A 68669-nucleotide genomic window follows, 5' to 3' on the forward strand; every position below is an offset into this window, starting at 1 on the left:
ACAACAGTGAAGAGAGAACTGAATGACCAAGTCGTTGAGAGTTTTTCAGTGTGTTGAGAGTTTTAGAGGGAGATAAAAGCAAGCAACCAAGGCAGGCAGGCAGGCAGGCAGGCAGGTCTCGGTGGAAGTAGTTGAGGGAGTGAAATTATTCTCCTGCTGTCTTCAAACAGGTAGGCCATGTTTTTAGCGACGTGGGAAAAGGGGTTCTAGCAAATTGTATGCTTGCCTAATTTTTCTCTTTTTCATTTTCAATTGTTTCTTAACAAAAAAAAAAGTCTTTCTTTTTTTCTTTTTCCAAATCTTAATTGATGAAATAATCATTTTTAAGATTGATATTAGAATGATATGTCATCAAAACTAAATTTTGATCAGTTCAATAATTGAAATTTAATAGATAATCATTTTAGTCATTCTATTTTTTATAGTAATTTGGGCAAAATTTTGAAGGTCTATGTTTTAACCATCATGTTTCAGAAACCACTTTCAGTAGGGGGACAGTGAGCGTAAGTTATCAATTGAGGGATCACAAATGATTACCTTTTTTTTTGGACAAACGATATATTTCTACACTAAAGGAAGGGTGAGAGAGCGGGCTAAGCCTCATAATGGATTAGTCATAATAATGTGGTTCAAATCCATTTTTGGCAAGAATCAACCTATAACCTCTCACTTACAAGTAAAAATGAATACTACTAAACTGTTATATTCAAGTATAGAATAGTAAAGAATAGAATGAAAGGATAAATGAAATATAACCATAAAAGTTGTTTAAATAGTGACACAACCTTATAACAACAAAAAGAATTAAAACAGGAGAGTATGAAAATACACAAAATATTTAAAATATGTTTTTGACCCAAAAACGATCTCAAACACTTGAAATCCATCTTAGGTCATAGTAAAGCAACGAGATTCGTTCTCTTTACGGAAAGATATCCTCGACAGAAAGTGAACTGCAAAAACTCTGAAAACATTATTTATGCCGGAATTTGTCAATCTGAGCTACACTTCTAGTACTCCTACATCAAATACGTTAGTAAAATATAAGACGCAAAAAAACATCGTTTACTCAAAGATGTGCACAATGCATACGCTGAAAAAAGTTCTTATTTATCTGTATAATTAAAAAATATATGAAAAACAAAAGGGCAAAAATACTTCACAAGAACATGTATATATGTGTATAATACTTGAACTTACTATCACTAACTAGAAGTCTAGAATGAGTACGTACATTCCAAAGCATTGTAATTTGTAAAGGTTTTCCGTGACAGTAAGCTTATGTACGCATGCACGTAAAGTTCAAGAGCAGGTATAACCAAAAGCAATTTTTATGGGCATGCAGGGCATCTAACTTCTACTTTCCCTTATGCTATCACGATAGGAAATCGACTTGTGACCCTAATCTAAACCGGCAAAGATGATAATTGGATTTGTCACATGCAATTATATTCCAATCATGCATGTGGCTTACGGCCTACTTTAATTCTTCATTACTTTCCCTTTTAACGTATTTTGAGAAAGCAACTAACACTACAACATATTTGAGCCTTCAAGTTCTTTCATAATGCTTTTTTTTTTTCGATCAACTTCTGAAGACACATAACCAACCATTATCCGCTGTACAGAAACTAAAACTATGTTCGTGTACATTGTCTAAAAGCAGGTCGTTTGACAAGGTTTGAATTGGGTCTCAACTTGTTTTTGTCTGAATTATTGTGTTTACTATAGTCTTGATCTTGCGCTTGACAGATGTAACATTGGTTGCACATGCACATGGGCGAATCTTATTAAGGGCCAGAGAGGGCACGTGCCCTCCCTCAAGTTTGTGGCATGGGAAAAAAAGGCAGTCTTGATAAGAATTTGGGCTCTGCTTAAATAGTAAATTTATGTTGCTTGATATGACGTTGAATCGGACTACAACGAATAATAATCAACTCACCACCACAACCAACTCTATCACTTGCTTTTCATCAAAATCAGTAGGCAGAAATAACACCAAAAATATTAGTTGCATAGTCGGTTATGGTAGCTCACGGCGAAGAAGAAGAAACATGAGACAAGTCCATATGTTTAAAGAGAAACCACTCCGTTTTTAAATTTAGAGTGAGTTTTTTTTTCTTAAAATGATAAAAAGCCCATTAACCCTCTCTTCTCTCATAGGACTTACAAATTTTACCTCCCATCTCTATACATATATGATTTATTTCTTAGTTTACTATAACAATATTGACCTAAGATATGGTTAAACTAGAACAAAGGGTGAGAATGTACGCTAAGCACACAATATGTATGGATTTGATCATTTGACTCCACAAATAATGTTGCGTGCGCTGTTTTTGGAATTCCACGAGAACTTATATTATTTACCACTACTTAATTATGCCCCCGATAAATTAATTTTCTAAATTTATTCCTACACGTGTGATTCACTTTATCTCACATAAGGGAACATATTGAAGAATAAGGATCCCAGTTAGAGGAGAACCGCATTTGGATGGCTTATGGTACCCCGGTGTCCCGTCTTTCTAAAATCTTTGACGGATTGCAGTGATGGTCCCCCATCTTCATTAGTCTTGCTGCTGGGCTCTGAAGAAACTGCAGCCGAAGTCAAGTAGTATAATTAATAATTATATTAGTTCAAACCTAGAAAACAATATAATTAAAGAATAATATAGACACCAAAGGAAGAATATAGAGTCGAGGTCAAATTTCTCAAGCAAGAAAATTCAGATTCATATCTGAAACTTTCTTCATATTATCATACAGCACCACCACCACTGCGCTAATATTATCATACTCAAGCCCTTATCTTTCTCTTATAGAGAATTCACATTGTAGATAGTAGCATTTAAAAAAATATGCAGCCAATCCCACGTGCTGTTATATACCTTACGTACCACATCAACTAGTTTTCATAAACAATTACAAAATCATTCTTTAATTAAATCTGTTAATTGGTTTAAAAGTTTAAAGCCTATAATTTATCCGTATTTGTGAGTGTGAAATGATTTCCGCATACCATTTTATCTCGATGTGCATACTTATATTTATTTATTTTGCACGTCTGATATTAAATTTAAGGATAAGGAATCGTGCATTTCTTACTTACATGATTATCAAAAGAACATTTCTTTATCTTCTCACAATGATACTCCTACACACAAGTTGGTCGGTTGTTTTCTATGAAAAAATCTTGGGTCCTTGCATCATGTTCTTGGCATTGAGGCTGCTACTTATAACTCTTCTGCTCTTCATCTCAATTCGAAAAAAGTACAATTTAATACCTTCCCACTCGCTTGTTTGTTGTAAACCACTTAAAGCTGTCGAGTAGTTATCCAACTATTACCAGATATGTAAACGATCGAACGTATAAACAACGAAATATTCATGTTAGCAATCAAAATGTTAAATGATTTCTAATTATGTAATTATTGCAGGAAATGTGCACTTTATAGACCCAACGATTCAAATCATAAGACTGCATTATAATGTAAACTCAAACAAATCGGTTGCGCTATATTCATTTATATATGAATTTGTTAGCTCTTGGGCACATAAATAATAAATGATCTACGCCCAATACATTGCATAATTTGCTTGTGTTTTGGTGCCTATATCATTGCATTCGTATTCAACAAGGATGTCGTATCTTAAAATTTATATTTAAAAAAACAATTGAATGATAGAATGAAATAAATGTCTTCCTCTTTAACTTACTACTTTCTGAATTTAAACTTATTTTATATAAAGTAATAATATCGTTTGTAATCAAAGAGTGACCGAGCTTCATACACAAAAGATTACATTCCAAGAACCAAAATCGCAAATAGGCCGATATTCATTACAGCTGTACAGCACTATAAACCAATGAGCCTTTTTTTTTTTTGGTGGAACGCAGCTGTGCAAGGAACCCTTAACTTGTAGGGCAGCCCAAAGAGGACGGTGACAAGAACCCTTAGGTAGGGTATACAATGCAAATTATTGTTGCATTTTTGGGTTGCGATGTAATTTGCTGCTTCTTTTAGCATTTGCTCACATGACAAGTGGCTAAAACTGGTAACTAAAGCAAAGATAAACAAATAATTAAAGCCAATTTCTCACTTGTTACAAAGAAAAGGCATTTTTCTCCTCTTCTTTTTTTCTTGTTGTTTCTTGGTTGAATAACAAAGCAACTGAAAAGTATGCAAATGGTGGTTGAGCAATTCACTTCACTGACCCTACCTTTGCTGCTGGACCATGAACCGACAAAGAAGTGATAAGAATTCGGATTTGTGTTTCTTTTTTATGCACGGAACCATATCGTTTGTATCAGAGTTTTGATAGTTAATTAAAAGAAAAAAAAATTGACATTCTCATTATTCAATGCATATCATACACCGGAACATGATGAAATTTTGTTTATTTGTTTACATGTTCTTATTTCGTACAAAGAGGGAAGATTGTGGAAACTTTTTTCCTATGTAATGGAAGATTATAACGTTGTAATCATCGAGGTTATATGCTTAACAGTGAGGATTGTTCCTGAACTAAACCCGATTTGTGTTTTGGTCTTGGGTATTAAAAATAGGTCTGGTGGTCAATCTAAGTTATAATTTTGGTGCTCCCCGTTTGTTCTACTAAATTTTTCGACAAAAATGATCACGTGACATGCATGTGATATACTTTTATGGGGTAAAGAGGAATTTTAACTGACATAACAACCCACCCCTACTCAGCACCTCCTGTACTGCACTCTTCATTTCTCTGAAAACTTCTGTGTTAACAGTCACGGAATTTGAATAGTTCTATCCATTCCGTCCATCTCATCCTGGAAGACACACATAACGGGTCACAAGTATTCCGATCGAGTCATCAACTCCTGGAACAAAAAGGAATACAGACAGACGTTATGATACATAATTTGATGGGAATATTAGTGGTGTTGTGTTGTATCTGAAGGTATTGCAGCCTTGGAGTTCCAGATCTTCCAGTTCGCTCTTCGTGCCTCCGATCATTCATAAACATTATAACCCGTCTTTGTTTGTGCCGTGGGACTGGGATTATACAGTGTCTGTGTTTTTCAAAGCAAACAAGAACCTTGCAACACTGTCACTGAGCAGTGAGTCCAGCTTCCTCCCTCCAGCCTTACCCACGTTAATCTCCCCTCGTCGATCTCCCCGCGCCCATCTACCCAACCTTGGGCGCGAAATTTGGAAAAGAACTAAATTATGCTTCATAGCCACCATTTTAATTTTATGATAATTATAACCAAAATTTTAATTTAAAAATACTAATATACCCTTAATTTTAGGGTCTCACAACAACCAAAACATAACTTTTAATAGATGGAAAGAGTTTTCCGTATTCCCACATTAATGTATGTAACCTTTAAACCATCTTTAGATATCTGCAACATTTAACTACACATTTTGATCTCTGCAACCTTTAAACCAAAATGAAAGCATGAATTAAAAAAAAAAAAAAATGAAAAACAAAAGCCCCTCTAAGTAATATATCTTTGAACACTACTGCATGAATAACTACAAAACACAAACCTTGGAAAGTCGTATGTTAAACCAGCAAACATATCATATAAACTCTTTGTATCTTTTGTTCTTAACTCGAATAATATAAAAGCCAATAAAGTAATAAATTCCGAAGAAAAACATTCACTATCATGCGCTGGAATGGAGTCCACTTGGATTCTTGCAAGTTTGGCAAATGTGGCATGTTCCACCACATCGACTACATTTCTTCACCATCCTTTCCTCCCCCTGAGATGGGATTTTGTTCGTCTTGCATCTTCCAAATACAGCTTGTCTAATTGTGGGTAACACACTCTATTCTGCACCTTTTCAAGCACACTCCATTCACTATTGTTTCCAACAGGCCAAATGGGCTTCGCATTCGCTAGCACAATTGCATTGATTGTGTAGGATTGGGAGCACATATTGTATAATGATGTGTTGCAAATTTGACATGCAATAGTTGCATGGACACATGGAAGTTGATCAAGATCAAACCTTCTGCATGTGCATGTCTTCGCATTTAGGTCAATTATATGATATAAGTCCCCTTCACGTACTTGCAATGCATAGTGATTAATGGAAGATACATGCATAATGGTTCAACCATGTGAAAACAGGGAACGTTAAACATATATATGTGGCACTATGTAACAATTTGAGATACAAAAGTTAGGAACTAAGAGTTGTTCCAAACCATTGAAACATGACAGTTTAATCATTGGAAGTATTAACAATTCTATACACCCTCTATGTTGAACCAGGTTCACAGAATATAGTACAATTTATGTTATGTCATTGTCCTCTTCAAATCCCACATATATTACGTACCTTTCATATCAATTACTGAGATCAGTATGTATATCAATTATCAAAAGTAGACAAAGTCTTCAAGATTAAATTGGTAGGCATCTTGGTACTTCCAATAAGGTTCTAAAATTGATGGGTGATTGAACAATGAAAGCACAGCCCAAGGTAAACGCACGGCTGTTGTATCCTTTTGGAGATTGAAATTGTACCATATATAGGTTGTGTTTTGGTTATTGTAGTAAATCATAATATTAAGAGTATATTAGTACTTTTACATCAAGTTTTGATTATAATTATTATAAATTAAAATGATTGTTATAATTCTATATGGAGTCTAAAATCTGATTATTTTTCTAAATTTTCCTTTTTTTTTTTTATAAGGTTCAAAAAAATATTTGGTTTGAAATTTAAAATGGTTGTAAAATCTATAACAATTCAATCTCATAAGGGGGCATTTAAAGTACCCCATCTTATCGACAATGTTGGTTTTTTTGTCATGTTATTGGCCCTTTCAACCCTTTGGTGAGATTTGGTCTTTCTTTACTCAATTGTGTTCGATCTTTCTACCTACTTGCATCCTTCATGCGTGTGTGCAAGAGACAACTCTCTCTAAACGACAATATCATTAGCTGGTGAAATTGGGTTGACACAATAACCAAACACGTTTGAGTAAAGAAAGACCGAAGTCAGTCTGACCTTGTCTTGTCTTCCCTCCAAAGGAAACTAGAAAAGTAAGAAATGAAATGAAATTGTTACAACATTAAACAATAAAAATGCTTTTACAAAACAATGACACTCACCTAAAGTTCTCATTTTGAGGACTTGTGAGGTTCTTCTTCAGATGAGCCTTTAGATTAATTCAACGGTAAATAAATTTATAAGCATAAATTACCCTATTGTATCTTGTTGGAGTACCAATAATAATCTTCTTTATTTATATATTATTTTAAAGAAGGGTTCACGCGTTCAATCTCTTCTAATCGGCAAACAACAAACTTGTCTTCCACGGCTCACGCGTTCAAGAAGAACGGTTCTTTATCTCTCTGAGATTTTTTATTTTTTTGGCGTATAAAAAACAGGACATGTTTTTGTTTGGACACCATCGACGATTAAAAATAAGAGGGCTGACTGGTAAAAAATTCGGTAGCCTTCTTTGAATTCTTGAATTTTTTAAGCAGTTTCTAAAATCCAGCAATCCCAATCTTTTTAGTGTGAAACGGAGAATTAAGTTAGTAAGCCTAGATACCGTTAGATTGATCTAAAAGTTCAAAAACTGCTGTAAACGCGCTACTACCATTACGTTCTTTCAATGAGAAAATACCAACTGTATCTATTTAAATATTTGACCAATATAAGAAAGAAACAAAGAAACAAAGTTAAGAGACAAAAGAACAACCACTTTTCTGTGCCTTTCCTGCTCTCTCTCTGTCTGTCAGATTTCTTGGATTTGAAGAATGCCGAATTGGGAGCTGAAGAGCTGTTGCAAGCATGATCAGGTCGTCTTCCTGGCGACTATTGGAGTCTTCACAGTTGTGATCCTCACGGTATGCCGCTTCCCTTTATTTTTTCATTCACATAAACTGTTTTTTTCCCCGGGAAATTAAACTGTAAATTGTAGAAAGAAAGCTTAAGGGTAGTCTTTCCGGTGTGTTGTTTATGGTTTCTTGAACTTGAAACTTAAGGAGGTTTATAGTCCACTTGTTGACCAGATAATTGAATTGGGATCCTAAAAATGAAAAATATAAGGCCCAACGTAGTATCGTTCGTTTGATTTTTTTTTTTTTCTTAATATTTGTGTTGGTTTATATTCAGTTTCTTGTTGATTTTAGTGGTTTGGACTAACAAAGTTGATTTCTGAAACCCCGTTTTTAGTTTCCACTGGTATTTTCTTGGTTAATGATTGTTGTGGGGAAGTTATGCTAACCAGCTTAATAATGCATGATGTTATGTGGTGGATAGAATATCGGAATGGGGTTAGAACTTGATAGTAGCTTCCAAATTAAGATTTTTCATAAGATTTGTTCTTTTCTTTTCACTCCAAACCAAATGTCACTTTGGAAATCACATTTTTGCGGTATTTTTTTCTTTAAATGGTTATCAAACAAGAGTATGTATATGATATTAGAATCAATGTGTGCATGAGAGATTAGCAATCAGGGAAAGATGAAAGAATGAGACCAAGATGGTTTGGCCATGTGTAACTAGGAACTCCGTCAATAAGACCATTGCCAATGCACCTAGAGGATTTGGGAACGTTCATAGTGCTGTTTCAGATTGTGCGAGGAGATTTGATGAGAATGGAAGGATATGAATATAGCAGAGTAACTTAGAATTTATTTGGCTAATCGTACATGATTTGTAGAGGGCCATGTTTATTTGGCTAAATATCTTGCGTTATTTTTTACTTTATTTTTAATCAATCTCCTTGTTGGTTTAGCACTTACATGATCCAGTTAGCCCTTTGATCTACAAGTTTTTTCGTACTGTTATAGCTTTGGAGGACAATACTACTCATGCCTTTTAAGCTCATCACGGTCTTCTTGCACGAAGCAAGCCATGCAATTGCTTGCATACTCACATGTGGCAAGGTAAGAAGAAGCTGTTTAATGTTTTCTATTCTTTTTGCTTCTTAAATGATGTGGTCAGATCCAAAGAGAAAAGAATAACTGCTTTCTTATACAAATTTCTATTTTTGAGAGCTCCAGTTCTTCCAAAAAATTTCTTTCTTGGTGATAGTCTGTACACAGGTTCACAAAATAATAAATGCAATTTGTTCACTTGTTGACAACTTCAAGCTAGGTAATAAGGATCTTTAACTAACACAGTATCCTAGTCAAGGATCCAAGGGAAATCATTTTTGGTGTTCACTTGAGGAGTCCATTAGAACGAAAGTCTCAGTGTCACTTTAGATCTTTGAGTGGAACTAATCTTCTGTATCATGCTACTTTGTAGAGAAGCAATGTACCAGGCCTTCTGTTGTCTGATTGAATGACTGGTGGTTCAACGTACCAGGCCTTCTGTTATTTAGTGCTCTTTTCACTGAATTTCTTTATTGCTACGCTAGGTTTTAAATTTCTGATGTGGAATTATCTACACCATATAACAATTTGAAGTACTTTGATTAAGGTATCCTTGAGTAAATATGTCTACACCAACGCATTTTCTTGTTCTCTGTGTATTTTAGTGTGCCCTGTTTTGTCCTTGGGTTGAATTCGCTCATAGGAAGCTAATCCAAGGTGTGTGTAGAACTATGATAACAAAGCCTTGATTAGGGAATTGGCAAAAAGGAAGGTGTAGTTTGAAAACATTAGGCCAATGAACGAGTTTGGTGATGGTTGTAAGAGCCCAAGGAAGATCATAATCCCACAAACTGTTAAGACAACGTTGTTGGTCATTTGGCTTTAACAGAGCTTCTCAGCTAAAACTGTATTCGAAGATATCATTTCACACAATCCTTTTCAAGTTGAAAGCTTTGGTTGTCTTCAAGTTTGCAAAGTTCTCAGTCATTCGCTGTTACTGGAGCTCTTGCACTTATCTTGATCTTCACAAATACTGGTTTTAGAATTACTAGGTTTTTCAAACTAAGTATTAATTAAGGTTGGCACCATAGGCAAACCCCCAGTCTTCCTTAATTGGTTCTTGTTTAAAAATATCTTCGCGTTATTTTTCTTGGTCTGTTATTTTCAAAGTCGCTTGCTTGTTGAGTAAGAAGAGTTCACCTCTCATGTTTCATGAGTTTGAGTTTAAACACCTGATCATGATACACTTTCTGATTCATCAAGTGCTTAATTCATCATGGGATTGAAAAGATCCTTAGCTGAAAAACTTCTTCCTTGCTTCTCTTACAATATTCTCTTTAGAAGGTTGATCAATGACTCGCATTTTACTTTTCTAAAAAGCTTGTCAGCAGACTGAAGCTTGTTCTGCTTTCACCCATTCTGGAATGTTGCATATATTCAATAGGATCCATTCTCGCAATTACTATTGTCACTAATATTTATTTTAACTCTCATCATCATAGTTATTGATTATTATTATTTATACGCTTGTTTTATCAATTTCTTTTAAATGTTTCCTGTATATCTCCTATTCCTTTGCAACTCATAGGTTTTATACTTGTTCAAACTTACAATAGTTGAAGCTTTCTGGTGGTGAATGTTAAGCACAGCGTACGAAGTGTTTCTGTTTGAAGGCTGATATACACTACAACACGTTGCAAACTTGCTATCACGCACCACTACATTAAATGTCCTTAGCTTCTAGGGCTGTTGCATATCACTGATGGATTTTATTGTTTGAATCGATTTTGTAGGTGGAGGGTATCCAGGTTCACGCAGATGAGGGTGGGGTGACACAAACGCGTGGTGGTATATATTGGTTGATCTTGCCTGCAGGATGTACTACACCTTTGTCCCTAAACTTTATTTTTCATTGCAATGTATCCTTATTTTTGTACTTTACGAGACATTAATTATGGGCTTAAACTTTGAGGTGCAGTTTTTGAAGTTGTAAGCATGAATACGAGTGTCTTACTCGATTTGAGCATATATAGTTCCTCATATTAAGTTTCTTACTTTCTCACACTTGCATTTGTATTTCAGAAACTATTTTCCATCCTCAGTTTGTTATGCTTCATCATCAATGTATGATTGTCTAAGATGTGTCTCAGTTCATGAAACGAGCGGATTGTGTGTGCTGGCACTGAACTTGGCATCTGATGCTAAAGTAGGACCGTTTCTCATGGTTTCATATTTCATGCATTCCGGTGTTATATGCAAACCATGTTGGCTTCCAAAATATGTATTTTTCTTACGGTCATTTAAAATTGGCTTTTGTGTTAAACTAAATAGTCATGACTTGTATCCAGATCTTGGTTCTCATGGTTTCCTATTTCTTTCTGCATCCAGATCTAGGTTCATCATTTTGGGGAATGGCTTTAATACTCGCATCCACAAATCTCCTAACTGCTCGAATTGCTGCTGGTTGTTTTGGCGTTGCCCTGCTAGTTGTGCTTTTTGTGGCAAAAAATGTAAGGAAGCGCAGTTAACATATGCAGACAATAATGTTTCTCCATTCTCATATTTTTGTGTTAGAACTTTTCAGGATCTTAATTTCTTCACTCTTGCGTTCTAAAAATTCTAATGTTTTATACAGTGGACACTTCGAGGACTTTGTATTGGTGAGTATCTTCACATGCGTGCAATACGTCTTAGTTTTATATTATTCACATACTTCCATACATTACTGATCCTTACTGACGAGTCTTTCAGGATTTATTGTATTCCTTGCTATAATATGGGTTCTGCAAGAATTTACGAAAGTCCGTGTTCTCCGCTACGTTATTCTCTTCATTGGTACATTCTTATTTCAAATCTCTACTTTCTGAGATGAAGCTCTTAGTTCTGCATTGCTATATCTCTTGTGTGCAAACTGCGAAATGAAAAGTTTCTTATATTTTGCTTTTAAAATTGCAGGTGTGATGAACAGTTTGTTTTCAGTTTATGGTAATTCTCAGTGATTCTTGTTAATATATATATATATATATATATATTCTGAACATGTGAATCACAGATTTTATATCGCGTGACTGTAATTGTCGCAGATATATATGATGATTTAATATCTAGAAGAGTCAACTCTAGTGACGCTGAGAAGTTTGCAGAAGTTTGCCCCTGCCCCTGTAATGGGGTTGGATGGGGAGTGATTTGGTAAGTCTTATGAGCATACTGATGATTAAAACTTGAAATTCCTTATTTAAGATTTTAAATGTAATAGTAAAAAACGTAATTGTACTGATGATTAAAACTTGACGTTTTTCGTAACATAATAATTTTTATGCGCAGGGGATTGATATCGTTTATATTTCTTTCTGCATCGGTGTATTTAGGGCTTGTCATTTTGTCATGAGGTACAATCTTCTTCACAGAATTTATTTTACATGTGTATATTTAGTGACACATATTTGTTTATCTTGTAAGCAAAGGTACAAAGTCATTAGTTAGAATTACACAGAAACAAATCATAAATTAACAAAGACGTTACTTTTTCTTTTAGATTATGCATATAAAAGAAGTTGTTTGTGGAAAGCTGCATATGTCCTTTGATCAACATCTTGAAATGTGACGTTTGTAACGAAAGGTTAGATGACATGTTCGTAGGGGGGTAAACATGTTCGTAGATGAATTGTAACGAAAGGATAGATGTTTCTATAACATCTCTACTGCTCTTACTGTTTTCAGGTCCAAGAGATTTTCTATCAGTCTATATCGGCGCGGAGCCAGCTCTCAGTTATTTTTTTATACTCATTGATGAGTAGTTAGTTTCATAGTATTTTAGCCACACTTGATTCTTTCAACCCTTTTATTCTGGGTTACAGACTGTGATTGTGAAATTTGTACTGGACTGGTGTATTACACTCATAACAAAGGCTTAGAAATGTGATTTAAACAATTTATTCACATACTGTTTGTTATGAGATCATGGAGTAATAAAATTGACACCAATAATGCTATTTGTGCAATATTTACTATGTTCAGAAAGATTGTTAAACTGATCACATGCGGATGATCAATGGGTACCCATTTAGTTAAATGCAGGTCTATTTAAGTGTAGATATGCTTTAATTATAGTGGTGAATGGAGATGTTTGTGCTTGTGATGGTAATAAGAGTGATATATGGAGGAAAATGATCATCGCTGGATCATTTTCTTAGGGATCCTAGGGATTCCGTGATCGTGACCGTTCATCATATATCGTGTGATCAATTTTGGTTAGGTACTATTTATATTTAATTTTAAATTTTGAAATGATTTCTGATCACATGATGTATGATGAATGGTTACTATCATAGGATCCCTAGGAAAAGAATCCAGCAAGGATCTTTTTCCATATATGGAGTATACATGGGCACCCGCTGACTGTAATCCATCATTTCACCCATATAGACCCGTCATTTTTTTATAAGGAAAATTAATAAAAATGGCTTGAAAACTTTGAGTTTTAATGATAAGGACAAAATAAAGGGTAAAGTGAATAGTATCAGGATTGATTTTTTAGTGTAAAAATGTGGTTTTTCGTTAAAATGAACAGTACTATGAGCTTTTCGTTAAAACTTCATTTTTTTATATTGGATTGCTCAGTACTTATGATTTTTTTAAAAATTTATTAACAATAGTGGTAACCACTTTTTTTATTACGGTTGATCTGTGAGACTAAATCCCTTTGTCCAAGTACTGGTGAATGACATTAATTCAACAAATTTCAGCTGAACATATCTAATCAGCTGGGCCATTTGATGTCTAATCCGCTACCCAAAGTTTGCAGTACTAAATTGGCCTTTCCAAAGTTTGCAATCTTTTTGAGTAGTCTGAGATGCTCTCTGCTATATGGTGTGGTTGAATCTGCAAGTGGGAGCATAATTAAGTAAATGCTTCATACAAAATTGGCTTTATGACCACTAGCAAGTTGACTTTGTAGCCAACGTGTTTTAAACCACTAGAAAGTTGGCTTTTAAAGAAATGTTGGGGAAAAGAGTGAGGCTAAGTCGAGACTAAGTCGAGATTCACACTAATTTAAAAGTTAGAAACATGGCAAGCCAAGAAAATTGGAAGGCAAACAAACAAAAACCACCTGCGGAGGGAGTCACGTCACACCAATGTTGAGGAAGGCAAGCTCATCTTACCGGAACAATTGCGTACCAATTAATCATGGAGGAATAAAGTCATCCGAAACGGAAACAAGCTAGAACACTAGAAGAATCATTTTTCAACCGAAGTGTATGCCACCATGAACATAATGATATAACTAGAGATATTACATATGTCTCCTTACATGTAAAGAGAAATTCCTTGCATGATACATTGACGTTATTTTACCTTATCTTAATCAAAACTATTGATTCTCTTAAATTATCTAAAGATCATTTAGAAAAATTCAGTGAACTTGAAGACTTTTAATCATCCATATAAATCAAACAAACTAACAATACAAATTATCATAAAAGTAATACTTTTTATCATAACTGTCGATTTTTTGATACCATAAATCATCTCTAGAAATCAATTATTTCATTTTTCAAACGTTATGAGCACAATGTATTCCAAATTGTTATATATATCAAATCTCTATATGGATCCACACTTTATGGATTACAGTCACATGCTGCTCTACAACTGGCCTGCATATGGAATTAGAAGCTGCAAAAGGTGAACTAATTTCATATCCAATCAAAACTTTGTACTTTACGAGATTTAGTGCATTCGATTATCTTCTCTTCACCAGTCGAATGAATACCATTTGGATATAAAGGGGGTGGGACAGCATAGGACCCTTGTGGATATATCGGGTGTTTCGGATTGGATTCGATAATTCATTATATTCAAGTTGTGACGAATAAGAAATGAAAATAATTGTGTAGCTACATTAAGGAAACTTATTTATTCCGATAACTCATTAGATTCGACTAGTTTCTTTCATTTCTAATGCCCTTCCAATCATCCACCTATATTTCTGCAAATTTTAAGGATTCATGTTTTTATCTATTTATTTTTTTCATCCGTATCCTATCAGGTAAAGCATGACTTACAGTTTTTAGATAGCAAGTTTTACTGCGGCATGTGCATGCTTGCCATGTTTTTACTGCAGCAGGTGCATGCTGGCCACTGGGCCTTCTCACTTCACTACTTCTTGTAGTTCTGCAAAAGTAATAATGGGAAGACTAAATTTGTAAATTAAATTTTAAAAACTAAAGGACATGAAAGTTGATAATTGATTTATTACTTAAACGTTGATAAATGTGTTCATTCCTATTGGTAACACATCATTTAATTTGCAAATTTAGTATCTCTAACATTACCTTTTCTACAAACTTGATCAAGTTGCATCCATAAATCGTGACAAAAAGTAAAAGATTTAAGAAAAAAATCTTCACCTTTAAGTTTAACTTTGGTAAATAAAGCTTCGGCTCTTCACCTTAACTTTCTTTGCAATAAAATACAAGAGATTATATTTGTGTATCACAATTGTATCACCCAATACTTCAAAATTATATGCATTAACTAAACTAAAAAGAATTTTTTTTCTTTTGAAATGTCATATATTAGCTTACACCTTTTTGAAATGTCAAATAAATATTTTTCAATTTGTCATATAAACTAAAATTTTAAGCAATTTGTCATATCAACTTTTAAAAATCATTAATTTGTTATCTCATTCTAACTCCGTTAAATTTTTCATTCAGAATAAGTTATATGCCTTATGTTCAAGGTCATTTTTCATTCAGTAACTATATAAAAATGACAAGTTTGATATTACAACTATTTTAGAGGACAACTACACTTCAAGAACATGTGCATATGTTTTGAGGACTATACTGTTTGAGAGAAATTCAAGTAGGATTACGTCATGTCCTTATAGTAAGTTTCATTGTACGTGTTCTAATATATCAAACATAGCTGCTGGGTTAATTATGCGCACATCCCCCGAGGTTTCTCAGGTTTTCATAGAACCCCTTCAGATTTTGAAAGTAACACGAACACCTCTGATGGTTTCTCAAATGTTATGCTGGATATAAATTTAGATTTATATTTACATATTTCGTCGAAGATGAATAACTTGTATTTTGCCATTGGAGAATTTCAGCAAAAGAAAAGATAGCAAAGGCAGTTTGCATCTCTTATTGGTGAACGCCCTTAAGTGGATGAGAAAGCCACAATGCTCTCTTTTATTGTGTCTTTCAAGTATCTAAAATTTGAAAATATAAGTTCTTGAATAATTAAACGGTGGTGCTATCCACATACCCACTTTTAACTTTCATACACACTCTTTGTTAATTTTGTCCTTGAGTCTTGTTCAATTCATTCATTCCGATAGAAAAATTGAGAAGGGTGTATGAAAGGTAAAAAGAAGTGTGGATAACACCACCCTAATTATATTGGTGCATTTTGCTCACCACTCTTAAGTGGTGGTAATACTCACCACCTTACTTATTACCATTGAATGAGTTTAATTAAATTTTGAGATTTATTTCACGAGTAATGCTATTCATACCATGTTTTTGTACCACATTTTCATACCACCTTAGGTGACATTTAATGTGGACAGCCACATCATTTGAATTGATCAGATTTTTAAATTTAGTTCATTATTTAATAAACTAATAATTAAGAAAAACTAGTTAATTAAATGATGATTGTGGTATACGACGATGAGTCTTTCTCCTTCATTTCCTTGGGTTTTGCAAATTTTTCAAATGATGTGGATGTTCACATCAAATGCCACCTAAGATGGTATAGAAATGTGATATAAAAACATAATATGAATAACATTACTCTTATTTCACCACCTCAATTGATCCACATGAAAAATGTAAACAGTAAACATTTCCTATATGTGCGTGTGTAATGAAAAAATAAATCAAATAAAATTACCTTGACCCTTGGAGAGGGAATAAGTCGATCTTTATTCTCCAAACACAGAACTTTGGCGACACTGATTAAAAAGAAGTCGGTATCCATGATCTGTCACAAAGTCAAAGGTTTAAATTTGTTTGCACGTTTTCTTTTATATTTGGTTTAGGGTTTACACAGATACCTAGCCATAAATTAATATTCGTTAAAGATCGGATTCGTTTATCAGCTTTTATATTTTCGAAAGCAACTTCAAACTTCTCAGTATTCTATATAAACCCATGCAGTGAAGGTTGGTGTCAACTGGAAATTAGTCAAGTTTGATGAGATTGAGTTTTGGAGAAGGTTTCAATTCCCCTCAAGGGCTTCCAACATTCCATATATATCAGTACTATGATCGATCGACGTCGAGTACGTATGGGAATGTTGGTTGCCGGAGGGAACTTTGAAGCATTGCTCCTCCGCTTTTGCTGCTGACTCAGTGACTCTTCGTTTTCCAGTACAAACTCTAAACCCTAATAGACTTATTTCGTAGACTTAGTTCATAATTACGTGTGATTTTTTTTTGTAATGAGTTCAATTTGCCTCTCTTTATATATAGTTTTTCTCTGCTGTTTTTCTCTCCCTCTAATTATAGTGGGAAGATTTGGGGGATTGGGTGGTCAATTTGGTGGTGGAGTCTGGAGCAGGTAAAAGACTGAAGTTGAAAGATATTACCACCAAGAAGGATCAAATGGTTTAGCTAGATCTTACACAGCCTTACAACAATTTTCTTATACGTTTTGACAAAATTAAGGTTGTATTTAGGACAGTGTGTGTGCAGAAGATTGCTCGACTTTGAAGGTCTGCTCGACTCCTGACTACTTCAGGTTAGTTATCAGTTTCTGATGCCATTAATAAATATATTTTTCCTTTTATTATTTCATTCCCAATTACACAATATATAGAATACATCAGTACGTACAAAGTTTAATTACAATTAAACGACCTGCAAAGCACAGCAAGACATGTCCAACACCATGCACTTTTATTCTTGACGCAATTTAGGAGATTATGGAGAGATTTGTGAAGTCGAGAGAATCTCGATAACAATACTAACACTTAATAAAGCTAATAACATCAAAATCTTCATGCTTGTGTGTATATCGATTTAAATAAACAAGGGTTTTCGGTTGTAGTTTTGACTCTGTCATGATATGTATTTCATACCTTATAGTTCTTAATTATTATCTTGAATCTGTCATGGTTTTTCGAGAAGAATGGTTTTGAACTGAAACATTCATTTAGAAAACACTTTTTTTCTTTTTTCTTTTTTTGATTTCAAAAGTTAATATCAAATCAACCATTCACATACATTGTATGAGTGGATTTAATATTGGTTTCTTCAAGATTGAATGTGTCTTGAAGAAATTAATTTTAATCTAAATCTGTATAGTTGCATTTCATTATCATTCATTGTTTATATGAAGAATCTCAGTGCCGCATGATGAGTTTGAGTTGATAAATTGTTGAGCTTGTGATGAATGAACTGAGTTTTGATGAGACGAAATCGCAGGTTGCACAGAGGTAATCAGTTTGCTGCTTAGATGGATCAAGGTAATTGAGCTTGATTGAGAAGTCCTCTATTGAATGTTTAATTTGTCTTAGTGGATTAATTGTCTATTTATATATGAAGGACCTATGGTTTTTACCCTTGTACTAAAAACTAATCACATGTCCTGTGTTGGATGTGTGTCCTAAAACTAATTACAGGGATCACAAACCACTAATTATAAGATTAATCAAATATAAATATAAGAAAGAGACTTGTTTCGTATATTCTGCACCATAGCTAACAGGCTTCTTATGTGTATTGCTTGGATCATTGAGTTACTCATTGAGACGTGTAAATGTACAATAAGGTATCTCTAACTTTCAATAAGAAAATCAAATACTCTACGACAGTGATTTGGAAATGTTGGAGAAAATTTTGCAGCATGTGGGTTATATATGGTTATATGAAAAATGAAAAATGAGTTAATTACATATACACTCCTTAAGATTTCTTGGGTTTTCAGAAAACCCTATCATGTTTTGAAAGTAACACAAACAACCCCTGACGTTTCAAAATCATTTCACAAACCCCCTCCATGACAAGAAAACCCAACCAGATCGATGTGAAATAAGTGGTGAAAAAAAAAAAACTAAAAATCCCTTATGGCGTTAAAATAGTGTTTGACTACAAGTTTGGTTAGCCCTATGACTATCATATCAGACCAAAAAAAAACAAAACAAAACCATTAATATCAAGCATATAAGGTTTTGTCGTAAATTTTTTTTCCTTTACCTTCTTGTGTTAAAATCAACAATCGCCAAAAAAACTGAAGAATTCTACGAGCAAACAATGTGGTATCAATCTCTTCTTCTATTCTTCTTTTTTTTGCTTATGCTGTAGAAAGAACGGATGAAGATCATGAGAACTCAAATACTGCTCAACAAAGTACAAATTGCAGTTACAGAACAAAACATAGATTGCTTGGTTCTACTTGTACGATGCGCAAGGCCATAGTTGTATGTAGAAGATAGTGGCTCAAAGACTTGTATCCTCCAATTTCCTTTTAATTAGTACATATATAAAAGTAAATCAGCATTTACTTTTTAGTTTTTCCAAATACAAAACCTCATGTTCATGCTTCGTGGACACTGCCCATATGATTTTCCGAATGTTCTGCGGAAAATTTAAATGAATTGCACAAAGTGATCAGCTTCCTAGCTAGTTAAATTATGGTTATCCTTTACCTAGAAAAAATGAACAGAGGCCAGAACGGAATCATCTTCCCAGTTAAAAAGATGTAAACAATTAAACTAGTTTTATATTTTTTTCGATTGTATTTGAAAATAACCTGCTCTTATTCTATGTCATAGAAAAATTCTCATGTATAAAACCAAAAAAACCCAGAAATCCAAGTTTTGGAAAAGCGATGGAACTTGTGATACAACCCAGAAACCTAGAAGAACATATCAATATAGTTTTAAGTGATTTTGAGTCATAAAAACACTTTTTTTTAAATGCTTCTTCAAGAGCATAAAAAGTTTAATAAGTACTTTCAGCAAAAACGCTTTTACTACAAATGTTTTTTGTAAAAAAAGTCAATTTCAAACTGGAGAGATTTTAGAAACCATATCTTTGGAGTCAATTTCAAAATGGATGACAAGGCTTCAATTTTTTTTCACAATGAACCATGAGGTTTTACACTCGTATTAGTTTATGTCTTTGTCAATTTGATTTGTTTTGAGTTCGTTTCTTCTTTGATATACCCTTGTATGTGTCATTAGAATAAGGAACTCATAGCCACTCTTTTTTCCCCACAAGGGTGTCCATTAATCATGCGTTGTAAGGGCCAAAATCTAATACACCTTAATTGTTACGAGTGCTTATAAAGTGGTGTATGGGTTGAATTTTCTTTATGTTCGTCGGGGCCTATCTCTTCTATATGGGGAGCAATCTGGCATGTGAATGTTCTGATGTCGTTGAGTTCTTAGAGCATCTCCAAGGGAGATGCCAAAATGTACACATCAGTTATAACAGTAAAAAAAAAAAAAAACCACACTAATATTCTCCAGTCGAAGTGCTAAATCCTATGTGGCAATGACAAGGATTGGCAACGAAAGAGGTTGCTGTCAAATTTGACAGCAGCTTCAAATATTTTTTAATTAATTATTAAATGTATTTTATTAATTTTTAATTAGTTTAATCATTTATTATAATTAATGTTGAGTTGACTGATGCAATTATTCTACTTTTTTCTTCTTTTCAATCAAGGAAGGTAAACAGATTACTGATTAAACTTTAAATGCCCTTTATTAAATTTTAATTAGTTTAATAATTTATTTTATAAAATAATAATTTAATTTGACATACCGGTTGGAGAACAAGACTTTAAAAAATGTCAAGGTGCCACATAAGCTGTCAAAATTTAAATTTTATGCTCAAACTTTGGCATCTCCTTTGAAAATGGTCTTAGCAGCAAGAGGACCAAGTTGTATCAAGTTGGTCAAGGCAGTTGGTTGCTTAAGGGCGGATTCCTCTCCTTTCATTCCTGCTGTTGAGGATGTTAAAATTGATTTCTACTAATTTTGCAACTCACAGATTGACCAAAAGCGTTCTTGGTGAAAATGTTTTTGGAACCAATCTGTAGTAAAAATATAAGTGAATCTTGAAAAAGTATTTAAATGCTTCTTACAAGAAGCACATAACTGGTGCTTTTTAAAGAAAACAATTCAAGTACTTTTGGAACCAAAAATCTTTTTTCATAAAACGATTTCAGTCATTTAAAGAATAAACTTTCAAACCAGCCCTATAAAGTTCCAATTTTTCGTAAATCAATACTTAATGTTCCCAAACAACAAGTCAACAACCTTTTGAATATAAGTCAACAATTTTAGTTAAAATGGGCATTGGATTTTTAGATGTAATGGTAAAAAACGTAGTTGTACTGATGATTAAAACTTGACATTTTTTGTAACATAATAATCTTTCTATGCAGGGGATTGATATCGTTTATATTTCTTTTTGCATCGATCGATGTATCTAGGGCTTGTCATTTTATCTTGAGGTACAATCTTCTTCATGGACTTTATTTTACATGTGCATATTTGGTGAGATTTATTTGTTTATCTTGTAAGTGAAAGTACAAAGTCATTAGTTAGAATTACACTGAAACGAATTATAAATTAACAAAGACATTACTTTTTCTTCTAGATTATGCATGTAAAAGAAGTTGTTTGTGGAAAGCTGCATATGTCCTTTGATTAACATCTTGAAATGTGACATTTTTAACGAAAGGTTAGATGACATGTTCGTAGGGGTTAAACATGTTCGTAGATGAATTGTAACTAAAGGTTGGATGTTTTTATAACATCTCTACTGCTCTGCTCTACTTTTTTCAGGTCCAAGAGATTTTTTATCAGTCTTCCCTATCGGCACGGAGAGTCAGCTCTCACTTATTTTTTTACACAATCCATTGATGAGTAGTTAGTTTCATAGCATTAGCCACACTTGATTCTTTCAACCCTTTTATTCTGGGTTACACACACTGTGATGGCAGTTGTAAAGTTTGTACTGGACTGGTGTATTACACTCATAACAAAGGCTTAGAAATGTGATTTAAACAATTTATTCACATGCTGTTTGTTATGAGATCATGGAGTAATAAAATTGACACCAATAATGCTATTTGTGCAATATTTACTATGTTCAGAAAGATTGTTAAACTGATCATATGCGGATATTCAATGGGTACCCATTTAGTTAAATGCAGGTCTATTTTAGTGTAGATATGCTTTAATTATAGTTGTGAGTGGTGATGTTTGTGCTTGTGATGGTGATAAGGGTGATATATGGAGTATCCATGGGCACCCATTGACCATCCATAAGATTCCATCATTTAACCCATATAGATCCGTCATGTTTTATAATAGTTAGTTCAGTACTTATGATTTTTTCATAAATTTGCTAACAATAGTGATAACCAACTCTTTTATACAGATAAATCTTAAATTACGGTTGATTTGCCGTACTGAATCCCTTGATCCAAGTACTGGTGAATGACATTAATTAAACAAATTAAAGCTGAACATGTCTAATCAGTTGGGCCATTTGATGTCTAATCGGCTCCCAAAAGTTTGCAATCTTATACTGGTCATCCCTTACATTCTTTTTGAGTAGTCTGAGATGCTCTCCGCTATAAGGTGTGGTTGAATCGTGGTTGAATCTGCAAGTGGAGCATAATTAAGTAAAAAGTAATGTTAGGGAGATTAAATTTGTAGATAAAGTCTTGAAAACTAAATGATATGGAAGTTGATAATTGATTTATTACTTAAACGTTAATAAACGTACTTATTCTAATTAGTGACACATCATTTAGTTTGCAAATTTAATCTCTAACTTTAATCTCTCTAGCATTACCTTTAAATAAATGTTTGATATAAAATTGGCTTTATGGCGGATAGAACTTGACTGCTGAAAGAATCAGCAGCACCCCTTACTGATAATCAATCACAGCTGAATAGGTGTTCAAATTGTTGATAACCAATCACGAATGAACACGTGTCCAGCTGTGATTTGTTATCAACATGGGATGCTGCTGATTCTTCAGCAGCCATGTCCCGTTCCTTTAGGTATCGTTTGGTATGCAGACGGGACGGGACGGGACGGGACGGAATGGAACGGAACGGAATGGGACGGGACGGGACGGGACGGGATGGAACAGAACGGAGCGGGAGCAAAGATGCCCCCGAATGGAAACAAGGAGGAAGAAGAAGGAGACGGAGAGGTTATAATTTTGTGTTCCACGGATGTAGAACGAGTCGTTCAGGGGGGTAAGGTGGAACGAAAATTCACCCAAAACTCGTCCCGTGGAATAGCTCGTTCCACCCATTTTAGGCGCACCAAACGTGGAATGGAACGCCTTGTCCCACTCTGTTCCGTCCCGTCTGACGTACCAAACGGTACCTTATGACCACTAGCAGGTTGACTTTGTAGCCAACGTGTTTTAAACCACTAGCAAGTTGGCTTTTAAAAAAATGTTAGGGATAAAATGAAAATCACAGATCAGAAGAGTGATACCAACTTGTAATTCGAGATTCACATTAATTTAAAATTTAGAAACATGGCAAGCCAAGAAAATTTGAAGGTAAAGAAACAAAAACCACCTGGGGAGGGAGTCATGTCACATCAATGTTGAGGGAGGCAACCTCATCGTACCCGAACTATTGCATACCAATTAATCATGGAGGAATAAAGTCATCCGAACGGAGACAAGCTACAACCCTAGAAGAATCATTTTTTAATTAAAGTGTGTGCCACCTTGAACATAATGATTTAACTTAGAGATATTGTATGATTCCTTACATATAAAGAGAAATTCTTCACATGACATCGTGACATTATTTTACCGTATCATAATTGAAACTATTCATTCTCTTAATCATTATCTAAGGCTCTTCTACAAAAATTCAGTAGACTTAAAAAACTTTTAGTTATCTATATGAATCAAACAAACTAACAATACAAATTATCATAAAAGTAATATTTTTAAGGAAACTAATGAAAATGACTTGAAAACTTTGAGTTTTAATTAAAAAGACAAAAATGTGTTATAAGTAAATAGTACCAAGAATGAATTTTTAAAGTAAAAATGTTATTTTCGTTAAAAGTGAAGAATGCCGGAAATATTTCGTTAAAACTCTATATTTTTTACTATAACTGTCGACTTTTTAATACCTTGAATCACCTGTAGAAATCAATTATTTTATTTTTCAAACGTTATCAGCACAATGTATTACAAATTGTCATATATCTCAAATCTCTCTAGGGATCCACACTTTATGGATTACGGTCACATGCTGCTCTTCAACTGGCCTGCATATGGAATTAGAAGCTGTAAAAGGTGAACTAATTTCAATATCAAATCAAAACTTTGTACTTTTTACGAAGATTTAGCGCACTCGATTATCTTCTCTTCACCAGTCGAATGAATACCATTTGGATATAAAGGGGGTGGGACACCATGGAACCCTTGTGGATATATATGGTGTTTCGGATTGGGTTCGATAATTCATTATATTCAAGCTGTGCTGAAGAAGAAACGAAAAAAAATTATGTAATTACTTATTAAAGAAGCTTCTTTATTCCAATAACTCATTAGATTCGATAAGTTATTTTCGTCTCCAACGCCCTTCCAATCATCCACCTATATTTCTGCAAATTTTAATGATTCATGTTTTTATCTATTTACTTTTTTCATCCGTATCCTATATTCTTATTAGGTTAAAGCATGACTTACAGTTTTTAGATAGCAAGTTTTACTGCAGCAGGTGCATGCTGGCCACTGGGCTTTCTCACTTCAATACTTCCTGCATTTCTACATACTTGATCAAGTTGCATGCATAAATCATGACCAAAAATAAAAGATTATAAAAAACTCTTCACCTTTAAGTTTAACTTTGGTAATAAAGCTTCGGCTCTTCACCTTAAATTTCTTTGCAATAAAATACAAGATATTACATTTATGCGTATCACATTTTATCATTTCATACTTGAAAATTATATGCATTAAGTAAACTAAAAAGAATTTTTTTTTTTTTTTGAGTAAATCTCAGTTTACTACCCTTAAGTTTCGTGGTTTTCAACATTTGTTACTTGTAGTTTTTTTCATCCTAGAGTTATACCTAAAGTGTTAATTTTGGGATAGTCTCATACATCCGTTAGTTTGGTTGTTAAACCTTCCGTTAACTGATAACGTGGTACTCATGTGAACAATGACTGGACACCACGTGTCATTAAGGGTCCATATAGAAATTAAAAATTCAAAAAAAATAATTATTTAAAAAAAAATAAAAAAACAAAACAAAACCCAAATCCCCTTCATCTTCCCCCCACCCGTGCCCACCCTCCCACCCCCTCACCCACCCCTTCTCCCACCCCCCAACACTCTTTCTCTCGCACCACTCTCTCTCCCCAACTATCTCATTCTCTCTCGACACTCTCCCTCACTCGAAGAAAACCCCGATCGATCGGATCGATGAAGACCACCACCATCTCCGACGAATTTCAGACCCTTTTTTGGCAGTGGGCGTGTACTAGAACTACTTGGGGCACTCGAAGACCGCACACATTTTTCACGTTCTTCGTGTGTTGCAGACACCAAGCTCATTTCAGCTCTAGGGTTTCATTTCGAAACCTTAATTGCAGTCCTCGCTTTCCGCCGGTGTCCCATTTTGCGAGGTTGAATTGGGGCGGGTCGTGGTCCCGGGTCAATCAGAGAAGGACGGTGGTTAGGGCTTCCAGTTGGGACCCTCCCAAATCTCCCTACGAAACTCTTGGTAATTGGATAAAGCTTCAACCTTTGATTTTTTTTTTTTTTTTTTAAATCTGGAATTTCTAACATTTTTACTGTCTTTTAACTTTCAAATTTTTGGATTTTGTTTTTTGAAACGCAGAATTAGAGAGGGACGCTGACGATGACCAGATAAAGATTGCTTACAGACGGTTGGCCAAGTTTTATCATCTAGATGGTATGCTCCCTTGTCTTGTTTCGAGTGAGGGAGAGTGTCGAGAGAGAATGAGATAGTTGGGGAGAGAGAGTGGTGCGAGAGAAAGAGTGTGTGGGTGGGTGGGTGGGCACGGGTGTGGATTCTGGGAAGACGAAGGGGATTTGAGTTTTATTTTTATTTTTATTTTTTAATAATTATTTTTTTGAAATTTTAATTTTCACGTGGATTCCTTAATGACACGTGGTTCCCAGTCATTATCCACATGGACGCTACGTCATCAGTTAACGGAAAACTTAACAACTAGACTAACGGATGTATGAGACTGTCCCAAAATTAACATTATAGGTAAGACTCTGAGACGAAAAAAATTTCACGTACCAAATGTTGAAAACCACGAAACTTGAGGGTAATAAACTGAGATTTACCTTCTTTTTTTTTTTTTTTTTTTTGAAATGTCATATATTAACTTATACACCTTTTTGAAATGTCAAATGAACTTACACATTTTTCAATTTGTCATATAAACTAAAATTTTAAGCAATTTGTCATAGTAACTTTCTAAAATCATTTGGCCATCTTCAATCGAGCTAGCCAAAGGGCTATAGGCTAAAACATTCCTACACTATTTCTCACATCATTTTCACCATTTCATACTATCTTACCTCATTTTAATATCTAAGTTGTTAACACGCAAGTAAAATTAAAATATTTAATAACATGAAACTTAAAACAACATTTAGCGACAATTGATCTTCAAAATATGTTTGAAAACCTTATTTTAGTATGATAGTTTAATTCAATTAATCGATATAATTATCTAATAAACTTAAAATAATAAAGTAGTAAGGGGGCTAAAAAATAGCCCCTTCAGTTGCATATTGTATATAGGTATAGCCTGACATTGTTTATTAAAAAATAATTTCTTGCAAGGTTATAATATGGATGGGGACTAAACATAGCCTCTTCGGTTGAGGATGGTCTTAATTTGTTATCTCATTATATATCCGTTAAGTTCTTCATTCAAAATAAATTATATGCCTTATGTTCAAAGTTATTTCAAACGTTTGACCTCCTTTTCATTTCATTTCATTCCATGAGCAGGAACTATATAAAAATGACAAGTTTGATATTACAACTATTTCAGAGGACAACTACGTACACTTCAAGAACATGTGCATATGTTTCGATTAGGATTATATCATGTCATTGACTCATTATAGTACGTTTCATTGTGTTCTAATATATCAAACATATTATCTCATAGCCGGGTTAATTATGCATAGATTCCCTGAGGTTTCTCAGGTTTTCATATAACCCCCTCAAATTTTGAATGTAACACAAACACCTATGACGTTTCTCAAATGTTATGCTGGATATAAATTTAGGTTTATATTTACATATTTCGTTGAAGATGAATAATTTTCATTTTGCCATGGGAGAATTTTCCAGCAAAGAAAAGATATAAAATGCACATTGCAAAAGCATTTTGCTTCTCTTATTGGAGAAGCCCTTAGGTAGATGAGAAAGTCGCAATGCTCTCTTTTATTGTGTCTTTCATATATCTAAAATTTGAAAATACAAGTTTTTGAATAATTAAATGGTGGTGCTATCTACACACCCACTTTTACCTTTCACACACTCTTTGTTAATTTTTGTCCTTTAATCATGTTCAATACATGCAAATTGAGAAGGGTGTATGAAAGGTAAAAAAAAAGTGTGGATAGCACCTCCCTAATTAATTATATTAGGTGTATTTTTGCTCACCATCCTTAAGTGTAAATGTTCACCACCTTACTAATTACCGTTGAATGAACTTAAATTTTGAGATTTATTTCACAACTCTCAATTGATCCACATGAAAATTTTAAACACTAGACATTTCCTATGTGTGCGTCTGTACAAAAAATGAAAAATAAATAAAATAAAATTCCCCTGACCCTTGGGAGAGGGAATAATTCTATCTTTGTTGTCCAAACAAAGAATTTTAGCTGCACTGATTAAAAAGAAGTCGGTATCCATGATCCGTCGCAAAGTCAAAGGTTTAAATTTTTTTGCATGTTTTATTTTATATTTGATTTAGGGTTTACAATGACACCTAGCTATAAATTAATATTCGTTAAAGATCGGATTCGTTTGTCAGCTTTTAAATTTTCAAAAGCAACTTCTAACTTCTCGGTATTATTATATAAACCCATCCAGTGAAGGGTTGGTGTCAACTAAGTAATCAAGTTTGGTGAGATTGAGTTTTGGAGAAGGTTTCAACTTCCCTCAAGCGCTTCCAATATTCCATATCAGTACTATGATCGATCAACGTCGAGTATGGGAATGTTGGAAGCCTGAGGGAACTTTGAAGCATTGCTCCTCCACTTTTGCTGGCTCAGTGACTCTCTTCGTTTTCCAGTATATATAAACTCTAAACCCTAATAGACTTATTTCATATCTAGTGATTAACCCCATTAATTGGAATGGGATATCCTCGTTGTTCATAATTACGTGTGATTTCTTTTGTAATGAGTTCAATTTGCCTCTATTTATATATAGTTTTCTCTCCCACTAATAATGATTTTGTAGTGGGAAGATTAGGGAGATTGGGTGGTTTAATTTGGTGGTGGAGGAGCAGGTAAAAGAGTGAAGTTGAAAAATATTACCACCAAGAAGGAACAAATGGTTCAGCTAGATCTTGCACAGCCTTACAACTATTTTCTTATACGTTTTAGCAAAAGGTTGTATTTAGGACAGTGAGTGTGCAGAAAATTGCTCGACTTTGCAGGTCTGCTCGACTCTTGACTACTTCAGGTTAATTACTTAATAATCAGTATCTGATACCATTAACAAAAATAATTTCCTTTTTATTATTTCATTCCCAATTACACAATATATATATATATATATATGCATGTATGTATGTATAATATATCAATACAAAGTTTAATTACAACTAACGACTTGGAGTGCACAGTAAGACATGTCCAACGCCACTTTCTATTCTTGACGCAATCTAGGAGATTATGGAGAGATTTATGAAGACGAGAGAATCTTGATAACAATACAATTAAAACTTAATAAAGCTAAAATCTGCATGCTTGTGTGCATATCGATTTAAAGAAACTAGGGTTTTCAGTTGGAGTTTTGAATCTATCATGATATATTTCATATCTTATAGTTCTAAATTTAGTTTCATGGTGCTTTCAAGCAGTGTCACTAGCGAAAATGTCCCGCATGATGCTGCTGGTTTTAGAACCATATAAAACATGTTGAAAGTTATAAATATATATACATCCAACTCCGAATCGAAATATACACGCAACAACATTAAGAAAGTTTGAAATTAGTTTTATTTGTATTCTTGTCAATCTTCTCATAGTAAACCTTCATTCTGAAAACATAAATTATTAGGAAGGACAACCCAAGTATGGTAAGTGGATTTAAGTTTATTTGTATTCTTGTCAATCTTCGCATAGTAAACCTTTAGGACAAAATCAACTCTAATTATATAAGTTAGAGTTTCTATGTGAGTTAGGAATATGCTGGTGTGTAGAAGATGAAGGCAAACCACAATCCAATTAACATCAAAACAAAGGAAATTAATATTTAAAAAGTGGAACCAACAGATGAGTAAAAACTTGTGAATTTGCAATGTTATGGCAGGTGAGTGAAAACTTGTGCAGCAACTCTACATGGTTGGAGAGTAGTGAAAACTTGATCTAAAATGCTGCTAAGGATGAGGACTCTTCCAAACTGAAAAATACGGTGAGTAGTTCGGAGGAAGAGAGAGATGGACTTTTAGAGACGGAGTGGGCATTTGAGAAAGAGACGAAGAGAAACCAGAGTGCATCGAGACGGAAGAGAGAAAAGGAAGAAAAAATAAATAAAAATATTCAGCAAGGACAAGGAAGAAAAAATAAATAAAAATATTCAGCAAGGACAAGGAAGAAAAAATAAATAAAAATATTCAGCAAGGATACAACCGGGATTATTGTAAAAGTATGAGGGTAAAATTGGAACAACACTGTGCTTATGATCAGTTATTTTTGGGTTTTAGTATATATTAAATTATTATCTTGAATCCGCCATGATTCTTCTAGAAGAATGGTTTTGCACTGAAAATTTCAATCGGAAAACACTACTTTTTTCTGATTTCAAAAATTAAATATCAAAATCAACCATTCACATATCATTGTTTCAGTGGATTTAATATTGGTTTCTTCAAGATTGAATGTATTTCTTATAAAAATTAATTTTAATCTAAATCTATATAGTTGCATTTCATTATCATTGATTGTTCATATGAAGAATCTCAATGCCGTAAGAGCAAGAGTTCGAGTTGATAAATTGTTGTGCTTGTGATGAATGAACTGAGTGTTGATGAGAAGAAATCGCAGGTTGCACAGAGGTATCCAACCTGCTGCTTAGATGTATCTAGGTAATTGAGCTTGATTGAGAAGTCCTCTATTGAATGTTTAATTTGTCCTAGTGGATTGTCTAGTTATACATGGAGAACCTATGGTTTTTACCCATGTACTAAAAACTAATGACATGTCCTGTGTTGGATGTGTGTCCTAAAACTAATAGGGATGATAAAAGTTTTAGAAAGATATTAGTCGAAAAACTAATCATTTGGACAAACCACTAATTATAAGATTAATCAAATATAAATATAAGAAAGAGACTTGTTTCATGTAATGTTTGGATTGAGTTACTCATTGAGACATGTAAATGTAATACAACAAGGTATCTCTAGCTTTCAAAACCAAATACTCTAGGACAATGATTTGGAAATGTTAGAGAAAATTTGTAGCATGTAAGACATGTGGGTTATAGTTATGATGAAGAATGAAAAATGAGTTAATTACATATACACTCCTGAGATTTCTCGATTTTCACACAACCCCATCAGATTTTGAAAGTGAAACGAACAACAAAACCCCCTCCATGACCAAAAAAGAAAAAACTCTACCAGATGTGAAATAAGTGGTGAAACAAGTTTTGGTTAACCCTATACTTATCACATCAGGGAAAGAAAAAAAAAAGCCCTGTTACCATCTAGCATATAGGTTTTGTCGTAAATTTATTGAACCAGGATCCTCGCCGGATCCATTCCCTAGGGATCCTAGGGATCATGCAATCGTGTCCATTCATCGTATATTGTGCGATCAGAAATAATTTAAAATTTAAAATTTAAAATTCAAATATAAATAGTACTTAACGAAAACTGACCGCACGATATACAATAAACGGACACGATTGCGTAATCCTTACGGAATGGATCTGGCGAGGATCTTGGTTCAAATTTATTTTCCTTTCCCTTCTTGTGTTAAAATGATCAACAACGAGGATAAAGCACATAATCGCCTAAAAAAATGAAGAATTCTACGAGCAAACAATGTGGTATCATTCTTTTCTTCTGTGCTTCTTTTTTCCGCTTATGCTATACAAAGAACGGATGAAAATCATGAGAGCTCAAAATACTGCTCAACAAAGTACCAATTGCAGTTGCAGAACAAAACATAGATTCCCTAGTTCTACTTGTACGATGTGCAAGGCCATAGTTGTATGTAGAACATGGTGGCTCAATTGCTTGTAGCCTCAAATTTATTTTTAATTAGTAAATTGATAAAAGTAGATTCTGATTTACTTTTCACAATTAGAAATCTCATGTTCATGCTTTGTGGACACTGCCCTTTGTGATTTTCCAAAATGTTCTGTGGCAAATTTAAATGAACCGCACAAAGAGATCAGCTTCCTAGTTAAATTATGGTTATCCTTTGCCTAGAAAAAATGAACAGAGGCCAGAAAGGAATCATCTTCCCAGTTAAAACGAAGTAACTAATTCAACTAGGTTTTTATTGTTTCGATTGTATTTGAAAATAACCTGCTCTTATTCTATCTCGTAGATAAATTCACATTTATAAAACCAGAAATCCAAGTTTTGGAAAAGCGATGGAACTTGTGAAACAACCCAGAAACCCAGAAAAACATATCAATATAGTTTTAAGTGTTTTTGAGTCATAAAACACTTTTTAAAAATGCTTCTTCACGAGCATAAAAAGTTTAATAAGCATTTTTAGCAAAAACGCTTTTACCAGAAATGTTTGTGTAAAAAAGTCAATTTCAAACGGGAGACATTTTAGAAACAGTATCTTTGGAGTCAATTTCAAAACGGGTGACAAGGTTTCAATTTTTTCATAATGAACCATGAGGTTTTGCACTCTGTAATATGTATCAGTTTATGTCTTTGTCAATTTGTTTGTTTGGAGTTTGTTTCTTTTTTGATCTCTCCTTGTATGTCTAATTAGAATAAGGAACTCACAACCACTCTTTTTTCCCCCACAAAAATTAATCATGAGTTGTAAGGGCGAAAATCTAATGCACCTTAATTGTTAAGAGTCCTTATGAAGTGGTGTATGGGTTGAATTTTCTTTATGTTCGTCGGGGTCTATCTCTACTATATGGGGATCAATCTGTCATGGGAATGTTCTGAACTTCATGTCGTTGAGTTCTTAGCAGGGAGAGGACCAAATTGTATCAGGTTGGTCCAGGCAGTTGGTTGCTGAAGGGCGGATTCCTCTCCCTTGATTCCGGTTGTTGAGGATGTTAAAATTGATTTTTACTAATTTTGCAACTCGCAGATTGACCAAAAGTATTTTTGATGAAAATGTTTTTGGAACCAATCTTTAGTAAAAATTTAGTGAATCCTAAAAAAGTACTTAAATGTTTCTTACAAAAATCACATAACTGATGCTTCTTGAAAAAAACACTTCAAATATTTTTGGAACTAAAAACCATTTTTTCATAAAACGATTTCAGTGATTTAAAGAAAAGACTTTCAAACGAGCGCTATAAAGTTTCTGACTTTTCGTCCATCAATACTTAATATTCCCAAACAACAAGTCAACAACCTTTTGAACATAAGTCAACAATTTTAGTTAAAATGGACTTTGGATATTTTCTTCTTCTTCTTGGTTGGTCCAGGCAACACTTGGCCAGATAAATGGGCAACCCCTATTAAAGTCCTAACTTTCCCACTACGACATCAGACAAAGTTCATGCGATTCCCGTTCGAAACGCATTAAGTGGAGCCAAAGTTTTTGTACCAAAAAGAAGGGAAAGGAGCAATGGTGCCCAACAGCTTTGACGTAGAAACTTTAAAGCACACCACGTGACAATACATGTCACATGACAGATATCACAATTTACCCTTTAAAATCTCAGAATAAAAAAATCTCAAGAAAAATAAAAATAAGTCCAACATTTATTAATTATGTTTTGACCTAAAAAAAAATTTATTTACAAGAAACAACTTACATGATACACTGTCATATGACGTTTTATGTCAATAAAACAAAGATATATAAATAGAAAACGGATGTATTTATTTTATTTTATTAACGCATAACGCAACCTTAATAATAAATACATATCATGTAAACCCTTTTTATGAACATCAAAATTATACGCGTAACATATGAGTTTATCAATTGTTGTCTATGAAGATATGGGACCCACCCAAATATCAACATAAAAATCCACCGACGATTGGCGTCTACAGACGGCGTTATTCGATTCTCATTCGCCGTGCGGGAAATCCGAAGGCTTCTGTTGTTTTGTCGAATTTGGGGTTGTTTGGTTTGATGCCCTCCATTCGAATACTGGCCATAAGTTAAATATGTCATCGTATCTAACGTGGCTTTCTCCCTACCCTTTTTTCTCACACCTACCAAATCTTAGACTTTATCAAATTTATCAGTCACATTCCACCTTCTTAAATTCCATCTAAATTTCTTGTGAATATTGATAAGGAAAAGTCTTTTGTTCCTTGTGGATACAAAAAAAAAATAGCAAGCTGTGCTAATTGAACTTTCATTTCCTTATGGATTCTCCTCATTTTTATTAACGAAAGAATATTTCATATTCGACCCAGATAGATAATAAAGATAAATATATATTAATTATGGACACATATACCATCAGCATAGTGCCCCTAGATCGAAATCAACACATCTAAGACATTGTTCTGTCGTGTTGCCGTCAAAGACATGTAATCGACAAATCCCAAATACAACAACTATTCCTCGATCCAAACCCAAAAATTGTGTAATTGTTAATAAATAAATAAACTATGTATAAAGCAAGTGATATTTTATACATTAATATTTTGCCTAAGTTACTTTTATACATTAATATCGAACTCGTTAAATTATATTGAGAGTAAAATCTAATTTTTTGCACAATATTTTTAGAAAATGAATAGCGATCTTTTGATATAGGCGCCTCAGTTTTAAATTTGCTAGATCAAACATCCATGTCTTTTAGTGATATGATTAAACTTTTTTTTGTCATAGTTTTGGTGCTATATGCACATTTTATTGTAACAAATTTGCTATAATTTAGTCTTTTGATTACACTCTCCTCTGTTAGAGATAATTGCCAAAAAAAAAAAAGGTTAAATTCAAAATTATTTTCACAATAATGCTACAATTTAGCAATAATTATCTACGATTTAAGATATTTTCTTTCCAAAATAGTTTAAAATATTTTTAAATCCCCCAAAATCAAACGTAAGTTTTTCTTTTAGTACGTTAAGAGAAAATAGGATTGTGAATAATATAAATGTACCAATACACAATGTGTACAAAATAAAACGTACCAAAATAAAAATAATGTACCAATATTAACAATATGTATCAAATCAAACGTACCAAAATTGCAAATAAATGTACCAATTAATGATTTTTGTAAGTTCAAACGTACCCGCAGATAATATATACGTAATGTATTGTATCTAATAATAATTCATCAACAATTATACTTAACAAAAACAGAAAGAAAAAAAATATATATATATATATATATAATTTCACAAAAAAATGGAAAAAATTACACGGAGCTTTTATATTGATCACCAACTATTTGAAAAAGAAAAAACCCATTTGGAAAAAGAAATAATATGAAATGTTTGCATAAAAAAAAAGTGATAAAAAAAACATATTTGGAAGAAGAGAAAATATAGTTTAATTAATAATATCTTCACTAAATAAGGAAATGTGCATCATGCAAATAAAATGATAAATTTAAAAATTATTTTAATTTTAAAAAATAGAGGTGACTATTAGTTAAATTACTTTAATCAAATTTAAAAAAAACGTTTAAATTAAATGATATAGAAAAACTGTAAGTGATTCTAATTTTCTCAAATAAATACTACTTGATCGTAATAACCGACGTGAAGGATCTTAAGAAAAAAGAAGTGTAGGAAGTTTCCTGCAAGTACAAAAAAGCAGCGTGTATTTAATCTGACCGGGAAAGAATGGCGGTATTGGGAAGGACAACTGGAAACCTTTTCTGGATAGTCATGAGACTCAGAGCCGTGCAGACCCCACTGCCACTTTCCTCCCCTATCTCTTTCTCTTAACTTCCCCTTCACTCTCTCCCTTTCACTCTCTATCTCTCTCTCTCTCTAAGTAATTTCCCTCTCTCTCTCTTCCCATTCAAACGCTTTGAAAAGCAGCAACTTGTCCTTCAAATCCCTCCCTCACGGCCACCATCATCTTATGAGCATCTCATTCGCATTCCCTTAATTTCTCTTAGCCTTCATTCGCACACTCTGTTCGCCTTTTCTCCATTTTTGTTATAATAAAGCTGAGGCGAAACGGTAGCAGTTTTATTACAACAAGCTCGACTGAATTGTCCAATCATTCATGGACTCCGTCGGCAGGAAATCAATGAAGCACCATAACCAGAGGACTGGTTCGCTTCAGCGGCTGAGATGCTCCGTTCAGAACTACGATTGGGGGAAGAGGGGACAAGATTCCCAAGTGGCCAGGCTCTCTGCTTTCAACTCTGGTTCCGGGATCAACCCAGAAAAATCATATGCTGAATTTTGGATGGGAACCCACGAGTCCGGACCTTCCTTTTTGATTCAGAATTCGGATGAGAATAATGGGTTTTTCCCAATTGGGTCTCAGATTGTATCTCTCAAAGATTGGATTTCCAAAAACCCAAATGTGCTTGGTGAGAAGGTGATCCAAAAATGGGGCTCTGACCTTCCTTTTTTGTTCAAGGTAACCTATTGTTTTTTTTTTTTGGGGTTTTTTTGGTTGTTAAAAATTTGGGGCTGTGGACTCTGGTATGGAGTTTTCTTTGTTTGGTTTTTGTGTGTTTGTTGTGTGTGTTTTAGGTGCTTTCTGTGGGGAAGGCATTGTCAATACAGGCACACCCAGATAAGGATTTGGCCAAGATTTTGCACAAGTTGATGCCAAATGTTTACAAGGATGCTAATCACAAGCCTGAGATGGCCTTAGCCACCACCCACTTTGAGGCTCTGTGTGGTTTCATCACTCTTCAGGTAAAGATCATTTTCATATGTTTATTTAAATCTCAGAAACGATAACAATCTTAAAATAATTTTTTACTAGAGAGAGCTGTGTATTCCCTTCTTAATATCTCTATCTTATGCCTACGTTGCATAATTTCCCTAAACATTGGGTTGGTTTGAATTGTTTGGTTGCTAAGTCTTTTCACGAAAATCATTAGCACTTTTGAATGTTTACGTGCCTCCTTTTATTGTGTTTATTTTGATATTAAACAAAGGTAAAACCAAAGAGTTGTAATCTTGTCTGGGCCCCATTGAATAATCGGCCATTTACCTAGTCAAAATCAGAATCATGAGGACTTAAGGCAGAGAATGATATAATACCAAATGAGTTAAAAAATTACTTTTTCTCGTTCCAACTGTTTAGAAATCAAACCATTTATTTTTGCTTTAATTGGTAAAAAAATCAATAAAATTATTTGGACAGGCAGGCACACAGTTTTTTAATATAAGGGGCTCAATTTTTTTTTATTTTTTATATACTAGGTAAACCATATTATATAAATCACATGATGTGCCGGTTGATGGTTGGATATTTTCATTAATAATTTAAACAATGAATTCACCAACTACCACATTATGTCGTCTACAAAATATGAATCAAGTAGATTATCTCTCTAGCATCACCCCAAATTTTTATATGTGAACTACACCTGAATTAACAAAAATGTCGGCAAATCTAATCGGTCATATTTTTTTTTTTAAAGATCTATTTGTACACACAAAATTTAAATCTCTGTTGATGCCCTCTCCAATACTCTACGATAAATAAATAAAACCCGAAATCATAATGCAATCGATTCCATCACTGGTTGAAGTATTAACTTCTATTTCATTAATTAAACTTAGATTATATTTAATAATTGAGGTCAAGAGCAGGTGTAGTGTTACTTTTCAGACGTTGAGAATCTCTTGCTAGGATACCTTTTTCTTCCCAATTGTTTTTCTTTTCTCAAGGAATATTGCCTTCTGTATAGGGATCTATGTGGCATTCCAACTAATTTTAATTATAATTACACGTTTAATTACAATTATAATTTTTCCATCTTATTGACAGGAGCTTAAAGTTGTGCTTGCTAATGTCCCTGAGATTGAAGAACTAATTGGCAGTGAAGAAGCAAAAAAAGTTTCCGGAATCACTGATCAAGACGAGGAGGAGAAGGTAACGTCCTCTCTGCGTTCGGTTTTCACCCACCTCATGTTAGCCAGCAAGGAGAGGATAACCACAGTTATTACTAAAATGAAAGATCGTTTACACATCGAAAGTCAGGTTGGTTGATGTGTTTTTTTCTTCAATGTAACTGTCAAATTATGTTTTTTCTTCGCCCGTAGGATGATCTGATTGAAGATCCTGCTATGCTCATTCTGGATTTGTGTAACAGTTTTCGCTATTTTGGCAGGCGAGGCGTTTGACAGAGAAGGAACAGCTGGTATTGCAGTTGGTAAAGCAATATCCAACTGATGTGGGTGTTATATCTGCCTTCTTCATGAACCATGTGAAGCTTAATCCCGGAGAAGCGATGTACATCGGGGCTAATGAACCCCACGCCTACATATTTGGTGAGTGCGTTGAGTGCATGGCAACCTCAGACAACGTAGTGAGGGCTGGCCTTACTCCAAAGCATATGGATGTTCAAACCCTTTGTTCTATGCTCACATACAAGCAGGTAAAATACAGCATCCCCGCGGTGGAATTAACACTTTTAACGTCAACTTGTTTGGTGCGGATTTTCCTTGCATTTCGCATGCATGTCTGAAATTTAACGTCTTTTCTTTTGCAGGGGTATCCTGACATTCTGCAAGGAGTTGCAGTAGGTCCTTATGTGACAAGGTATCTCCCGCCCTTCGATGAGTTTGAGGTTGATCGCTGCCAACTTCCGCAGGGAGAATCAGCAGAATTCCCTGCAGCCCCAGGGCCTTCGATTTTTGTGGTCACGTTCGGGGAGGGAATCATATACGCAAGCGATGTTCAAGGGGATGTAATTACAGAAGGAGACGTTCTTTTTGCACCAGCAAACACTCGGATTCGCATAACAGGCGCATCCGAGTTGCAGATATATCGAGCGGGTGTGAGCAGCATGTTCTTCCAAGCCTGATAAACTTCATTACGCAGTTGCACATCTTTGCTTTAGTCAAAGCACACAAATTATTAATTTTGCATTTTTTGATTTTTTTTACAATAAGCGTATGTAATATTAGCACTGTCATGAGAATGCCTGTGCTAGTGTGCCATGAAACGTACTAAAAATATACGAATAAAAAATATATCAATTTTAGTAGTTTTTATAATTAAGATTAATTTTGTATACATCGATATATTTATATTATGAGGTGGAAAAATAAATAAGGGTCGAACTCGTCATTTATGAGCTTCTAACAGGAAACCTTTCACAACCCACTAGTAGTTGGGGATGAATTTCAGGCCTGTATTCCACTTGGCACGCCTTGAGTTCGACTTCTAACGCTGTTGAATCATACGATAGTGGTCAAGACAGGCTGAAATGCCTTTGTTAGTCTTATTGACTTACTAGTGAAAGAAAATGGCAGTAGACCGTATTAGTACTAATTGACATAAATAAGATGGATTTCAATTGTTGGAGTTAAAAAACAACCCATGAAGTTAATTTTTCTGTATGGGGTGGTTTGATGACTATTAGGCCCGTAATAGTTTACAAACGGGCTAATAAAAGAATAAGTATACAGCTCAATACTTTGATCTGGTGGGATCATGCTACAGCAGTCCCAAGACTCCCAACCTGGCAGTTCGTATAAAAGTTTTGCTCACTCCCACATTTTTTCCTTTCATGAGTGAACGGTTGAGATTTAGTGTAGAGGAGAATTTCCAGTAAGTATAAACAGCCAATCTCAGGAATGATTAAATTCAGTTGCAAATTAAAAGAGAATTTAGGGTTCATTTAGTGCATCGGACTTTTGGTAGAAGTGCTTCTATAACAAACACGTCAACATTTTAAATAAAAATTCGAGTGTTTCATATAAAGCAATGGAAGTGCTTTCTAAAATCTAGCAGGTGCTTTTGCCACTCGACGTAATGTCCATGAAGAAAATAAGGAATGCCAAGAGGGAGAGAAAAGAAAGTGCAGAAATCACTTCCATATTTTATCACGCCATTCCCCTGCACTGCATTGAGTTATGTTAGGCTTTAATATTCATTAGTATTTTGGGACTTTTGTAACATGGAGTGCCTTAGCAGTGGACTCACTTTGTGCTATGATGTTAAAACGGCCGAAAACGTCTTAGTAATTAGAATTAGGCCCAAAGCATCCCGAAAGAGAGAACTGTAACGAGTACTTGTGATTCCGTTCTCAGTCTTTCTACAGGTTCATATATAAAACTCAAATTTCAGATTTCTTAATTTCGCTGCCACGACAAACGAATTTTCCTTCTAGTTAAAAGGTACGAGTAAGAACTTAGATCTGCACTAGCAAAAATGACACTGAATACAGTTACCTTCGTAATCATCTAAGTTGCTCTCTCTTCAAATTTTCGAGCCATGCTAGGATAGCTTTTGCACCCTTCTCCCATAAACAGTCCAACATCATGTCATGGGCAACCCCTTTAACACAGATAGGAGAGACACCATAAAACCTGCCTATCTCGTTGAGGCCTTCAGCATCCTTGTATAGGGAAAAACAATAGCAGAAACAGAAATAAGCAAGGCAACGTAGTGGAAATTACAGACCAACATGTTTACATTGACAACATTAGAGAAAGAATCAAGTAGTATGTATAAGGAGTTTACCACAATGAAATCATCATTTGCACCCAACACGAGGAGTTCAATAGCTGACTTTGGCACTGAAGGAACGGGCAGCGATGCATTGAGCTTCCGCAGATCAAACAATGGCATTCTTGAACTTTCCTTCATTAGCTCTTGATAGCTGAAAGACAAATAGAACTTAAAAAAGTTATCTTCGCAAACGAAGACATTTTGGGAAGGAAACTTGTATTTTATGAAAAATCCCACAAAACTGCATAGAAGAAGTATCAACCAATTAACAAAGACAAGGGGAACCAAAAAGAAACAAACAAGACTACGTGGTTCAGTAAACTTGCCCCTACGTCCATGAGATTACGTGGATCGGTAAACTTGATTACAAGATTACATGATACACCCCCGCCCCCTGAACTATCAAGTTCCTCACTCCATCTAATGTTTTGTGGTTCATTTGTAACTAATTTATCCTATATCCCATAGTATTTGAAAATTCCTCATCCAAACATAGTGCTTAGTAGTTCTAGTCCTCTATTAGACAACCGCCCTCTCTTGGAGTGGACGTTTCTTTGATACAGACACTCTTGCCTCCTTTAGTGCCTCTATTGCACCCATTTTTTAACATACACTTCTTAAGTTTTCTGTTCTGATGAGGCTCAGTGTCCAGATATACAGTTTATGGGAACTTCAAGCAGAAATATAATTAAGCCGTGGTACCAGGGCAAATTGACTGAATGTGTATGAAATTACTCCATTTCCCGTGCACAAACTAATGCTTAAACTTAATACTAGATATATATTTATATATTGTTGAATGTCATCTGTCATTTTATGAAATGTCTAAATGACTTGAAAAGAATTGCTGGTAAACAAACCGTAAAACGAGGTGATCCTCCATTGTTGCGGAAAAAAATGTCTCCTTACAAAGAGAAAGAGATGTTTGAAACCCTTTAGCTGCCAAGCTGCGTGTAACCTACTCAAAAGTTCAAACAAATAATGCCTCAATAATAAGTAAAATTAACCTCTATGTCTACTGTTTACACATGAGAAAGCTGAAAATATTGCGGAAAAGGGTATCACATTTTCTATTTAGATATCCATGAAAACAGTAGTGAACAGCCTTCAAAAGAATGTAAGGGATGATAGGATCAGACCAAGTACGAGTATAAATGAAAAGATGCAACCTCATAGATATTTAGTTAAAAATGGAACCAAAGTTATGAAGGAAGATATAATTTAGGCGTAAAAAATCTATTAACTAATGTTTTGTGTAGCAATTTTCCAGTATGAATACGGTATAAAAGAGAAAGATCAAAACCTTATAAGCAGCAATAGGTTTGGTGAAGAGATAACGCCACACTAAGCCACTGGAGAAAATCAGAAATGTCAGTCTGGACTAATTACATTCAAATTGAAAGAAAGAAGGGAACAAATAATCAGACAAAGGAAAGTAGGTTATTTACCTATTACCCGAAGGAGGAACGGAGCAGACAAGCACAGCACCGGTAAGCTTAGGGAACAAATCCCTCTTGTCTAGAATAAGCCAAACAGCACAGAAAAATTATATAAGAAATTACCTTGCAAGTAAGAAAAATACTACATAAGATGAAATTCAATGTGCTTATAAGCTATACCACAGCCCAAGTCAGGAAGGAAACTTGATACCGCATTCAGTTAAAGTTTGATCAAAGTGTGCATTATGGTATTAGGCACAGTTAAACTTATCATGATAGAACCCAAAATTACTTGCCTATGATATAATCCGAAAAAAAATGTGAAAATTATTCAGAATAAACAAAATAATGAGTTACATTGATTATCGCCGTGTTTAAATAATTTGTAAGTTTTCAATGTTTATTGAGGGCTTTTTCTCCCCTCCTGCAATACATGATTTAGCCAAACTGCATTAAACGTTATGGCTCATGTCTCATCAGTCTGGAGATTTTATTCTACGTAGTTAAAAGTAGAAGTTACCCAAAATCTGGTCAGTTTTAGCGTTTGCAATATAGTATTGAATAATGAGCCCTCCAAAAGAGTGTCCAATCAATACTGGTGGAAGCGTGAGTTTCTTGCAGATGAAATCAGCAACATCACTTGCATGCGTCTACTGCAGAATATGCAGTGAACAGGAATAAGAACAGCATTTTAAGTATGGAAACTATAAGACGCAGGCATGCACATACTAGTGAATTCCTAGTAAAAGAAGTCTTTTTCCTAGCGGAAAACTACTATACCTGGAGAGTACCAGAAACAGAAGCGCTGGGTGCATCACTTTCACCCTGATAAATCAAAGGAGTACTACAAATCAGAACCAGACATGTATAGAAAGTTAGAAACAATACAACGAAGCCAACTCAACATATCATCCAGATACATGCTATTATGTGAATGGTAAAACAACAACCAAGCCTTATCCCACTAAGTGGGGTCGGCTGTATGAATCCTAGAAAGCCATTGCGCTCGGTTTTGAGCCAAGTCAATGGTATAGATTAAGAATTCAAAAATCAGGATGAAGAAAATAAGAATTTATCTTAGTAATAATTGGGTGTTTGATGGGCATGTTTTGCAGCTTGAAGATCTGTAATTTCGTGAATATAATTATCATACTCCTTTTTTTTTCTTAGCCGTTAGATTAAACAAATCAAAATAAAAAGAAAGAAAAGATAGTGCAAAATTTATTTTCCTTAATTACTAAAAAGGTTTAGGACTAAGAATCCTATGTTTATTAGACCAGTGATTTGGTAAAAACTCTTCAACGAGTGAGACTTTGTCGTACTGGTCCTGTATAAAGTTAGGTCTGTTTTCTCACAACAATAAACTTTTAAAGTAATCCAGGGTTGCAGAGAGTAGAAAGCTTTGATTTTGATTCGCTATCTCATGACACTAGGTATTTGTTCTCTTTCATATACTTGATTAAAAGGTTGTATTTTTGTTTTTTTTTTATGTGTTATGAAACGAATATCATATTAATTTACATAAAGTTTACATGTTCTATCAAAGCCATCGCACTCAATTTGAGATCCAGAAATAAAATTTTAAGAAATAAGTTCATATTTTTGTTTAGCAGAAGCCAATTAGGGTTTTGTTTTTTGCGCCTATAAGTTAACGGGAAGTGATTTCTGCGCACTCTTTTGTTTGGTTACACACCTTCGTTTGTATAAACCCTAACCCCAAAGCCCACAACGTGTACAGTCTTCTTGTACCTTTTCAAAACGTGTACAGTTACGTTTTCTGATTGATTTTTGGGTTAGGGTACAACACTTTTAAGAACAATTGAAAATTATTATGTATATGTTTCTTCTTCTTTTTCTTGTAATGCATGTTATTCACATGGTCTTAATATGTATTGATTTTGTTTTTCCAGTTTCTGCTATGGATTTTTCTTCCGTTGAGACTTTGATTAGGAACAATTTTGCAAAGTGGAGGCTGGACATAGAATTTGCTCTTGGAATCAGGGATCTCGACTTAGCACTAAGGGAAGATGAACCTCCTAAGCCAACTGAGGATAGCTCTGATGAACAAAGAGAAAAGTATGAAAAATGGGAAAGATCTAATCGCTTGTCTATATTGATTATGAAGAGATTCATGTCTGAGACTGTTCCTGGAGGAATTCCTAGTTGTGACAATGCAAAACACTTCTTAGATACTGTGGAACAAAACGTCAGAGAGTCTGAAAAGGCTGAAACCGGAAACTTAATGAGTTCTTTAACGACTATGAGGTATGATGGCAACGGCAATGTTCACGAGCACATCTTGAAGATGATAGGTATGGCCAATAAGTTGAAAGATTTGGATATTCATATCCCGGATCCCTTTTTAGTTCATATCACTCTTAACTCTCTTCCGCTACAGTTTGGACAACTTAAGACCGCTTACAGTGCTCAAAAACAAAAGTGGGAGTTGGATGATTTGATATATATGTGTGTTTTGGAGGAGGAAAGACTTTGTCATGAGAAGAGAGAGGGGGAAAATCTTGTGTTCAATAGGTAAGGTAATCAATCCTTAAGAGCAAAGAAGGCTATCAAGTTCAAGTGCTTTTCTGCAAAAGTGAAGACCAAAGGAAGAGGTATTGTCACTAGTATAAAAACTTGGCTCAACAATAGAAAAGGAATTGACAAGATATATATACATATATATACATGATGACATGAAAGTTTGAAGTTTGAATTTTGAGTTAAGTGTGTTTTGTTTTCTTATTTTTGCTAGAAATATTTGATAAGTTTTTGTTTTTCATTTCCAAACTTTACGTGTTTTTTTTTTTTTTGAAGTAAACGATACTATCTACACTAAAGGGGAGGGGATGGGCTTAGTCTCACAATGGGCTAGCAATAATATAGTTTAAATTCGCTTTTGGCGAGATTCGAACCTAAGACCTCTCACTTACAAGTGAAGAAGAATACCACTAGACCGTAGTACTAAGTGACCCAAACGTTATGTGTTTACTCATTGCTTTTTCCTCAACTTTTGGAATTAAAACTTGACTCAAAACTACCACAGGCTGATGCTAGTAGTGTCGATGAAGAACATTTTTTTACCAAACCCCTAACAAAAGTTAAGGCTGTAAACCCTTATTGTGGTAAGTGTTCCTATAAAATACCTGTCATCTATAATCCAAAATTCAATACCACAACAAAAATGTCAGCATATACGAATCCATGGAATCCAATTCTTACACACTACTCTGATCAAATAAACATTCAAGTTATGGAATTGACAACAACAAATGAGACATAAAATCAGATAGGAAAAAAAATGGCAATTAATCAACAGAGCGGAGCATAAAAATGGAAGGAACTGACCTGACCCAACAAGCTAACTGCATAGCAATCATACCCAGAAGCCGAAAAGAAAGGGAGCCAGTGCTCAGCCCAGCACCAAGCAGCGTGGTAGCTTCCATGGACGAAAACAAGAGGTGGGTTTTCACTTGGTCTCTGTTTTTCCTCGCCTGATTGTTTTTCTTCAACTCTTTTGTGCACTATTACCTCCATGTTCAGACCGGAAGGGAGCCGGTGGAAAAGACGGGATTGTTCCTGTTTGAGCTGGTAAGGGACTCGCATTCTGTGAGCTTCATGGAGGGCGGCCCTGGGCTTTATGGTAACCCTCCCAGAAGAGAGGTTGGGATGAAGTTGAAAGATGGTGCGGAGGGAGAGGACAGCAGCCATTCACGTGAAACTGATCTCGCCCCTTCCCCTTCGAGAGACTTACCTTTCATCTGGGACGAGACAGCAGCCACATCCCAAACTAATAATGAACCGCCAGAGAGAAAAATTAAGCATATTTTTTATTTATTTAAAGAACTAGTTTGTGGTTTTTAAATTCACATAGGTATTTTAGCATTTTTTAAGCATTATCGTGTGATTCATCAACACTAACAATCAAACTCAGGATGTATGATTGAGCAGCTTGCCCCTAGCCACAAGCCCCCTTAGTCATCATCGTGACTCACAAAGGCATTCAGCCTCCCCTAACAATCATCGTGTGATTCACCATTTGGTATGCAACTCATGGCTGGCTAAGAGCATCTCCAATGGGGCTTTATCCTCCTTGAGGCTACCACATTTATAGCTCTAATGAAAAATTGCATCCCCAATGGCCCGGAAAATGGGACTACATCCACCACAAGGGCTAGCAACTTCAATCATAAGATAGCAAGAAGTTAGTCTACATCTAGCCCCAAAAAGTAGTGGGACCACACCAAATTGAGGGCCCAATCTTGGTTTTTGTTTTTGTTTTTTTAGTTTATAAATGGGTGGGCCCCATTTTTAATTTCAAAACATGATTTTAAGGGTTTATTTTTCAACCGTTTAGGATTTTAAGAGTTTATTTCAACTGTTTGTTTGATTAAGAAAACATATACAAACAGACTATTTTTTGTGTTAATGATTAGAAAAAAAATGTTGTGCTTCGTGTTTAATTTTCTAGAATGAAAATTTCATTAAAAAAAATGATGAAATTTAACATTGGTAGTTTAGAGACCTAAATCGGAAATATAAACAAATAACAAAACTAAATTATGATAAGATAATCCAATCCAATGATTGTTATGAAATGAAAATCTTGTTTGATTTCGGAGAATGTGTCAATCAGAGAAATAAACCAATGGTTGTTATGAAATGAAATCTTATCTTGTTTGATTTTATAGAAACAAACCAACAAATGAGATTGAGATAAGATAATCAAAACCAATGATTATTATGAAACGAAATCTTATCTTGCCTGATTTTATAAAAACAAATCAACGGATGAGATTGAGATAAGAGAATCTACAATGGTGCATAAGTGATGAAATATAACTTTGTCAGACTTTGAATATTTTTAGGTTAAAAAGTTCATAAATTAAAATTTAAGATAACACATCTAAAAATCAAGTTTAAGATAACACGTCTATGAAAATCTTGTTTGATTTTGGAGAATGTGTCAATTAGAGAAATAAACCAATGGTTGTTATGAAATGAAATCTTATCTTGTTTGATTTCATAGAAACAAACCAACAAATGAGATTGAGATAAGATAATCAAAACCAATGATTATTATGAAACGAAATCTTATCTTGCCTGATTTTATAAAAACAAACCAACGGATAAGATTGAGATAAGAGAATCTACAATGGTGCATAAGTGATGAAATATAACTTTGTCAGACTTTGAATATTTTTAGGTTAAAAAGTTCATAAATTAAAATTTAAGATAACATGTCTAAAAATCAAGTTTAGAGAAGTTAAGACAATAATAAATTTACCGCGTAATCAAATTACTGCATAATAAAATATATAGCCCCATATACAGCCAGAAAGATATATAGCCCCTTATTGGGAGAGATTTTTTTTTAGAACCCCAAATATTCTTCGAAGCTCTAAATTAGGCGATATCCACCACTTTTCTAACCTCATATACAGCCCCTCATCAAGGATGCTCTAAGAAAGCATTCCCTGCAGCCCGCTTGTACTGCATTTGTTTTTACCCTTCTGAGTGGACCAAACAAAGGAAGAAAAATGACAGTTCATTTATTCAACAGGTCCTTCGTTCCTCAAAGCTACCATAAAATACAAAACATATTGAACAGGTTCTGATAAAATGAAATTCCAGTTTTAATTAAATCAACCAGCAATTTAACTAACTATAATCTTATTGGCGGATGTGGCTTCAGTGCTACGTAACATCTAGAAAAAAAAGTGAGAATTTCATTCACCAAGCAAGAGGAAAGCAAATTACAAAAGCTCCAGCCTCTCCTATGAAAATGGAGGAATAGAGTTTGCAACCTAAAATTTATTCGAATTGTGTGCCATAAATAATACAATAATCCAATGTTATTCACCAAAGAGTCTGCATATTCACAATAGACACATCCAGTGCTCCTTTTTCTTCCCCCCTTACCCCTTTTCTGAAACACACGTCAAGAACATGAATGCGGGTGCTCACAAATGCGCACGGAGAAGTTAGCTGCCTGATAATTTTTCACTTTGCTCATTAAGCCATGAAATGATGTCGCTAAAAACTCGATTTATCATTTCATCTGACTCACCCTCCAGAAGGGAATGACATGCATCCATGTAAAGGATGAGCTTCTTGTCGGGACTGCTTGCTTTCTCATACAGGGCCTTACTTACAGATGGATCCGTTACAATATCAGCCTCTCCATGCAGGATTAATAATGGAAGAGAGACCTGTTATGAGATTTAATATAAGCGACCCAATAAAGTTAGAATTCTGTATGCGACTGCTGCTAAATTATACTGAAATCAACTGAACCTTTCGGGTAAAACATAATATCTGAAATTTCAAATAAATTTGTGTATTTGTTGAAAAGACAGAGTCAACTAACACCGTTGTCCAGTCCCCAGCACCGTCCCAAAAGGATAAGAAACTACCAACTTTCGGACAGTTTTGTGTTTAACTAACATATATTGAATCTACTGGAAATTTCATAAAGATGTATAGGGCTTTGTTGACAGAAAGATACTAGCATAGGTTTACTGGCTGTGAAGGTCCTAAGTAGTACATCTTGGTTCTAGAGTTAAATAGGGGTCTACAAGCAAGACTCAGGTCGGTTCTGAGTGCAATACCACCGATTTTCATTGGTCTAAAAGAAATGAAGCCCAACCAGAACCTCACTAAGCAAAAGCTGAACCAAATAGGGTCATGTCAAGCTGGATACAGAAGAATGGTTTCTAAGAAAACACATCACCAACGGTCCATGGAAATGTGGTGTATTTGTCTTGTGCTACTTCGTATCACAAATCACGATCTACAAGAGCTGTAGGTAATTTATGAAAATATTAAAGTCCTTTTTTATTTCTTCTTTGAATTTGTAATCCAGTCAAACTGTACTGAGTTAAAGTTACTTCAAATTCAGATCCAACCAAACATCCGTGGATTAAGCTTAATAAGAATTACCACCTAGTTATGCAGCAATAGGCGTCATTTATAAAGGGAAAAGGTTCACACTGAACAGACTGGATAGAACTTGATGCTATCAAAGAATATTAAAATGGTGATTCAGTTGATTTAGAAATTAACTGTAATAAAAGAGGAGTCATGGATTAGCATACTTCTTCCAATCGGCGTTCTATCTCTTCGGTAGTTCGGAGCATTTCTACAGCAGTCTGCAGGCGTGGTTTATCCTTGTAGGCAATAACATTATAGGCTGTCTGCATTCAGGATAATGAACAACTTGTCAGCCACAGTTTACCACCCATCTTATGAACATCAGATGATTCAGACCTTCCATATTTTTAATTTTTTACTGCTTGAAATTATTCATCAAAGAAAAGACTAACCATTTCTCTTTTCTTCAAGTCTTTAAATGCTGCCTCAGCCAGATTCTTTTGCGGAACCAATTTTTGCTTTGGAAGGAACTTAGCCACACCAATCAGGATTTGTGTTAGTATCCATGGTGGAACCATGTCCTCTGAAATCTACAAAAACAAAAAACAAAATGGAAAATGTACACCATTTAAGTAAAAGAAGGTGAAAACCGAAGAAAAACATTGCTCCTAATGCTAACACAATTAAGTTATGGAATTTACCTTGCACATCGGTGCAACTAGTATTGCGCCATTCCATGCACTAGCTTGTATTAGGTGAGCCTTCAGTGCTACAGCTCCACCCAAGGACTGTCCAAAGAGAAAGGTCGGGAGCGCACGTAACTCAGGCTGCTCTGCGGTCCAAACCAAAGTATGTATATATTAACAATTGAAATGAAGATGCCGTTTTGTATATTTCTTGTTTGAATAGACAGACCAGACATTATATACAGCATAATAAATTGTGTACAGATCCTTTAGTCTCTATCACTTGATTGTTGGATGGGAAATAAAGCAAAGGATCTATCACCAGCCAAGGAGTTCAATTCCCTATTTCAGATGCAAAGTACAAAAGAATAAGTAGCTGAGAAGAGTTACAGTAATTCAGAAGAAATTTTTTCCCTGAATTCGTTTCTTTTCACATCACTGCTATTCTTGTGGGCTGAATGAGGGCATGAGAGAGCAAATTGATTTTTCGTATCACTTTTCAAAAGGAAATGTTATGTTAACTTGACATAAAATTTGCACTCATTGTATTTGTTATCAACCATTAAAAGTCAAATAAAGTAGTTGAGAAATTTTCACTTGCTGCAACCCTCTCTACTCCCAACATCTCTGCAAAAGGGAGCATTTTTTATTATAGATGCTCTCCTATCAAATTCTCTGCAACTGTGCCTTTTTATACTAGTAAATGATCACAATACTACCCTGAATATTGGTCAAGGCAGCGTGGTAAGGTTGACAAGATGCGTACAGGCTGCAAATACCAAGTACCAAGGGATTTATGCTAGATTAGAAAGAAATGCACTATGAAATATTAGATAGATTGAAATGCTAGACGCAATGCATGAGGCATTTATAATTGACTACTTGAAACGAGTCGTTCAAAATCCTTTGTGTAGTGGCTTTGTAATGCCCATGTACTGCAGTTTCAATCCCTCTATCTAATGCTTTCTAGTGCATTTCTTACTAATGTATCCCAATCCCTTAGTACTTGGAAATCTCTCGCCCAAACACACCATTAGAGTTCATCTGACACTCGGATTTTCAGGTTCATACTTCTCAGTTCCAAACGCAGTGCAGGTTTGAAGGACCAAAATGGTACGACAATTTCTCACATTAGAAAGTTCAAACAAGAAAGTTAATAACTTATTCAGCACACCTTTGACATTCAAGAAATGCTCAGTGACATCATCTACAAGTCTGTCAAAGCTGGGAATATGGCCATGTAGACCTTCTGAGAGACCAAAGCCAGGGTAATCCATTGCAAAAACTCCGTAACCATTTGATGCCAACTTCCTCGCAATTCCTGCAGATATCATGAAATGACTATGTTCCACAAAGAAGCATGTTAAACACAGAAATTTGGTCAGCAAATACTCTTATCACAGGTTACATGCCTTCAAAGAAAAAAGTGCAAGTATCCCCATAGCCGTGACAGTAACACACTACTGCTTTGGGACGAGATGTCGCTGGAAGCCAACTCTTGCAGAATATCTTCAATCCCCTGGAGTTCACCTCATATGACTACACAATAGAATATGATGTGATCATCTTCATAAGAAAAGTAGAGAGCAGAAACTTCGGAAATCTAAAGAGGGAGGCCCAATGCATTTGAATAACGTATCCTAGCATGATACATGATCGCTTAAACTTAATTATAGGTAAGCACGGAAACTTGAAATGACATATGAACGAATGAAATAAAAATGCAAGTTGATTACCATCATAAAAGAGTTATTACCTCCTCCATTTTCAATCCATCAGTCGGTGTCTGCAAATTAACCAAAAAGTAAAACAATAAACATCACTAAGAAAATCTTCCAAGCATGTATTACAAAATGTCTGCAATGTCACCCTAACAATTACATAACATCCTGAACTCGAAATACCATTTAAAAAACATGACCAAAAAAACCAAAGCAAAATAGTATAAATAGCAAGTTTCAGTATCGGTTCGCGCTGCAGTGTGTACTGCAAGACTGAACTAAAAATCAAACTCAGGGACAAATTTTTTAAGCAGCAGTAATTATGTCAATGTAAAGAAAACAAATTTACGTTGAAAAATAGTTCACCCATTCCTCCCAACTACTTATTGTCATCAACCCATTTAAAAGTTTCAGCGTAAATCATCATCAACCCACCACAAAACCCAATTACACTCTCTCAAAACACAACTTGCACGAATTTTTTGAGCCATATTCTAATCTAATCTAAACTACGCAGAATTCGACGTTGCGTGTAGGGCATTCACACTGCACTAGCGAACTTGGCTACGCTCATGTCTATACAACTCAATCTAACTAAAACAGCCCCAAAAAAATAATAAAACAAAAAGTTCACTTTACCAATACCATAAATAGACAGACAAAGAAAAACAGCCGAATGGATTAAAGAAACAAAATACCTTGAATAGAATGTGGTCAATCCCAAGCTGAATTTTCTTGAAGGCCTCACGAGCCCGCCTTCTGGCAGGAGCTTCATCCATGTTTGCATCCAGAAGCTTCTGCAGTTTCTCGTCGACGCCTGGCAGCTGCCTCTTCTTGGGCGCCATTGCTGCTGCCTCCGTGCTCTTCCTCCTCTTTGTAACTCGGAAACAGAAGCTGACCGCCCTCAGCTCTGAAACGTTTCGAACGTTTCTTGTAAGAGTTGGAAACGTGAGCAACCAAATGAGATATGAATTGGAGCAGGAAGGAAGGAATCTCAATTGTTCCGGAAAGGGAGAAAAGGGTGGCGACCGTATGGCTAGCGGAGTTTCAACGCCATCTGGGATTCTGTCCAAAATTAATGATTAATAATTAGTACAAGTAAATGAAGGGCCCGGGAAGGAGGAAGCAAATAGGAATATTGACCATGGAAAATTAAAATAATTAAAAATAAACGTCACTTAATACTACAGTCTAATGATATTCTTTTTCATTTTTAAGTAAGAGGTCTTAGCGATTCTCATCAATGAAGAATTTGAACTACATTATTTTTAGTTCATTATGATAGTAAAAATAATAGTGTTTGTTCCAGGAAAAAAAAAGATTAGAGATTAAAGGGGCTTTCTTAAATTGAGACTCGATGTGGACTCTCTATTACCTCATAGTTTAACGTCAATTTTCGTGTCACTATAGTAAAACATTGTGGCAAAAACATGAGCTGACGAGGAGTCCATAAAATGTCCCACTTTTGAGAGAATCCCCCCGACATTACTCTTAAAAGTAATATACACTTACTATATTTTTCAACCATATTTGTATCAGCTTGTTAATAAAAATAGAGTCCGACACATATGGATCTCAAAATGATATAAAAGTAGTATGAAAAATGTGATAAAAGTAGCATATTTTTGTTTATTAATTAATTTAAAGAGCAAATGTTGAATGCAATGTTGGAGACGTGATCTAATTAGAAAGAAACGTTTTAATGGATTCGAAACATAATTTGATACACCATGCATTAACACTTGGGTTAAAAAGCTTATCGATATTTCTCTTCACATATAAGTGAAATGTTTTAGGTTTAATTTTCGTCAAAGACGAGTTTGAATCATATTATTACTACCTCATTGTGAAGTTAAACCTACCTCCTCTCTCTTAATGTAAATAATATCGGTTATTAAAAAAATAAAAAATAAAACTTATCACAATTATATTATGACACGCAATAAAAAGAAAAAGGAAATTGGTCGATTTATTGGTGAGAAGGTTTTGGCACGCACGCAACTTTGGGTTGAAAGTTCAAGTGTTGAATGACAACGATCTGATACATTCACCGTTTCCAATTACTGGAGTTTCATTTTCAAATCCTTACAAGTCAAAGAGATGCTTTAGTTTATTGCTTTTAAGATCGTCATCATGGGTCAAGTACAAAACTAACGACCAACCAGTTTAGTATGGAATGAGAATTGTTATATTACATATTATAATACAAGTGGACAGAAGTTTTTTCAAGTAACAATCAACTTGTATCATGTGGTATGCTGGCTCGTATTTTGAGTATATTTTTTTTGTGTAGAAAAATAATTTGCATGAAAGTAATAAATCATATTATAACATTTCGTAATAATAATACAATATTATATGTACCAAATTTTATATGTCATTGTACTGTATGTGACATGCCATCATTACTTCCAACAAAATTTTCACCATTAACTTAAAATTGCATACAAATGCTTACATCAAACTTTGTTATCTACGTCACTTAGTATTATGATCTAGTGATATTTCTTTTTATTTTTAAGTAGAGGTCTTATATTCGATTCACATCAAATGGGAATTTAAACCATATTATTGCTAGCTCATTATGAGATTTAACCCACTCTCATACCCCTTTATTGTAGATGATATTGTTTGTTAAAAAAAGAAAAAAATGAAAAAGAAAAAGGTTTTTGCCATCTCACCCTTGAAATATAATCTCTTGGTACTAATGTCTAATTATATTATTCTTCACGTGTAAATGAGAGGTCTTAGATTTTAATTATTATTAAAGCTGAATTTGAACCACATTTTTACTAGGCCATTATAAAGCTTAATCACTCCCTCACCCTCTTAACGTAGATATTATCAAGACTTCATTTCTCTAACAAGGTGAAGGAGGTTATTGAGATTGAGAAAATAACGGTTGAGACCGCTCAATCTTCCGATTATTCTACCACCGCGCGACTAATGATCTATTTAGGGCAAAAATAAATTGTGCTTTTCTTTGTAAACAAAAATAAATCGTCGTTGCATCGGGAAAAGAAAACAAATGCACGCGGATTCGCAGCTGTGATCGGGTAGACAATTTAAAGATAAAAGAGAAACAAATTCACGCGGATTCAGATAAAACAAAGTTCAGAAACAAATCACGTGGATGAAATGATGTCGTATCACCTTCGCCACCACTGTTACTTCACCACTATAAAATGAATCCAATATGCCCTCACTACCCACCCTCCTTCCTTCCGCCACTGCACCTCCCTCCCTCGCCTTCTTCCTCCGGAGGATTCCCGCCAGGTATCTCTCTTTCTCTCTCGCCTTCTTCCTTCCTTCCTAGTGGTTGTTTCAGATCTGGAGCTTTGAATTTTTAGCGGTTATTATTTCCCTAATTTTAGTCAATAACCCACAAACTGATCCGACCCAAATGTTGGTTGGAATTTTGTTCTTGTTTTTGTTTTTGTTTTTTTTTTTTTTTCTGAAATATATCTTTTGTAATTTATGGAAGACTGAAGAATTATGTGGTCGAATATTGTTTTGTAAAATCGGGTTGAGCTGTATTTACTATTCGCAAAACCAATTTTAAACCCCTGATTCTGATGCGATTTTGGGCGACTTCCGACGAAATCGAAGCCGTCTCAGCTTGGATTTTTTTTATGCGAACAATTACGGCCTTTTGGGGTGTTTTGTTCTCGAATTGGTGTATGTAACGGAGGCAATCTCCGTTTTCGCAGAGGTGTGATATATTAGATGTGAAATTTTCTATCTTCCTGTTTGGTTGCCTAGACAGTCCAAGAAAGTAGAGAATGATCAATCAAACAATTTAGAGGGGGGATAAAGTTTCTGGGATTGATTTTGTTCTGTGTTTGTTTCTGATTTAGTAAACTTAATCAAATTATTAGCTCGTTTCTACAGAACATATGTGTGCGTGTGACTTTGATTAATAATTTGGGTAACTTTTGTTTTCCAATTAAATTGAGGTTCAGTGTGTAAGATGAACAATTTTAAGGTTTTCGTTGGATCTGGAAGATTGATGGGAAAGTTTATCTGATTCGTGTTTTTCTTTGGTGGTGCTGTGTTGCTATGGACAGGCGTTCTTTTGTGGAACAGGAACGGTTTCGAAAATGAACCATTTCAATGTTCAGCAGCAGAACGCCTCTTTCGTGGGCTGTGAAGGCATCAGAGGTTCCGACTTGATGTTTGACACCAAGGAGCCTCTGGTTTGCCCCAAGCCCAGGCGAGTTGGGATTTTGTCTAACAACCCCATTAGGCCCGTGCGATGGCAGATGAGGTACTTTTACTTCTCCAATGTTGTCCCTTCCACCTTATGTTGGTTATTATGCTTTATTTATAGGTGATAACATGTATTTTCTCTTCTTTTCAATTTGCAGTCATCAACCCGAGTTATGCGACTCAAAAGCTGGGGCAGAGCTTCTGGACCTTATTCTCAGGAAGGTAAAATTGTTATTTCTTTTCCTTATAAATGATGATCTGGATTCGGTTAATACGCATAAATGATTAAGTGATGTTTTTTTTTTTTCCAAATTACTGCAACCATGGTGATGTTATTGCTTTGTACTCGATGTTATGATATTATGATTGACTAACATGTTGTTATCTACAGGAGGGTTATGGGTTGGAGCAATCATCCAATGAGGTTGCCTTATCGCCCCCATATTTTTGCGTTTCTCCTCCCAGTAGGGCTGCTAACCCATTAATTCAAGATGCACGATTTGGAGATGAGAAGACCACTCCTGTTTCGGCATTGCCTGTTCCATCTCCATCAACTTTATCGTCGCCACGCAAAGCAGGTTGTGTGAGAATGAAGTATGGGCTTAAACCTGCTGCAGTTAGAGTAGAGGGATTTGATTGTCTCAATAGGGATCGCCAAAACTCCCGCATCCCAGCATTTGCCTAAACTTCATCAAAGTAAGTGTACATATAAGAAGGAAAGCTAAAGCCACCATAGCTCACAAGTAAAGCGGACTTAGCAAGAAGAGCGAATTTTGACGATTTTTTGGAAGATGTACTAGTACTGTATATAGCGTTTGTTGTCGTCGGTGATATCTAAGTTGCTAATATCTACAAGTAGCGTGATGGAACATCACGAAAGAATGTCAACTGTCAAGCCTTGTGTTCGGGGAAAGTGTTTGTACATGTTTAAAGCCTTTTGCTCTGTTGTAATATTAAGATGGGTCTTGACTTTTCTGGTAATCACCAGGAAGAGTCTGTATAAAAACTTATCGGTGATATGGATTGGTGTATTCATCTGTAAATGTGTTTTGGTCATATTTTTGGAGATAAATGGGTTCTGGTTATTTGTCAGTTACGCGTCTTGGTCTTTCCCTTAAATCGATCCTCTTATTTTTATTTTTCGAACTGAGATATCTATGAATTGGAATCCTAATGCATCCAGATACAAATGTTTTCAAGTGTTCGATCCAATTCCCATAGAACCTACCACTAAAATACTCCTAGACAGGGATAGGGCTAAGCGGAGCGAAAAGGATTTTTTTATGAGATGAGAAATGAAAACATAAGTATGTATCTCTAAAAAATGTACACATCCATATAATAGGATTTTTTTTTTATTGTATTCGGCTCAATCCTTTTAGTAAGAGATTGGGCGCAGTTTAATTTCAATTCTATTAACACGAGAAATGAATAGATAGGTTAGACATTTGTCACACCAATGTAGTGTGAGCTAAAAGCTATATGATACTTCAAATTTTTTTAATGCAACGATATATTTACATTATAAAAGTGAAGGAATAAATTAGTTGTGAACTGGCTGATAGACACGTAACTATGACATTTGTTACCCTAGTATTTATATTTGCTAGTGGTTCATTCAAATTATTTGGAGCTAAATTACCATACTTTTGTAATTTACAAGTATTAAGATGCGTGTTGGTAAAAAGTTGAATTTGACAAGGTCTTATTCATTATGTTTTAGTCTTCCTATTCAAGTTGGCTTTATCTATTTAATTAATTATTATTTTATTTTTGGGTTGAAGGCCAATTGGTGTGATTTGTATTTATTTGGACCAACAGCTGGTGCGCTTATGTGAGTTGTTTTCAACTTACAAAGAAGGGCTTTCAACTTCACACAAAGATAAACTACGAATTACATTTTCCAGCTCGATTCCAAGCGGTGGGAATTTCTTTTTATTAGAATCATCATGACTCTTAGCTAAAACTAGGATCACTGGTGAGCTAGCATGGGATCATTGATTGCTTTTGATTTCAACAATTTTAAAAAACTTCGTGTATAGTTGTTTTTGTATTGTATTGAATCCTATAAATAAATAAGCAAATTAAATTACAACCTTCTCCTCTTACTGCTATCATATTTGTCTTTATATTTCTCTCTTTTTGTATGCTTGATGAAATACCTTAGTTGACAAGCATTGTCAGTCTTTAACATTATTACACAGGATGCATGCATCGACAAGCCTTTACAAATAATAGTAGTCGTCGACAATATTGGCACAATATTTTGGCATATGTTGGCAGGAATTGGCAGGGTGCCTACTAGGAGCTCTACGAAATGGCCAAATGAAGCATTTTAAGTTGATATTATGACCCATATTTGAAACTTCTGGCTTTGCCACTAAGACATAATATTAATTATGCCTACTCTAGTTTTGTAATTGTTTGAATTTCAGATTGATAATTAAGTTTCATTTATTGAGTTTTTTGGAATTTAATATTTTGTTCTTTGTTCTTGATCATAGCCTAGGATTTGAGTATTGAAGTTATTTACATATGAATTTATATCTGATCCTAAATAGATTCAATACATGCTTTGTGTATGAAAATTATGAACTTATATTTTGATTTGACGGTAGACAAATATTAGTTTGTGTGGCTTCCTTGAAAATGACATGACCAAGTTGATAAGTATTTAATTTGTTTTTCACTATGAGTAATTGAATTTTTGCTTGTTTGTGTATGTTGGACTATGGATGTATAGATGGTGGGAATAGTTGAATTTAAGCCTGATTCCAATAAAATTCACATCTCCTTGGGAAATTATTAGCAAGTGTACTTAACCCCGGACTCATGCACGACAGTTCTTTTTGTTAATCGCATGGAAGTTTTTGTTAATATGATAATTCATGAGCTGACAATTGGATATTAGGTTATGACAACTAGTAGTGGAACCCACTTAGTGCTTTTTTTCTTTGGTTTCAATCATACTTTTGTTTAATCATTGTTTAATTTTTATTCTTTTTCGAAACAAATGCAATCTTTATTTGATTTAGTTAATTAATAGTGATAGGATTCAATTGTTAATCTATTATAACTGATTCGTGTAGTTGCGAGAGAATTAGTTTGAATTAATATATTATTTAGGTTAGTTTAAATACACATCACTCGTTAATACTGTCATCTCTCATTTACAAGTGAAGGATACCATAAGGCCATTATGAAGTGGCTTTTCGATACTTAAAGTTAGACTTAAAGATGAATGAAAAATCAAGAGTTTAGTGTTTCTTAGCGGAGGAACGGTTACCTCTCATGGTTCAAGGGCCATGTCCTTTTATACTAGTAGGGTTGAGTATGATGTTGCCCATGATGGTGCACACGGCGTGCTCTAATTGGTATGTTTGAGAGAGAAACCAAAAAACTGTTGAAAGCTAGCCTCACTAACTGATCAGTAGCATAATTTCTTTGCTTGTGGACATTGAGTAACACTACAAAAGCACCCAAACAGCGACGCAAAAGTGCTTCAGCCTTGAGCAATTAACTGCAGGAATATGAATGCATGAAGTTTTTACTGCGGCAACTTTGAAAAGAGCAGCTTATCCGTTTGTTTATCTGAACAAATGCATGTCCATACGTGTAGCTATCAATGGTGGAGGATATATACAACAAAATTGGCCGCTCAATTATGAAATATTCAAAAAGGAATTGTGGCTCTTGATAACCTGCTTTGTAGATGATTTGTGGCCATTAATTCAGCTATCTACAAACTACAAGGGGACCGTTTTACAACCTAATTAATTTCCCAACGAGTTGAAAAATTAGAAGAAAGAAAGACAAATTGAAGGAATAACTGCGTTGCATAACATTTAATTATGTTTAAACGAATTTAATTAACATAAAAAAGCCGATTGGCACATTGCATTAATGAAGTAAATTATTCACGTGATTAAATCAATCTCAGTGGAAATTTTTGAATAGCAACCAAATTTCTATCATGTGCAGCCTATTTTGTTTCTTCAAAACTTAGGGTTTTAACCACTTAATGAGTTTGGTTACACTACCCTAAGGTCCTCGATCGAGTGGGATTCAAGCCTTTCACAATAATCTCGAGTGCTCGAGTGATCATTTTCCTAAATCTCGAAAACAGAGGTTAAAATTTTGTGATGTGTGTAAAGAGGGTTTGAGTTTGTAATTAGAAATAGTAAAATAATAAGAGTCAAAGAAAATTCTAATGGTAAAACAATAAAAAAAAAAATTGTATCTTATTTATGAATTACATTGTTGAACAATCTTCTTAAATAGCAAGATTTATATACATAATGGTATATGGGAGATATAATAAGTAATATAATCAGTAAATATAATACATTACTCGTCCAAATAAAAATAAAACACGGATCTCATTTATTCATGAATTTCTCAACCAACACCATCTTGAATCCGATAAAACACCAAATTCGAAAACAAACGAGAGTGCCTCGAAAAAGGATAGAGAATTAAAGAAACAAATAGGCAAAGGTCTTGAAAGCCCTAATCAAATACAAACTTAAACAGACCACCGGGACCCTTGGCTAAGAGCCACAATGGTACATACAACAACAACAACATTAATTATGAAAATTGTAAAACAACTTAGAAGCCTGGAGGCTTGTAAGCGATGAAACTGATGCACTGCACTTGACGGACATTGTCGAATCCGATGATACGGATGAAGGAGGTAGGGTAGGCCTTCTTGGCCTCTTCCAGCTCCTTCAACACCTGGGAAGAGTCGGTGCATCCGAACATGGGCAGCTTCCACATTGTCCAGTACCTTCCATCATAGTATCCTGGGGACCTGTGGTTCTCACGGTACACGAATCCAGTCTATATATTTGACACAATTTTTTACAAGAGAATTAAGTTAGCAAACAATTAAGTGCGTTACCACGTCAAATCATTAATTTAACAAACTACAGTATATAAGGTTAGAAATTATTAACCTCCAACTCAAATTCCAAGCAGGGAACCCAGTTCTTGCGGAGGAGGTAGTCAACTTCCTTGGCCAAGGACTCGGTAGAAAGGGGAGGAAGGTAAGAGAGGGTCTCGAACTTCTTCAGTCCGAGTGGAGGCCACACCTGTAATCATCAAAATATTTGATAAACTGAATTTGTACTTCGGTAAGTACCTTTTGTTTTGCCAAAAAACAAGACAAGATACTAGTATTATTTCGGCCAAATTATACAAAATAATACATATAAGTACCTTAGAAATAAAAAATAATTTGCAAAGAATCTGACCCGAAAGTATATATACATATATATTTGCAAACATATTTATTTGTTTGATATGTTAAATTATCAAACTCCTAATAATAATTTACTTACAGGTTGATAGATGATGTAGTAACTTTGTACTAACTAATTTTTTAGGAGCGAAAGCGAAACAATAGAACTTTGTATTAATTAATTATGAAATGTATTTGATTAGTAGTTTTTCAATTTAATTAAATGTATTAACATATTTTTAAGGGATTAGTAATTTATTAGTATCGATTAATTCTTACCTGCATGCATTGCACTCTTCCTCCATTGCTTGCAATAGAGGTAATGTCATTGCTTTTTCTGGTGACAGGGAAAGCTGAGGAGGACTTGAGGCCGGTGAATGGAGCAACCATTCTGGCTTGAGAGGGGGCTGGGCGGTCGGCGGAAACTGTAGCCACGGTACCGGAGGAAATCATTGAGGAAGCCATTGCTCTCTCTCTCTGCTTTCTCTTCTTTGCTTGAGTGCTTTACTTCTTTTGGTTGAGATACGCAGCTCCTATTCTGCCTATATATAGTGCTCTGGCTACCCATGTCCTATCCTACGGTCCTGATCCCATGAACATTTTACCAGCAAACACGGGCCGTTGGATGATGTACCTGATGACATTACAGCATAGAGACCACATGATGCAGAGGAACAATTTGAAAGCTAGCCTTATCACTAGGCACCACTATGACCTTGCCACGTGGAATGAGCTCCATTATCTTATCTAATCCAAGGGAGAAGGTGAATGTGTGATGGTGGTTGGCCTCTTGCTATGGTCAGTCTCTTCCCTGCTGTCGTTTTCGCACCATGCAGCCTCATCCTAGTATATTGGCTTTATTTCTGCACCCCTTTCTTCCTTACGAAATATTTACATGCAGACGTAGGTAAATTTTCACTTGTTACAGCAGAGCAGACGGCCTTTCGCTCAAGTGTTTCTTCAGCAATGGAACAAACAAGTTGTGTATTTTAGGTCGTATTAGAACCACGGTGGTTTAGGCTAGCTAAGGTCTTTGAACAGAACCTCATGATTTCTAATAATGGTTACGCTAAGGTTTATTAGGGTGTAAATGAAGAAATTGATTATGTATGTAATTCTTTACTTTGGAAGGTGATTATGTAAAGTTTGTCAAGATTTAGAAGGTCAAGTCAACGGTTCATTATTAATTATATTGATATTGTCTCAATTTAACCACTTGCATAACTTAACATATTTTGAATTTTATCATAAAATGTCTCAAGTGAAACCACATTTAGTACCATTTATCCAATGTGAGATTTTTCAACACTCCCCATCACGTGTGCAACCAATTCTACTTTGAGAACCTCCTCTTTTTTCTTTTTTTTTTTTTTTTCTCAAGTAGCAAAAGATTGTTTGCCAGCTTAGGATCTTCTTCACATTTGAAGGGGAACCCGCTTTGATACCATGTCAACATTTCAGAGTCAAGCCAACTATCGACTACCACACTAACTATCTCAACTTAACCACTTGATCGCCCAACAAGTGTTGAATTTTATCACAAAATGTCTCTTTGCAATAAGGAGCAGAACCATTAAAATTTATCCTATTAAGTTTCCGATGTGGAATGACATTCTTCAACAAAGTTGTGGTCTTAAATTGTTGTATTTTGTTGTTTTTTTTAGGCAAAAATTATTTATCACCGTCATTATTGTGGGAAACAAATTTCCCACAAACGTAAAATTACTCCGATGTCTCTGCAACCAAGATATGAACGACAGTTAAGACCTTGTCACACAGGTGTGGGATGAACTAAAGGCAATCTGATTGCTAAGTTAGACTAAACAGGGGAAGATGAATCACAAGCTATGAGTTTCTTTGCTAAAGAATAGTTGCATTTTCATGGGAATGAACATGTCTTTATATAGTGGCAGACATAAGCTTGTTGATGATTCATTAGGGTACATGCGGCGTTCCTAAAGTAGTTGGTTTGAACTCGGTGTTGTTTTGCCCATTTAGGAAACAATTGATTAAAGAGACACGCGATAAGAGAAACCAATCAAGAAGTTTAGGGAAGGCCCTTAACACTTCCGAATTCATGCCCATTTAGTGAACAATTGATTAAAAAGACACATGATGAAAGAAACCAATCAAGAAGTTTAGGGAAAGCCCTTAACACCATCCGAATTCATGGTCTATGTCCGGGTGACGATTATAGGGATCGCTATCTCTCACTGATCCAGCTGGTCTTCCTGTATTAGGCCATGCTGGGCCAATCTCACTTGCCAGCCCTTCTAGACTCGTGGATACCTCTTGGCCTTTTACTAAGCTCGCTGAGGCCACCAACTCTGACATGGTCCAACACCTTGGTTTATAGGACTCCATCATGTGAGCGAACTACAAGGCTACAATGAGAATGTGATTGGAAAACGTTTCCTTCGACGTTTTCAAGAACTCTGAAAAATTAAAGGAGGATGTAAGTTTTTGTATTTAGATGCCGTTAATACAGTGTCGATTGAAAAATACCAATTTGTAGATGTAAATTTTCGCTTTCTTCTTTTTGGACGAAAATGCACTTGCAAAACAATTAACATCTTAGGTCAAGGCCAAGAGCCTCACACGCCCACGATGAATGGGATGGGCCTTTGGCTGAAGAACCTCCAATGCCAAAGTTAAAATTTGAGGGAAAAGTGTTTAAGAGAAATTTGGAGAATTTAGCAAGAGAGTTGGGATTAGATTTTTGGAGAAATCAGGTGGTATTTATAGGGGTGTGGCCGGCCCCTATTTGGAGAAAAGGGGTCCAGCCACTTATGGTGGTTTTTGGATGTAATTGTAAGATATTATGTTAAAATAATATTTTGCAATCAATTAGGAATTAATTGGAAAATTAATTAATTAATTAAACAATTAATCAATTAATTTAGGTAATTAATCATATTTTGAATGAATAATTGAAGGTTAGCTTGTGGGAGGATTTGATGAGGATGAATGAAATAGGTTTTGAATAAATATCTATTTTGATCACTTTTGATCTTGATTGAGTCGTGATTATCCGCTGCTTACATGTAGGAGTTTCAATGTGCCTCAAGGGTAATTTTGTATTTTTACACCCAAAAATCCACATATCACCTTCATATTTTTCTCAATTATACATCAATATAACGGTATTAATATGATGTTGATATTCGAATATAATATCGTCGTTCATGTTGCTCCGTGCATTACAGAAACTGCTCTAGAGCGAATCAACGTTACTTGGCGATCCATTTGACAAGGAAAAGAATCAAAGTTCCAACTTTGAAATTGAGAAAGCCTACCTCTTAGATTTGGACAACACTTGCTCAACAAGAATTAAACATTGGGCCACTTCTATTATTAGACCTCTTATTTGTAATCGGCTCAATATGGTAGGGCTTCTCATAGAAATACAGGATCCAATACGAGAGATTCTACAAGTGCCATACCTTAAACTTTGAGAACTATAAATTTTCTTGGGCCTTCACTAATAGGTTTTAGGTGAGGGATGTTTTTTTCCGTTCTTTTCTAGTTTGATTCGTGAAGTTTGTTCCCACAAATATTAACAGTTGTTAAGGACTACATAATTAAGTATACACACAACTCCGTGACACTAGGGTAGCGGTTCTCTATTCGCCTTCTTAGTTCGTAATTATTTCAAATATAAATCCATGCTATAAACACAAAATATCTAACAAGATAATCTTTCATATGCAAAATAGGCTAACAACTGTCAAATTTGAATCGCACACATCGACTATAATGTACTAAGATGGTTCAAGACGTAACAGGATCGTCTTAAATCATCATTGGAACTAGGTGCTCATGAAAAACATTGGTATGCTTCTAAAGTAGTTATTTTATTGTATTTTGGTGACTAGCCACCACAAAATGTTACTAGATCACATCACACCAGTTAAGTATTTATTTTGTTGTATTTATAAGTATATGCTTGTTCGTACGTACTTTCCAACATTCTCCATCAATGATGGCAATACTTATCTGGGATTGGAGAACAAGTAGATATCCCCTATGCTATCAAAACCCAGGTTCCAACTATTACCTGTCAATGTCATGAATTATATATAATATTATATACAATGGTGTGTTATCTGCTAAGCTTATGGGGCTTATCTTTAATTTAATATAAATTTCCGCTGATTATTTCTCTTTTATTCTTCCATTAAATATGTTCTTGATTAGGGCTGGTTTCCTACTACAAGAAACAAACAAATTTCTGAAATCCTCCATATAGGGTGGATCTGTGATACCATTGTTTTTATACAATTTTTGGCATATGTTTTAGTAAAGCCAATTTCATAATGTATTTCAAGGATCCGAACTATTTATCTTTTAGGTCTTTCTTACAAAAGATCATCCAAATCTGAAACCATATGATCATTGGATTAAAGATTTAGGATTTCTTTATAGAACTGTATTTCTTCGTTTTCTTCACTATAAATGAATGTTTGAGTTGTTTTGGATTGACTAAGTTGTGGCAAGGATGATTTATAAATGAGGTTCTAAAAGATAGATGGTTTAGATCGTTAAAATGCATTAGGAAGTAGACTCCATAAAAACGTGTGTAAAAAATTAGTGTCGCACGCGCATATATATATATATATATAGATGTAGATGTAGATGTAACATGGTTGTCAACAAACTTCTGCATACAAATGAAGGTGGGAAGAACTGTTGTTGATTAAATTAATAAACAGGATTATGTTTATCATGCATGCACTCAAAACTCTTGCAAAGGAAGCGTGTGGAGACCACCATTGTCCTTGATCAGCCAGCCCAGCCATAGCCAATCCTCAACTGATCAGCATCAACGATTTGAACTAATGGTCCAACAAGGATGATTAAGACTTATTTCGGATCAGTGCAAAACACATCCCCCAATTGGCCGATTAGATGGGGTTGACTTTCTAAACCTCATAATTAAGCTCCAGATTGATAACATAGTTTATAATTATATACATATATTATATGGAATGGACTTGGTTTCGAGGAAACCTATGTTTAGGAACTAGCCAATGGCAGCAGAACACAGCTTGCTGCATTCTGCATCACTCGCCATGGTTAAATAATAGGAGCGGTGTGAGTAATGATGTAGGTACGATTGTCTTTAGCATACGTGTGCAACCTACATTGTGTTAGACATTGCTTGCACCAAAGTTTTGGAGAAGGATATTGTTAATAATTTGGGAAGTAATTAGCTAAATGTAAATTATTGTTAATCGTACGCATTAGGTTGAGAATTTGGCTTAATATATACCATCGTTTTCCACTGCGAGGACTCAGTTAATTGTATATGTAAAAATTTTTCATGCACTCACCACTCATGAGTATTATATTGATAAAAAATGTTAAAGATGAGACTCTTCATGAATTATCTGCCACATCATGTTGTACAGAAGCATATGCTATCATTTATCAACCAAAAATAAACAAAAAAACTTGTTTATCTCACATCTATAGCATATAACAACAGCTTAACCTCTTCTAAAAATGAATTAATTTGATCAACGCATGGTTATTATTCAACCGTCACTAGTTTTCATGATTTGAACTATGTAAACAAGAATATAAAATATTGTGCATGTCTATATGTAGTGACATGAGAAATTCTAGCAAAAACCATTCGTTCACACGTAATTGTGAGCTATTTATGTGCATGTCATCTATTTCAAATTCTATTTATGTGCATGTCATCGATTCCTCATAAGAATTTGAAAGCCATGTTGCTGAAGACTTTATCTTCTTCCCTATTGGTGCGTGTAGCTTCAAAGAGTTATGGGTTTTTACCTACATGATTGGAAAAGGATCCTCGCAGGATCCTTTTCCTGGGGATCCTGCAATCATGACTGTTCATTGTATATCGTGTGGTTAGTTTTGTTTAGGTACTATTTAAATTTAATTTTAAATTTTAAATTTTGAAATGATTTCTGACCGTACGATATACAATGAGCGATCACGATCGCGGGATCCCTAGGATCCCCAAGAAAAGGATCCGGCAAGGATCCTTTTCCTACATGATTTTTATTATTTTTGCCTATCCAAACTTCCATTGGAGAGAAGCAATGATACTCTCTATATAATGGAATCTTTCCACTACATTTTTCTCACCTCATTTTCTTGTTTGACATCCGTGTAAAAAATAAAAAGAGGGATCCATCACTTCACTCTCGTTCCACGTCAATCTCTAGCAAAATCTCTCTCATTTTGTCTATTTATAACAATAGTTCCATGGTTAAATAACTTGTATTTATACATAAGGGCATATATATGTGATTTGTTTGTATGCCAAAGAAGGAATTGAATCACATATCTGGAAGAGTCCATATCACTTGTGAATGTGATCCACACTACATGTATATAAACGTGATTTTTGCCTAGAACTACAGAAATATCGTCAACCCAATTACTCCACGACATGCGCATGCAGTGCATGCCTAATGCCTTACTTTCGGTAAACTGTATTATTGATGTACGTGGTCAAAGAAAAAGACGGGTATTTTTGTTTGTCCCTGAATCATTAATGGTGGTTTTGAGAAGAAGAAGAAGAAGAAGAGGAGGAGATCTTATATTTCTCGACATTCTCTCTCTCTCTCTCACTCTCTCTCTCTCTCTCTCTCTACTGCTTTCTAGATACAGAGAGATGGCTGAAAGCAACCACAATGCATGCTCGAATGAATGCCACGTTTCATTCCCAACTTCTTTCTTTTTCTTTAGGTCAAACTTCATTCCCAGCTTCGACAGTAAAGCTTCTTTTGGTTTTGGTTTTGGTTATGCTTATGTATATATGCACGTGTCTAATAAGCTGGATAATTTTTTTTTGTTTTTAAGCCATGTTTTGGTGGGATTTCCGAATCTCAAGAGATTGAGTTCAAGTTAGTAAGGAATGTATTACAAATTGTTACTTAGAAGAGATCGGAAATGTAGTTCACGAGCATTAGAAAGATATGTGAGATAAATTTACAAATTCTTGCTTAGAATTAGTAGCCATTCACAAATTCTTTTTACATGTCTTTCTCTTGTGCTACAAGTTATATGTAGCCTTATATATATATAGCCTCCTAAAAGAAAAACACAACAACAAATTAAATTCCAAAATATATATCTTTAGAGGTCGTGTAACGGATATTTTTTGTTGACTTTCTTTTTGGACGGAACATGTATGTGGCACTTCCTTGTTCATTAAATTGGCTGCACAAAATATCTTGGAGGAAACATGATACATAAAAAGATGAACGCCTTTGTTTAGTGGACTTGGACAAAAATTCATGGAAAAAAAGAGAGAAAATAATGATTAGAGAGCAAGAGTGGACCACCGACTGGTGCCGATTATCACCGACCCTAAGAGGAAACCGTTTTATAGTTGTTGACTTGCGGAAAGACAAGCGGGATCTCACGATTTTATTTTCTCATGCTTCCACCGAAAGTGAGAGAGAGAGACCCCCCCCAAACGTGGACTCGTGGATCACTTGTAGTTGTATTCTCCCTAATAAAAATGCTTACTTTCTTTAGCAATCTAACGTGAAAAATTTTGTTAGTAGCGCAAAAAAAGATACACTTAATCGGGAAAACATAAACCTAATCCCTTATAATACAAAAAAAAAAGGATAAAAAAAATTATATGAAAAAGAAGGGACATAAACTTTACCTTCTAAACAAAAATGAGAAAGATACAAGAAAAAGAGAGGGGATATAAAACCTAACTCTTCTAAAGCCGACCCTAAAGGTCTAAAAATATTTGAAAATTTCTCTCTTAAAGTGGGTCTCTCAGTCACTCACATTTTAACATTAGTTTTTGTACCAACATTATAAAATATTGTGCAAAAAAAAAGAAAAACATGAGATGACAAATAATCTAATTTTCGAGAGAGTCTCCTTTCATTTCTCAAAATATTTTAGCATTCCACCATAGTTTTGAGTTCAATTCACTTCTCATCCTATTTGTATAAGAAAAAAGGAAAAATATCGTCTTACTACAAATTGTTTGTTTGTTTTTTTTTTTTTTGGAACCCATACACTAAAGGGATAAGAGAGTGAGCTAATCATAATAATGCAGTTCAAATTCACATTTGGTAAAAATCGAACCTAAGACTTCCAACTTACAAATAAAAAAAAATATCACTAGACCGTAGTACTAAGTACTATTGCAAATTGTATTAGATTTTAATTCTGCACGTGCACCGTGTAACAAAAATTATTCCTCATTGTATGTAGACACCTAAACTGGTGAAGTTTTATGGAAAGTTTAAAGGTAAGAACTTAGGTCAAGTTTTATAGAAAGTTTAAAGGTAAGAACTTCCGTGACAATTGGATTAAATTAAAGGTGACAATTTCGTGTAACTTAAACATGGATAGTTCAATCATTGTGCACTGACAAAAATAAAATAAAAAATTGATCATTTTGCTAACAATGGATCAGGTTAATAAATTAGATAATCACATTGGTAGTAGGCGGATTTTAGAATAGTTTATACATTTATGACGGTGGTAGGGTAAAGACTGAAAGAATTCAATAAAAACAAAAACAGTGGGCTTGATTGATCATTCACTGCACAAGATTTTTTTAGTGACTTTGTATTTTAAGTATTATAATATAATTAGTTAAAATTTT

The 68669-nt window shown here is 34.7% G+C and overlaps 7 protein-coding genes across 8 annotated transcripts in view; 3 read left to right on the forward strand and 4 right to left on the reverse strand.

Annotated features, from left to right (window-relative positions):
* The window catches only part of LOC137708620 (uncharacterized), a 1739-nt gene extending 1648 nt beyond the window's left edge, over positions 1-91 (reverse strand). Inside the window, exon 1 of the mRNA XM_068447739.1 lies at positions 1-91. This exon is cut by the window's left edge and continues 1648 nt beyond it. The gene's annotated coding sequence lies outside the window, so the exon portion shown is untranslated.
* Positions 92-11379: 11288 nt separating this feature from the next.
* On the forward strand, positions 11380-12706 carry LOC137707786 (uncharacterized). Its single transcript, XM_068446711.1, has 7 exons — positions 11380-11500; positions 11588-11671; positions 11792-11821; positions 11920-12025; positions 12161-12225; positions 12372-12455; positions 12557-12706. The coding sequence occupies exons 1-5, from the start codon at positions 11380-11382 to the stop codon at positions 12222-12224; spliced, it is 405 nt and encodes a 134-aa protein (XP_068302812.1). The 3' UTR covers position 12225; positions 12372-12455; positions 12557-12706.
* A 22389-nt stretch (positions 12707-35095) lies between these two features.
* LOC137708650 (mannose-6-phosphate isomerase 1-like) lies at positions 35096-38413 on the forward strand. Its single transcript, XM_068447771.1, has 5 exons — positions 35096-35820; positions 35937-36104; positions 37189-37401; positions 37532-37798; positions 37913-38413. The coding sequence occupies exons 1-5, from the start codon at positions 35458-35460 to the stop codon at positions 38225-38227; spliced, it is 1326 nt and encodes a 441-aa protein (XP_068303872.1). The 5' UTR covers positions 35096-35457; the 3' UTR covers positions 38228-38413.
* Positions 38414-39420: 1007 nt separating this feature from the next.
* On the reverse strand, positions 39421-45106 carry LOC137708303 (uncharacterized). Of its 2 annotated transcripts, XM_068447351.1 has the most exons (9): positions 44664-45106; positions 42099-42143; positions 41839-41968; positions 41328-41397; positions 41183-41231; positions 40740-40837; positions 39892-40030; positions 39600-39766; positions 39421-39463 (listed from the first exon to the last, which is right to left on the reverse strand). In XM_068447351.1, exons 1-8 carry the CDS (start codon positions 45024-45026, stop codon positions 39608-39610), a joined length of 1053 nt encoding a protein of 350 aa, XP_068303452.1. In that variant the 5' UTR covers positions 45027-45106; the 3' UTR covers positions 39421-39463; positions 39600-39607. The 2 variants fall into 2 exon arrangements, with proteins under 2 accessions (XP_068303452.1, XP_068303451.1); XM_068447350.1 differs by having other exon boundaries at positions 39421-39766.
* Positions 45107-47026: 1920 nt separating this feature from the next.
* Positions 47027-51583, reverse strand: LOC137708158 (caffeoylshikimate esterase-like). Its single transcript, XM_068447166.1, has 8 exons — positions 51294-51583; positions 50631-50660; positions 50287-50413; positions 50049-50195; positions 48890-49020; positions 48641-48778; positions 48413-48511; positions 47027-47527 (listed from the first exon to the last, which is right to left on the reverse strand). Exons 1-8 carry the CDS (start codon positions 51438-51440, stop codon positions 47300-47302), a joined length of 1047 nt encoding a protein of 348 aa, XP_068303267.1. The 5' UTR covers positions 51441-51583; the 3' UTR covers positions 47027-47299.
* A 2128-nt stretch (positions 51584-53711) lies between these two features.
* Positions 53712-55896, forward strand: LOC137707737 (uncharacterized). The gene is made up of 4 exons (XM_068446650.1): positions 53712-53871; positions 54663-54862; positions 54963-55026; positions 55196-55896. Exons 2-4 carry the CDS (start codon positions 54696-54698, stop codon positions 55487-55489), a joined length of 525 nt encoding a protein of 174 aa, XP_068302751.1. The 5' UTR covers positions 53712-53871; positions 54663-54695; the 3' UTR covers positions 55490-55896.
* Positions 55897-59164: 3268 nt separating this feature from the next.
* LOC137749450 (ribulose bisphosphate carboxylase small subunit, chloroplastic) lies at positions 59165-60575 on the reverse strand. Its single transcript, XM_068489542.1, has 3 exons — positions 60326-60575; positions 59763-59897; positions 59165-59646 (listed from the first exon to the last, which is right to left on the reverse strand). Exons 1-3 carry the CDS (start codon positions 60509-60511, stop codon positions 59416-59418), a joined length of 552 nt encoding a protein of 183 aa, XP_068345643.1. The 5' UTR covers positions 60512-60575; the 3' UTR covers positions 59165-59415.
* Between the last annotated feature and the right edge of the window lie 8094 nt (positions 60576-68669).

This window comes from Pyrus communis, chromosome 11 (assembly GCF_963583255.1).
Source record: "Pyrus communis chromosome 11, drPyrComm1.1, whole genome shotgun sequence".
In the NCBI taxonomy this organism is placed as follows: Eukaryota; Viridiplantae; Streptophyta; class Magnoliopsida; order Rosales; family Rosaceae; genus Pyrus; species Pyrus communis.

Bases quoted from the DNA above. Each gene is read 5' to 3' on its own strand.
- LOC137749450 (XM_068489542.1), bottom strand. From the start codon at position 60,511: ATGGCTTCCTCAATGATTTCCTCCGGTACCGTGGCTACAGTTTCCGCC. The intron at 59,898-60,325 runs GTAAGAATTAAT...TGATGATTACAG, and splicing joins GAAGAGTGCAATGCATGCAG to GTGTGGCCTCCACTCGGACT. The intron at 59,647-59,762 runs GTTAATAATTTC...TCAAATATATAG, and splicing joins GCTTGGAATTTGAGTTGGAG to ACTGGATTCGTGTACCGTGA.
- LOC137708158 (XM_068447166.1), bottom strand. From the start codon at position 51,440: ATGGCGCCCAAGAAGAGGCAGCTGCCAGGCGTCGACGAGAAACTGCAG. The intron at 50,661-51,293 runs GTATTTTGTTTC...GTTAATTTGCAG, and splicing joins TTGACCACATTCTATTCAAG to ACACCGACTGATGGATTGAA. The intron at 49,021-50,048 runs GTGTGCTGAATA...TTTGGACCGCAG, and splicing joins GCATTTCTTGAATGTCAAAG to AGCAGCCTGAGTTACGTGCG.
- LOC137707737 (XM_068446650.1), top strand. From the start codon at position 54,696: ATGAACCATTTCAATGTTCAGCAGCAGAACGCCTCTTTCGTGGGCTGT. The intron at 54,863-54,962 runs GTACTTTTACTT...TTCAATTTGCAG, and splicing joins CCCGTGCGATGGCAGATGAG to TCATCAACCCGAGTTATGCG. The intron at 55,027-55,195 runs GTAAAATTGTTA...TGTTATCTACAG, and splicing joins TGGACCTTATTCTCAGGAAG to GAGGGTTATGGGTTGGAGCA.
- LOC137707786 (XM_068446711.1), top strand. From the start codon at position 11,380: ATGTTTCTCCATTCTCATATTTTTGTGTTAGAACTTTTCAGGATCTTA. The intron at 11,501-11,587 runs GTATCTTCACAT...CGAGTCTTTCAG, and splicing joins CGAGGACTTTGTATTGGTGA to GATTTATTGTATTCCTTGCT. The intron at 11,822-11,919 runs GTAATTCTCAGT...TAATTGTCGCAG, and splicing joins CAGTTTGTTTTCAGTTTATG to ATATATATGATGATTTAATA.
- LOC137708303 (XM_068447351.1), bottom strand. From the start codon at position 45,026: ATGGCTGCTGTCCTCTCCCTCCGCACCATCTTTCAACTTCATCCCAAC. The intron at 41,232-41,327 runs GTAAATAACCTA...GATTTTCTCCAG, and splicing joins GTTCCTCCTTCGGGTAATAG to TGGCTTAGTGTGGCGTTATC. The intron at 40,838-41,182 runs GTTTTGATCTTT...ACTTTTGAGTAG, and splicing joins AACCTATTGCTGCTTATAAG to GTTACACGCAGCTTGGCAGC.
- LOC137708650 (XM_068447771.1), top strand. From the start codon at position 35,458: ATGGACTCCGTCGGCAGGAAATCAATGAAGCACCATAACCAGAGGACT. The intron at 36,105-37,188 runs GTAAAGATCATT...TCTTATTGACAG, and splicing joins GTGGTTTCATCACTCTTCAG to GAGCTTAAAGTTGTGCTTGC. The intron at 37,799-37,912 runs GTAAAATACAGC...TTTCTTTTGCAG, and splicing joins CTATGCTCACATACAAGCAG to GGGTATCCTGACATTCTGCA.